Source organism: Bidens hawaiensis, unplaced genomic scaffold (assembly GCF_021521415.1).
Source record: "Bidens hawaiensis isolate Kalapana, Puna unplaced genomic scaffold, B.hawaiensis_p1.1 tig00036501_1, whole genome shotgun sequence".
Taxonomy (NCBI): domain Eukaryota; kingdom Viridiplantae; phylum Streptophyta; class Magnoliopsida; order Asterales; family Asteraceae; genus Bidens; species Bidens hawaiensis.
In genome coordinates, this window is record NW_027496383.1 from 14,496 (window position 1) to 75,443 (window position 60,948).

General features: G+C 33.4%; 4 protein-coding genes across 4 annotated transcripts; all 4 read right to left on the bottom strand.

Annotated features, from left to right (window-relative positions):
- Nucleotides 1-6,275: 6,275 nt before the first annotated feature.
- On the bottom strand, nt 6,276-11,688 carry LOC143588600 (uncharacterized). Its single transcript, XM_077069560.1, has 8 exons — nt 11,433-11,688; nt 9,813-10,019; nt 7,987-8,080; nt 7,486-7,686; nt 7,366-7,416; nt 6,836-6,967; nt 6,608-6,746; nt 6,276-6,530 (listed from the first exon to the last, which is right to left on the bottom strand). The coding sequence occupies exons 1-8, from the start codon at nt 11,686-11,688 to the stop codon at nt 6,276-6,278; spliced, it is 1,335 nt and encodes a 444-aa protein (XP_076925675.1).
- Nucleotides 11,689-37,104: 25,416 nt separating this feature from the next.
- Nucleotides 37,105-40,126, bottom strand: LOC143588592 (protein TAPETUM DETERMINANT 1-like). The gene is made up of 2 exons (XM_077069553.1): nt 40,018-40,126; nt 37,105-37,442 (listed from the first exon to the last, which is right to left on the bottom strand). The coding sequence occupies exons 1-2, from the start codon at nt 40,124-40,126 to the stop codon at nt 37,105-37,107; spliced, it is 447 nt and encodes a 148-aa protein (XP_076925668.1).
- A 4,145-nt stretch (nt 40,127-44,271) lies between these two features.
- On the bottom strand, nt 44,272-49,298 carry LOC143588598 (protein MICRORCHIDIA 7-like). The gene is made up of 19 exons (XM_077069559.1): nt 49,213-49,298; nt 49,092-49,126; nt 48,922-49,000; nt 48,735-48,827; nt 48,558-48,642; nt 48,323-48,398; nt 48,103-48,231; nt 47,921-48,019; nt 47,740-47,841; nt 47,505-47,666; nt 47,327-47,422; nt 47,212-47,263; nt 46,995-47,106; nt 46,792-46,856; nt 46,467-46,678; nt 46,214-46,308; nt 46,046-46,133; nt 44,937-45,059; nt 44,272-44,662 (listed from the first exon to the last, which is right to left on the bottom strand). Exons 1-19 carry the CDS (start codon nt 49,280-49,282, stop codon nt 44,561-44,563), a joined length of 1,875 nt encoding a protein of 624 aa, XP_076925674.1. The 5' UTR covers nt 49,283-49,298; the 3' UTR covers nt 44,272-44,560.
- Nucleotides 49,299-53,671: 4,373 nt separating this feature from the next.
- Nucleotides 53,672-55,435, bottom strand: LOC143588594 (uncharacterized). The gene is made up of 6 exons (XM_077069554.1): nt 55,412-55,435; nt 54,893-55,128; nt 54,528-54,748; nt 54,197-54,460; nt 53,985-54,100; nt 53,672-53,863 (listed from the first exon to the last, which is right to left on the bottom strand). Exons 1-6 carry the CDS (start codon nt 55,433-55,435, stop codon nt 53,672-53,674), a joined length of 1,053 nt encoding a protein of 350 aa, XP_076925669.1.
- Between the last annotated feature and the right edge of the window lie 5,513 nt (nt 55,436-60,948).

A 60,948-nucleotide genomic window follows, 5' to 3' on the forward strand; every position in this document is an offset into this window, starting at 1 on the left:
TGATCCGATTCAAGATCATCGATAGGTAATGCATTCATTGAATTGACAGGTGAAAGATTTATCATCTCTATGGGATTAAATCCCGAGTTATTTTGAAAACAAAAACGATGAGATTATGGAAGTAAATATTCTTGCATTTATTGCTACTGCACTGTTCATTTTAATTCCTACTGCTTTTCTACTTATAATTTACGTAAAAACAGTCAGTCAAAATGATTAATTACTTTAAATGAAACTTGACTTCTGAATTCTTATCAATAGTTGAAGAAATCAAATGAAAAGTATTCTATTTTTTTTTTGCGCCTTAAATGAAATCAACGGGCTATAATCGGTGGTATTCTATGAGATCCGAGAGTATGGTAAGTAAGAAATTGATTTCTTACTTATCATACTCTCTATTAGTGTTATAGTAGTGTATAAAATTGTTTCTAATAAAGTTGGTATACTATATTAGCTTCTATCTTCAATATATGTAGTTATTAATCCATATATGGAATAATAACTAGGACCCAATTCTATTTCTTTGATACATCTATTTATTCCTATGAATCTGAAATAATTGTTTTGTTTTACTGTTATAGAATACATTAATCCACTATAATCCAATGGAATTTGGAAACGAAGATATTTTGATTTGAAAATGAGTTCAATTCAAATCAAAAATGCGTTGCAGAACGATCTATAAAACAATTGATACCGTTTCATTCCTCAACTAAATTAGGAGTGCTTCTAAAGTCCACTTCTTCCCCATACTACGAGTGAAAGGGAAAATGTAAAGACTACCATTAAAGCAGCCCAAGCGAGACTTACTATATCCATGTGAATTATGTCCCTTATCTCTATGATAGAATTATTCCATTATTGCTCACTAATAATAGTAGAATAAATGGTCCATAGTCAAAAAGGGATTCTGGGCGAACACTATTGATGAACCAATCAAAAAATCCATTTCAAAAATTTCTATATGATTTATAATCGGGAAAGACTAAACACAAGTAAAATAAAAAATCAAAACTACAAAGGAATGTTACTAATGGAACATCTAGTAATAAAATAAGAGGGCACATTCCTTTTTTTCTTGCCCTTCAAAGTAAAAATAAATCAATTGCTATCTATTACAAACCTTTTCCTATTCAAATTTACTACGTTCAATTCCCATATGTCTTGTTATTCAATTAGATAATAAATATACAAGTTCCAAGTGTAAATTTACTACGTTCAATTCTCATAAACGTGGCATCATCATCCGATATTTAGATGTGAAAACTTCTAAGTAGTTTAACTTATTGTGTTTGTATACACATGACCTATTAGTTTGGCTATATGGTATCCCGCTTATAAATGTGAAGTTGTGAGTTCAAATCGTTACAGGAGCAAGGTAAAATACTAAAATATGGAATTTAGTTTGTCATTATTAACCACTATCATAAATTCCAAAGCTACAAAACTTCTTGTTTATTCAAATGTTGTAAATTTAACACATGAATTAGTATTATCCTATCTAAGTAGTAAGCCCACCCCAATATGAGTGCTCTCCTATTCCGACTTCCCCAGAGCCTCCGGTAGCACAGCCGAGACAGCGACGGGTTCTCTGCCCCTGCGGGGATGGAGCGACAGAAGTTTTGAGAATTCAAGAGAAGGTCACGACGAGACGAGCCGTTTATCATTACAATAGGTGTCGAGTGGAAGAGCAGTGATGTATGCAGCTGAGGCATCCTATCTGCTTCTCTTTGTTCATACGAACAAAATTGTTCCATTATTACCAACAGAATATAACAAATATAAACCCTTGCATTGAAATAATTTACTAAAACTAAATAAGGGGGGTTCCATAACATAGTCATAATATAGTCTTTTCCAATGAAATAAAGTTACATAGTGTCTTTTAAGTTATTTTAGCTTCAAGATGACTGCAATCAGACATGAAAAAAATATCCGAAAGGTTGGCAACTTGGAGAATCGAGCATTTTCGGTCGACATATAATCAAATCTCTCTAAATATCTAATTAGGTTTCATTTTGGATAATTTTTAAGCAACAAATATCTCTAAATAATATCTAGTTTTAGGTTTCCTTTTAGAAAATATGTTGTTTTCTACTTTTTCTTAACGAACTTATTGTTCTTGTTGACAAAAAATCAACGAGAAATGGTTTTGTACATTTTCTTTTGGAAAGTAGGTTTTAGGATGTATAATCTCTTTTCCAATGGATAAACAATCACTTAATAATAGAAAAAACATGTGAAATATGTATCTTTTTGAAAAGACATTAGGCTAGAATAATCTGAAAGAGTGTCGTGTTCTTCATTCCAATCCGAAAAAGATGATTGTAGACAAAGTATGAATGAAGTTGTATGCGTATGTTGGAAAGTTGATGGAGCCATGCAAAAGATAATAGGAGGTTTGACAATGTACATCGAGTTAGTTTTATGATTTCAAACCTAAAAAAGGTTAACTTTTAAAGATTAATGGTGTGTGTAGAGTGGAATAAAATCACTAGGTCTTATATTCATCATTGGATAAAATGGAAAGTAGATTTATCAAGCAATTGAGTGAGAGAATGTATGATTCTTGATGATGATGATGAGTTACATGCAGTGTCGGATTTGAAGGAGGGCAGGGTGGTTGACGGACATCAGCCCGATCACCCATGAGGCATGAATTTTTATTTTAATTTATTATGTTTTTATACAAATGTATTTTTAATGTTTAAACTCAATTACTTAACAAACTGTGTTGACGGCTGAATCAGACAAAGTTGTTACACACGAGAAAGATTGTTTAGAGAATCAACATGTTTTTGCCTTTAATACATTTGGTTTTCAGGCCCCATAGGCTGTGATTTTTTTAGTAGGGTTCAGCGTGTTATACACGAAACCTTTTCGGCTCCTAGGTTCCAAAGCTTCGTTTTAGTAGGATTGGCTTTACCATTCAAAAGGGGGGTAGCGGCGCAGCTTGTTGCCCGTTTGCCTACCACTTTATCGTAATCCTTTTTTACTTATTATTTGTGAAATGTAAAAATTACTTAACTCATTTAAGCCTATTTTTATACAAAAATTTTTGTATAACCCAAATCATAACTAAGTAAATCTATGTAAAAAGTTAATTGTTTAAACTCAACAAAAAGACCCACTTACTTAAGGCCCAAAATATTTTTGCCTTCAACCAAAATTTTTTTGAATGATTCTTAGAGACGGCCTGGTTATTGTAGATGGTCTCAGTGTATAGGCTTGCAACTACTTTTAAATTATTGATGGGGTGAATAGAAACCTAGAAATAATTTGAAAAATTCTCTAAAACAGTATTCTTGCTAATGCGTTTTATAATTATAAGTTTTGACATATTACTTTTTTTTTAAATTAGCCTTGATAGTCTTTGTAAAAACTTAGAGAAGGTAATTATTTTATTTTTAATGTGGAAAAGTGTCACAAACAACAAATCTTCATAATCTTATTACCAAAAACAATCTCGAATTACAGAAAAAACAAGAACATACAAACTTATAAAATCGGACTAGAAAAATACACTTCTCGCAATCTCTAATACAATATATAGACTGTTATCATCAACACGATGAGCTCTATGAAACGTTGAGGCTAGGGTTTGTGGACAGAGATGAAAAATATCTGAATGCATACAAGTATACAACTCATGACCAACACTTCTTTTAACTACCAAACTCAAAAGAATAATATGGGCCTGGCCCAGTCTAGCTAGAAGTCATCATCAGCTTCCTTAGCCCAAGCTAAGTTTAGCCCATTCATATTATCCTCAGATTTACACAACAAACAACATTAAAAAAGTGTTCATTTTTCAAAAAAAAGCACTAAAGAAACCTTTCGGTTATGCCTATAAATGAATCGAACAAACATGAACAAAGACATATTCATGTTTGTTCATTTAACTTTAAACGAGCACGAACCCAAACACTTAATCCGACAAACATATGTGTTCATGTTCATTGACTTCATTCATTTAAAAATTGAACATGTTCGTGTTCGTTTAAGTTTGTTCATTTAAAATCTAAAGGAACGGTCTACGAACATAAATGAGCGTAATTGGACAAACATGTATGAACAAACGTAAACAAATACAAACAAGCATAAACAAACTTAAATGAACACAAACGAACAAATACAAAACATTAAGTAGATGATTCATCCAGAGTTTTATCCAGAAATGAGAATATATGAGCATAAACGAACGTTCGCAAACATAAATGAATGAACAAATTATAAGTTCATGATCGTTACGTTAATTAAATGAACACAAACTTTATGTTCATGTTCGGTTCGTTTAAAAGCCTACTTCTGGCCAAGGACCATCTTAAATTTCATTTTTTAATTCAATTTAAATTTCAAGTCCTCAATCTTATGTAAATAATCAAATACAGAGGAAAAAGGTTTATATTAATGTAAATAAAAAAATATTAAATTAAACGGTAAATTTATAAGTGTTCTCTTCGACTTTGGTGGTTTTGGTTCTAAGGCAAAACTCAAAGACAATTTTTTTAAGATGGATTATGTTCCTCTATCATCTTGAACCGGAAGCCAAACCTAAACTCGAGCCCGACGCAAAACACAAACCCGATCCCGGAGATGAGGCCAGATGCCGATTGAGTGGAGGAGTTAAGAGATGGAAGGCTTGTCTACATTTATTTGAGTTGGTTTTCTTTAGTGATTATCTAGTTCTCCTTGTTGGCTTTATCTTAAGTTTGCGGATAGATAATTTTTGGACACTAAATATTATTTTGCAAAACCTCTAGTTCTGAATAATTGAGACATTTGATTGCTTCCGTTTCTGCATCATGGTGTGAGATGCACATCAAGTGCGATCATATGTCACTATGAAGAGGTCTAATGAATGTGAATGTTTGATTTGCTTGTATTGAATCGTGTACGAGTTAATTGTAATAAACATGTTGAATGTATTATTATTACCCACGTGAGAATCGGTGTTGAAAACATCATGAATTATGGATACAAAGTGTACGAGTAAATTTGAGAGAAAAATGTTACTGTTCGTGACTAAATTTGAAGAAACTATTTACACTCGATAAATTTTTAATATTTGTTGAAAATGGTAATGAGTGAAGGAAATAGAAAACGTAATAATAAAAGTATAAAATATATTATTTAATTAAAAATAAAATTACGTGTGATGACTTTTAGTGTAATTATATATGGAAATAGAGAACATGCCACGAATGCTCCAACTTGGGTTCAATCATCAATGCCAAGGCTATTAGAGTGAGATATTTTTTTTAAATACATCTATCTCGTCTAAATTCTACATAAATGAATATTAGTGTAACATGGCAATGACATTAACCTTAAAATAAATTTTCTTAATTGCAAAACCCTATAATTAGAAAACTCAAGAACCATCAACTATCAATACCCTGCTAACCTATTTATAAATACTTTTTAGCAATACTTAGTGACTTATTAAGAGCATTTGAATTTACTACATATTGGAATAGTTCTTATGGTAGCTTTTTTAGCCTTACAATAACCTCGAAGACGGTTTTCATCAATCGTTCCAAATCCTGTAAGTTTCACGCCGTATGATTGCATTCTGCGAATGTCTCGTGGTATTGGTGACTGCCACAACCCGTCCCACCACCAGGGAGGAAGAAGCGGGGTGAACGCGCACTGGTTCGGCTGGCTATGACAACTTAACCGACCCGCAAATCGGTTCCAAACATGACCCCACCCTACTTGATTCTCTAACCCTTATGCAAAAGATTGTTTTGAAAATTACTTATGAAAGAGAAATTCACTAGACCACCATGAACTGAAAATTATTTTATTAAAAAAAAAGAAGATTATCATTGTGAAATAAATAATAAGAGAGAACTGCGGTTTTCGTTCTTGTGGTTTGTTCAAATTTGCTACTTTAGTCCAAATGTTTAAAATTTGTTATTTCCGTCCCTAATTATTCATTTACGTTGCAATTTTCGTCCATAAGATTTCGTTTTAAAAGTTTAAAATTTGCTATTTTCGTCCCTAAAGATTCATTTGCGTTGTAACTTTCGTCCATAAGGTTTCGTTTTCATTGCGATTTTCGTCCATGTGGTTTGTAAAAATCTGCTATCTCGGTCCAAAATATGTTAACGAAAAGGACGAAAATTGCAATGAAAATGTAACCTTAGGAATAAAACTAGCAAATTTTAAACTTTTGGACTGAAATGACAAATTTGAACAAACCACAGAGACGAAAACTGTAATTCACTCAAATAATAATAAAACTAGTACAAACTAAAAACACGAAAAACTTATTGGCGGATTTGACTACCGAGTTGATATGTTGCGGCTAATGCCGCGATAAGCTGTGCATAAGTAGTCCCTACACGCCTTTGGGCACCCGAAATTACTGCGTGTTTTGCACGCGATGCTAGAAAAAAGTCAACAAAAGCAACCCATCGAGGCGCAGGCCCCCAATCTTTCGTTCTAAACCCGACACCACCAGCCGCAACCACACTCCCACCCGACATGTTCCCTTTAAACTTCTTGTAGTCAAAATGAAGAACCTAACCAATGACCATGTATCATTCAATATTAATAATGAAAAAACAATATGTAATGTTTTGACTTATAAAGATTGTACCTCTGTAAAATCATGAAGTTTTGGCTTGAGGTCGTTAACGAGTGACGCTGTGTCGGAGATCAATACGACACGCGGTTGACGGATTCCCGTAATGGTGGTATTAATGCAATTCAAAACCGCATTGACCGCCCTAGGAGACCTATAAGTGTGTCAAATATGATTATGAAGAATTGTATTATTTTTATATTTAATAATTTATTTTTTTTGGAGTAAAATGATTTAAAGTACCTATTCCCAAGCATGCGCATATGCACGGAAAGATAAGGATCACGGCCTCCATCTATAACCGAATTAACCGCTTTTTGAACATCTGGTGAAGGTGATATTATCACCCGTAGCAGCTCGCCAATTACATTCGGTCTAGAACGAAGAACTTAAGTGTTTCCAAATAATGCAGAGGCTGATTTCCTCATTTGAACATGTATGTTCTTTAAGAAAAACTGAGCCGCCACCGCATCAGTGGTACCTCTAAACTTGACACGACACGTTTAAAAAATCATCATTACCATCCGATATAATCGGCTTATCCAAATCAAGCTTACCTTGGCTTGGATTCGGACAAATAATAATATATATTATTATTAAAACTTGAGTTACACTTTTGGGCTTAAATTCATATAGATTAAAATTTGGACTTTAATTTTAACGAGCCGACAAGCCAGCCAAACGAGTCTGACAAGCGAGCCAACAAGCCAAGCTTACCTTGGCTTGGATTCGGCTCGTTTACAAACCAAGCCAACTCGGCTCAACTTGTTAACAAATGAGCCATTTTCAAGCAAGTCACGAGCTTCTTAAACAACCCTACGCACCTAAATATGATGTGCAAGTTTTAGATTTTCGCAAACATTATTAAGTGATTATTTGATCCTAAAGATTACCATATAATCGGTTGCTTCCATTTTCTCCAGTTACTGCTAAGAACATTTGTTTGTGATGGCTTCTCGAAATCATCGACCCTCATAATAAGATGTCGCTCGTACTTTTCAACACAATCGTTCTTTTTCCATAAATGTTTCACTTCTTTTAGTGTAAACGAGAAATTGGCATATGTTATATAGTCCCCGAATGGATACTTGCCCCTGATAAACACGGATAAAAACAGTAAGCATTCACGTTGCTACTTACCAAAATATACTCGAATATTCAATACATTAACTATTTTGCTTCCTGACCTGAGTTGACCCGACCCGACCCATTTTGACCCGTTATGAAAAAATAACATTTTAACTTGCTTACCAACCCGTACGCCATTTGCTACCTCTAGAGTTAATTATAGCTAAAAGGTTAAGAAAAGGAAAGAACCAATATGCCTCGTTTGACCAATAATTAGTGAACGGTTTAGCATGACGCTGAGCGCTGCAGCCGTTAAGATCTTGTACATTTCGTTCCCGAATCCCGCTTCGGAAGCTTTGCCCATTACAAAGTTTTGCTTGCAGAACTGGTCTGGAGATAGTGAACGAACGCGTGATGCTCCTAATATAAGAATAAACACAGAATATTTATTTAGTACTATTAATTACAAAATAGAATGTGGGAAACATATACTTTTATTTGAACTTTTTCCACATTAATACTCAAAATGTATATAAAAAATTACGTTTAACTTATAAAACCTTTCAAATTTGGCCATAAAATACTCAGCCCGATTAATTTATGACAAAACATCTTTATTCAAAAAAGTTATATAAATAAACGCGTTAAATACGACCCGTTTAGCAAAAACTGGTTTGACCTGAATTGAACCAAACACGTTTAGACTAAACCCAAACTTCTAATTCCATGTTCGGTTTTTGTGTTCATTACGGGCCGAATTTCGGGCCTAAAATAAGCTTGTTTGGTGCCACATAGTTTCGATTCTCGAATGGGGGCATAGATTTAGTGTACAATTTGGACCTATTCAAGCTCGAATCTAGCCTACGCCAAGTGTTACTTTTAGCCTATTATCATCATTATCATTAAAAGTCATAAAACATAACTTCTATCATAAATCATAATCCAATCTAACTTGACACATTAAACAAAATCACATATTAACATCAAGATTTCTTGCTCTACTTGAACTTAAATCTAGGTTGACTTAGCGTTGACCAAAAAAACTAAAACTAAAACTAAAACCATGGGTGGACCTTTATGGGGGCGAGAATGGGTTCCACCCCTTGTTTTTGGGCTCAGAACTTCTAAATATAGCCCATATAATTTCGGTAAATATAGCCCATATATATCTAGTAATGTTTTTTGGCTCAGAAGTAGTAATATATGATTTTTGATAAACCAAACAAACTAAAATAACTTTCTTTTTGGTAGATTTGGTCTTTATTTGGTATCTTTTTTTTTTGGGGGGGGGGGGGGGGGTTATGTGTAAAAACTTAATATTAACTAGGATACTGGCCCGTGTTACACACAGATGAAAAATATTTCAAACGTTGTATATATGTAGATATCATAAGAATTTTTTAACCTTGTTCTCTGCAAAATCACAAGATGTAAGAAAAATATGTATAAATGATGGAATGAGAAAAAACTGTATAAATATACAAATCATTGAATTGCTAAAATAATAGTCATGCTAAAAAAGGGAACACAAAATCAGTTATAAATAATTAATTGTGGTCAAAATTGGTTTTTAAATCATTTGAAAGAAAATAGTTGGTTATGATTATAGAAAACATTAATTAGTGAATTATGTGGCAATTCTATAGATGGAAACCGGATGACTTGGAAGCCTATGTGGACATGCTAGTTGAAAGCCATGTGAATATCTTGTATTGCTTTAATAGTATAGTAAGATTTCTAATATCTTCGGGGGCCGAATGACGAAGTTCAAGTTCCGCCACTTACTAGAACTAAAACAAATCAAACAAACTCTAATCATTTCATTACTAAATCAATAATCATAAAACATAACTTTCTGATCATAATCCAATCTTATTCCAACTCAAATCTACATTGACTTGATTTCTAGATTTGGCTTTAACTTAAATCTACATTGACTTAGCATTGACCATAACACAACAAAATAAAAAATAATAATAATAAAAATACCTTGAATCTAAAAATGATTTCTAATCAATTCTCTGACTCTCAAACTTTCTTTCCATGAATCACATATCAACATCAACATTTTCATAAATCTACTTTCAACTCAAATCTACGTTGACTTGGCATTGACCATAACACAAAAAAAATGCATAAATAATAATAATACCTTGAATCTGAAAATGATTTCTAATCAACTCTCTAACTCTCAAACTTTCTATCCATGAATCACCAACAGCTTCATTTCCCATATCTTCCACCGTGGCACAACTAGAAGCATGTTTCACCTTCACCTTCATATTATTATTATGCATCTCCGGTGGAGGCAAAATGGTGGGGAGATCACGGGCGGTGAAGATGGTGAGTAGAAGTAATCCTAAAAGGGTACATATTAATAATATTAATCTTTTGGTGAGATAATTAGTAGAAGACTTCTATTATGTCTTCTTGATCTCATATTTGAACACTAGGAGTTGAAGAAACTAATTTATTTGGAGTTGAGATTCAGAGATTTGTGGAACTAGATTTGAATGAATAGATTGGTGTACCGATGAGGATAGGTTTCGTGTTACGAGGTGGTCGTGTGTCAAACTGTCAAAGTACACTGATGACGTGTCGTTTCTTTTTTCTTTTTTTCTTTTTTTTTTGTATTTTTTTTGGGTCAGCCTATATAAGCCCAAAATACTATTGGGTTACCCAAAAACAAATTTGTAGGAGGAGAACAAGTCAGCACGGCTCGGTTTGGTTTGATTCGGTTATTAGAATTTTAATTTTCAAAGGTTAACCTATTTTTATTAGTCATTCGATTTTCGACTAATCGGTTTAATCGGTTAGTTTGCCGGTTTTCAACTTGCTTTGGTTCGGTTTATTAAAATAAAAGTTATAAATATGTGAATATTAGGTTAATTTGGTAATCGGTTGATCGGTTTTCCGTTAATTCAAGTTCGGTTTCTTTGATTTTCGGTCCGGTTATTGCTCACCATAAATTATGTAGTTCAATTGTTCAACCAATTCAATAATCCCTTTCACATTTTTTTTAAAAAATAATCGTTTTTAATTACTATATAACGCAATTTTTAGGGGAAAAAGTTGGTGAGAGCCTCATCATGCCTACGTGATAGTGATTTTGCGGGACGTTCTCACTTTTAGTTAGACCACCTATAGTGGACCGCTTTGGACAGAAAAACGCACCGAAAATTCTGAGAACACCCCCCCCCCCCCCCCCTTTCCCTTGGAGTCTCAAAATATTTTCCAACGTGGAGAAGTTGGATGGAGGTGGGTACACCGTACACCTAGTTCAATACTTTTCCTTTTTTATTTTACTTTTACTATTGTCCGATAATTCGTAAATCTATATGTTTAACCCACAATAATAATTTACAAACCAAGTGAACTGTAACGTTGTTCATTTGGATTTTAAAAGCTCATGAAAGAAAATACTAAAAAAATTAGTCGAACCACTCCATGTGAAATGTTCTCGAAATGGAAAAATGTAACATCGTGTTGAAAAAACAAGTTATTTACAAAGCAAAACGTATAATCTATTCACATTAATCAAAATGACGACATCCATCATCAACTCGTTAATGAAATTCAAGTAGTCAAATGACTCATATTTTAAACAAATCTAATGAAATTATTATCCATTTAAGTAACGAAATCTAAGACATTCCGTATCTCATCAGCCGTCAAAAACTCATGTGGTCGTCTCCAATTGCTTAATCAGTATGTTATGTCATTTTCATACATGGTTTTAATTCTGGATCAAAAGTTTCATGTCTAAACCAACCGTACGTCTTGAGACCCGTGATGAACCGCTTTAACCGCACTGTTATGTCTTCGTTCACCAACGTCCCCACTGGCAACTTCGTCTTTATTTTCTTGTTACCGTCCTCCTCGATCAACAAACATTTGCGTTTCTTGATCATATTATTGTTCTCTGTATCTAACAAGTCCTCAAAAGCAAACAACCCTCGCTTCTCATAAAGTTTTTGGATTTCTTGGTAACAATGATCATGCTCTTCTTCCAGAGTAGCAAAGGGCATGAAACCAAGTGTTTATTTATATACACATAGGAATTTGATACTCGTTGCGCCAAATTTGTAGATTTTCGTAACAATGAAATCTAACTAATTTATTATAATAATAATAATGTAAGATCATCTAACGTTTATGATTCATTAAAATGTATCACATACATACATATATATAGGGTGCAATTACTGTACGCTAATGCTTAACGTACGGTAGGTACGCGAGACGCTCAAAGGCAAAAAAAACTGTCACACCCCCATCTTAGGCCTAGGAGTGCGACTCGATAGTTGGTACCATATTTGTAAATAAATCAGAGTTGCGGGTTAATGCGGAAGACTTTTATAAAACATAAGGATTAAAGTTGTAAAATATTTACAATACAAAAGGTGGAACGAAAGTTCCATTTACGTTTACTTGTTTTATGTTTACAAAACCACCATTTAGTTATAATATCATTTAACAAAAACTATCCGAGCCATCGGATTCTTGAGCCATCGTCCTTTAAGCTCTAATCTTGATTACCTGCAAAATGTTATAAAAATACGTCAGCAAAGATTTGCTGGTGAATATTCTGACGCGAAAACATTTTCCTTTACTTTGTTACCCCTCGAGGGTTACGCGTGCCTCGGCCCATCTTGGCTTAGGAATAACAAAGTTAAAACAATATCATTATAAACTCGAGCCTCTACCTAGGTCACCCCCGTAAGACACCGCAGCGTCCCGACATACTCAGGTACCATAAATATACACAAGGTCATTCTCACTCGAACATACTTTGGTTCGGCCATCGTGGCTGGAGGTCGTGACCAGGCGTGGTGCGATGTGCCCACCGCATTTAACCACATATGTAAGGATCCAGACAAACGTATACCACAGCCTGAGGGCTAGGCTTTTACTCTTATTCATAATGTTTTTAGAGACACTTTGTCTCATGTAAAGTTTTACACATAACACAATTATTTGTTTGAAAACAAGTTTGTAAAAGTGGGGCGTATTCACCTTTGATCGGGATCGGTTTCCAACACCGTCCTTGCGTACTCTTTCTTGCTATCTCGCACATATAGTACGAGTATAACTTTTATTAGTCGGATATACAATCCGGATTAAGAGCTTTAGTCTTATTACCTCGATGAACCTTTAGTTCAATAATCTTTTACTTTAAAACCTTTAGTTTTAAAATATTATTCATAAACCTTTAGTTTATTTTAAAACCCGACGTTTCTTTTTCTTTAAGAAACGTATTATTTATTTATTATTTAAGAATACACATTATACTTAAATAATAATAATTATAACAAAGAGTATATAACACATATATATATATACACAGTTCTTCCTTTATTTCTTTTCTTTGTTATATCATTTATTCTCGATGTATATATTTTCGACTTAGGGTTTAAGCCTTTAATATTATATTATTATTTAATCGGGTATTAAGCCTTACCTTTCCTCGGCTTATAATTCCCTGGATACTCGAGTAGCACTTCTACGCCGCTTAGCCTTTTCAATCCTCGTCTTGATCGCCACTTCACTTTGGCACGCAACTCGAGACACCAACGCTTCACGGCACGTACTTCGAGAATGATCGTCGGGACGTTGGTACGGGAGTGGTATGAATATCGAGGTATAGCACGTTTTTAGAGGAATCGGGGCACGGTTTTTTAGGTGGATTGTTGGCACGAATTTCGAGGTTTAGAGAGAGAGTATATGTAAGGTCACGTTACCGGTAGCCCTACTTTGGTGTTGGATTTACTCATAAACGCAGTTCTAAAATCAGAGTTAATTAAAAACTTTCGCGGAATAATAAAATAGTCAACCATTCGATACAATCATTCATAATTTGTCTTTTTTAAAACATAACATAAAACATAGTGTCAAAACATCATGACAAATCTTCAGATGCCAGCCTCTTCAGTATTGCCATGTGTCTCCCTCAAGCCAGCTGTCTCAGTCGATTAGCCTGCGTGCATACTAAAAGTCAGCTACGCTGAGTGAGTTCTAGTTAATCAGGCGACATACAATACATTCACACATTTACATATGCACCCGAGGGTACTTACCTTCATATTGTCTTACATACTTACGCACTTTCATTCTTTCTTTCGTATTAACATACATACTCTCATTCATACACATACATTTTAAAGAGCCTTCCGCCCTATAACCTTCGCCGATATTATTAGGGTCGGTTCCCTACATTCGTCGACATTATTAGGGTCGGTTTCCTACATTCGCCGATATTATTAGGGTCGGTTCCCTACATTCGCCGATATTATTAGGGTCGGTTCCCTACATTCGCCGACATTATTAGGGTCGGTCCCCTTGTTCTATCTATACCTTTTGTACCTTTCTATACATTCATAATTATAACTTTCATACGTCCATACATCATCTATACATCATATATATGTCAGTCATAACTTTATACTATCCCTTGACGGCACATGCAATATCCGAAGATCGTTCATGCATCGTCAAGCATTCATTCATACATAAATCACATAAGGCATACACTTACCACTTAAGGTAAGTGTATTAACTAATCACATTGAGTATGCACACAGCCCCGAAAACATAGCAAGGAAATGGGGCTAGAAACTCACCTGAATGCGGTTACGTTCACCGTTAATAGTTATTCCTTTCTTCAGTTGGGCACGGCTAACTGTATAATAATCATCAAGTTTGCATTTTTACTAGATATCTAGGTCCAATCTACTCTAGGCTCAAGTTTCATGTCTAACCGATCATAAAAACGTAACCTTTAATCATAGAGAACATATCTTTTGATGCTTCTCGGTTACGGCTAGCTTGATATAGGATCTTGGACTCGTTGTCTAGCTTGTATGGTTGAAGATCTAACGTGGTTATGATCGATTTAAGGTTTGGATTTGATCTCGGCTCCTAGTTCTTGCTTGCGGCCGAAATGGAAAGGATGGGTGAGGGTTTTAGGCTTAGAGAGAGAATAAGATGGATATTATGGATGGAAATGGAAAGATTTAGGGTTTAAGGGGTATTTATACTCTCTTAAGCCCATGGACCTAAGGCCCATCTTTCCTTTTTAGTCCATGATTAATCCATTTAATCTACTTATTTATCTTTCTCTCTTATTATTATTATTTACTAACCCAAGTAAACTTTTCCGTAACATAATATGTAAAATATTATTATTTTAAAACTTGGGATGTTACAGTAGAGAGATGATTATAGGCTGTGTTTTGGTGTGAGTTATGAAGACCCCGGACCTTGCTATTTATAGGCAAATCTGGTGTCCCATCGCGTACCGCGCCCGGGTCCTTGGGAACCCGTCGCGTACCGCGATGTAGGTCGGATGACGAAGACAGTAGGTCTGCCACGTGTCGCCACGTGGCAGACGGAGTGCCACATGTTAATACGTGTGGCCACGTGTCGGGACACGTGGCGACCGGTGTGCCACGTGTGGACACGTGGTGAAAAGGTGTCAGACGTGTCAGGCCACGTCATCGCGGTACGCGATGACGTAGGCTTAACGGCGATCGCGTACGCTGTTGACTTCTTCTAGAAACATTGACCAAGCACCATCGCGGTACGCGGTGGGCTTGTCTTTTGTCCCGTCGCGTACCACGATAGGACAAAAAATCAGATTTTTCATTTTAGCCCTTGGAGTTTGAAAGTTGGCAGAATTGATCCCTATACTTTGAAACTTGTCATTTGCTCAAAATTCCCGTGGTGTTACAAAAACAAAGGCAAAAACCTAAAACACTCAGAAAATGCTCATAAAACTTAAACGCTCAAAAAACGGTCTTCATGAAAAAAGTGAAAAATAGATCGATTAACCATCCAAAACTGATTTTTTCGGTGAACAAATGATTGATTGGATATGTATTAACGATTCCAAGATGTTTGGATGTGATTTCAAGGATCAATTCGTGAAAAAATGGATTCGCGTACATAATGTACGTTAAGGCATTAGTGTATTGGATCTTTTCACCATATATATATATATATATATATATATATATATATAAGGGTTAAAATAAAATGACATAGTTTTGTATGAAGAGTAGGAATGACATAAAATTTAGAGTTAGGAAACTATGTAGCATAAATCCTAGATCCTAGAAAACTATTTGGTAGTTTAAAAACTACCAATCTCAACCACTAGATCATAGATCCAAGGGCTTAAATTTATTCTTACTCTTCCTAGAAAACTATCTCTTTTTGTTATAACTCACCCCTATATATATATATATATTTATAATATATATAAACGAAGACATAAAAATCCTACGTGTCACGATGTGGTCGCTCCTCCTTTTTTTGGAGTCACCAGATTTGCTTTATTTTTAAATGGAGGCTTCTCATGCATTTAACCCGAATTTATGGGTATGGGTCTTACCAAACCCAGATATTCCTTAAATGGGTTATAACATCTCATTAAATTAAAAATTATTCTCACTAAATTATTGATGTAAAAATCCTATAAAATAGGATATAATAAAAATTAATATCTTATTTATTTTAAAAAAGACATATATATATATATATATATATATATATTATTTAAATTAAAAAAATCAATTTGATAGTAAAAAAAATAAATAGGTCTTGGATCTCATCAAATCATTAGTATATTATTAACTTTCATAAATATTATTTATAATTAAAAAACCAATTTTATATTAAAAAATAAACGGGTCTTAGGTCTCATCAAAACCATATATCTTTTAAACCGTATTATAACATCTCATTTATTATTTAATAAACGAGCTTCCAACCAACAGCCATCACCTGGTTTTGCCAAACACACCCTTCATATTATTTAATCAAAATTGCGCGCCAATTTTTTTTCTTTAGTAATTGTCATGATTTTCAAAAATAAAAGGAGATTAACCTGCAGGATCATATAAATAAACCGCAAATGTCAAATTATATTTTCTCGTAATGGTCATGGTCCCCAGTGTCACTTTTATTGAATTATAGCAATGAATAATCCCGAGCCCACTTAGGTTTTCGTCCCACCGTGTGTTACGCCAGAGAGTTATGCTCTTATGATGCACAACGACTATCAAATGCTTATCATTGTGTTTTTTTCGAAAGTGATGAAATATGATAATTGTAATAGTGAAATAACATTATTGTGTGATTCTAATATGTAAATATAAATATAAAATAACAACTAAATCTAATACATAAAAGTATAAAACACAATGATTAATGCATATTACACAATAACATAATAAACACAATGGTGAATACATATTGCACAATGATCTGAAAGGTAAAACACAATAGTAATTATGTAATACACAATGGACTTAACATAATACACAATGACTAAAATAAAATGATGAGCAGAAAGACATAATCACGAACAATAGATAAAATGGTGAGCATAAAGACACGATGAAGAACAAAAGACACAATGACGTACGTTTTGTTTTAAACTTTATCTTTAATATGTGTAAAGATTGAAAAACACAATGACCATAACTATAACACAATGTTAGAAAACTCAATTAAAAAAACACAATGACAACCCAATAACACAATGTATTAAAACCCAATAATTTTTTTTATTTCTATACATTAATATGGTACTCATATTAAAAATAAAAACCGCTTTTATTATGGTGATTTAAAAAAAACAGTTATCGTATGAAAAAGTTATGAACGTTTTAACATGGTAGGGGAATTGACATGTCAGTGCATGTGGAGCGAAAATCAGCAATATGTAATATTCCACGTATGTCCTTTCCATCATTTATTCTCAAATTAATCACAATAATTCAAATATAAAATCAGTGGACTTGATTACTTCTCGCACTTCTCATTTTGTTATTTACTTTGTATTTTAACGTAACCCTTTAATTATATTATAACATCTTAAATCTTAAATATATATGAACGAGCTAACAGATTGTTTTATTTGTAAATGAAAGTTTCTTATGCATTTGACCCGAATTCACGAGTATGAGTCTCACCAAACTCATATAGTCTTTAAACATGTTACAAAATCTTGTCCAATTAATAAAATAATCTCACCAGATATTTGGTATGAAAATCCTATAACATAAAGATACACTAAAAGTTATAGTATTTCTAATTAAGAAACAATTTTATAGTAAAAAAATAAGCGGGTCATAAGTCTCACCAAACCCAAATAACTTTTAAACCGGGTTATAATATCTCATTTATTTGTGGACATTTTCATCATCAAATCCTAAGTATATTTTTAACTTCTTTACAATAAATAAAATTAAAATTCAAAAAAAGATATAAATATTGGAATCGAGTAATGTAAATCAATCCCCTCTAATAATGAGATAAAAGCTAGTTTTATATATTTAAAAATTTTATTCGTCTTATAATAACTTTCTCCAAAGAAGGGTACGAGAAAAAAGAGAGAGAAAAAAAAAGAATGCATCGGCTTATCAAAATAATATTCTTAATTTGAGATACACATTTATTTAGTATAAACATAAGACAAAACTCGTTTTAAAAATAAAAAAATATGTTTCCCTTTTATTTTATAAATAGCTATAATGGTTACTGATTGTAAGATAACAACGAAATAGTCCAAAATAACATTTCGTCTTCAATTAAACAAACTAGAGTCACAATTGAGCCAACTTCAAATCGATTACAGAGACAAAGATTACAACACCAATTAAACCGAGTATGAAGAGGTACGTCCCAGCAGAGCCTAGTTGGACCCGCAAGACTCACTTCGAAAAGGGACGTCTGCGCAAGTGAACCCGCAAGATCCCTTAACGGACGTCTGCGCGGTTGAATCCGCAAGACTTAACTTAAAAGGGACGTCTGCGCAGAGACCAACTGGATCCGCAGGACCCACCATGCTCAGACGTGACGTCCTTACGCGCAGTACGCAAGCTGTTCCCGCAGGAAAAGCCTCCCAATGGTGAAGTACTCTGCCTGTTCCCGCAGCTGCGGATACAAGCCATCAGGGAAGGCTACCTGCGCAGCAAAGCTACACGCACAAGGCACTTAGCTCTCATAATAATTCAGTAATGTCACCTGAAGAAGGAATGAGCAAAGCCGGGAATACTCCCGCCCAAATGAGCCAGTCCGTACGATACGGGAGGATCTTTTGTACTGTACCTGACGAGGTATGGACAAAAGATCTGACCAAAGATACGACAGCTCACTGACAACAGTATGACGAGCAGCACGCTCTTGTACTGTATGTCACTATTAGCCGCTGCCTACTCACCAACCTGTCGGAGGACGTGCATAGCCTGCAGTTGGTGGAACATGAATAGTACACAGCCGGCCTGGTCACTATCAGCCGCTGCCTACCCACCAACTACCAGCATGGCATGTACGTAGCCCACAGTTGGCAGAACAGGAACACTATTCAGCCGGCTGTACCTTCTTGGAAACCTACATTCGGCTATAAATACTCCAACACCTTGGAATGGTATTATCTCATCTTGTATCTCATCTTGTATCTCATATCATCTCATATCTTGATATATTACCTGATATCTGCTCTAGTCATTCTCTTAATATACACTTATATTCAAGAGCAATCTAGTCTGATTCTCACGCCGGAGGGTGGTAACAAGGAGGTACCCCCCCTTCTCAGTGACGAGCTCACGGTGTCTGTTTTGCAGGTTATCAGAAGAACCATCTTTGCCGGATCTAACTCCTCGTGGGAAACATCTATTTAACCCCCAGATTATCCGTAATCTGCCCGGGGAAGATCAGTGTTTCTTCAGAGTACAAACAAAATTGGATCATCAATATAATGATCTTAAATATGCTAAAAATTTGTAAGAGAATATAATATATGCTAAATATAAATTATTAAAATAAAAGGAATATTAATATCAAACTTAAAAATGAATTGAATTTATCTTGAAAAATGAATGTTTGCATATGTGTGAAAAACTAATTGGTTTATTTCATGAATAGTGTTTATTATGAGATAACTAACATTTGGTTTTTAATATATATATAATTTTTAATATATAAATATATAATGTAATGAGAAAGTTTAAACTTTAAAAATAATTAAAACACTATTTTAGAAAATAATTTTCAACCACAGCCGGTAGTACCAACGTTCATGATCTCGACAAGTGTAAGTGGGAATGCCATTTGGCAGATGGTCTGTGGTGTCGGGCCCTGGCTGATGACAAATTTTGTCTGGTTCCATTTCTTTTGCTGCACAAATAAAATAACACACCAAGAATGTGGCTTTTGTTGTCTTATATGTTAGGCTGAGGGGTGTGGGGGGCTCTAACGGGGGCGCGAGTGGGGGCTCCAGCCAATAATATTGTGACGTGTGGCAGAGAGAGAAACTGGATAAGGGGGGTGTTGGAGCCCCCGCTGGAGCCCCTGGCCCTGGTGTGGAGGGGCTCCAGCAGGGGCTCCAGCGGATTTTTTTTTTATTTTTTTATAAATATATTCAAAAAACGTATTATTAAAAAAACTCATAAATTATTAAAAAAAACACACATTAAAAAAAAACACATTAATATCTAAAAATAAAATAAAAATTAAAGTACTAAAAAAACATTATTCTTATTCTTCGGCTTGGTCTTCTTCGATCAACCTCTTTCGGATACGTTCCTTTTGCTTTTCCATCAGCATTTGATCGACCGGATTTAGGTTACTGAAGTTAGGAGACGGTTGTATGTTGGATGGTTGGAAGCCGGATGATTGTTGCGGCTCCGAATAAAACATCGGTTGGTGCGGTGACGACCATAAATCGTCGTCAATATAATCTGAATCTAGGTTTGGGTACCAATTTCCAGACATGTTTTTAAAAAAAAGTTTGGAAGATGGGTTGATTTTGGGTTTTTTTTTGAAGTTGTGGTAATTGTTTTATGTGATTTTGGGTGTGGTAATTGTTTTATGTGATCTTGGGTTTATATATAGGAAGAACACTTTTATTTTATTAAATTAAAGAGCCCAACGGCTCATTTCTCATGTCCCAACGGCTCTTTCACGTCTCCCAATGTCCCTTTACGCCATATTGGTCCCGCTAAGGGGCTTGCGCCTGCTTTGAATTCCGTGCCCGCGCCCCTCTCGCGCCCCTCTCGCGCCCCGGGGGTGTGGTGCTAGCGCCTGGAGGCGCGAGCGGAGGGGCTCTAGCGCCCCCGCTGAAGCCCCACACCCCTCAGCCTTAGGAATAGTGTTATCCGTGACATATAAAAATACTTTTTTAAAAAGACGGATTTTTGTCATTTTATGTTAATTTTATTATACTTTTAATTATTGTTTTTTTGGTTGTTTTAATAAAAATAGATTTTTTTTTATTTTCTTTATCAACCATTATAAAAGTTATAACGAAACAATGTTATTATTTGTACAAACTCGTAATGATGGTGGTTTTTGTGTTTTTTATTGTACAACGTCGTCATTGTCCTCGCGACCAAGCCAAATGCTCGATGTGCTCGCTTCATGGTCAGAACGTGGTGGTGGTTTTGTGTTTTTTTATCGTAAATAATCCTACGATTGAAGCATCGCCTGTTACCACGCAAGTGACGCTGCCATTTAGATAGATTTATACATTTTGTTATTATTTGTACAAATTTGTTGTAATGGTTGTGTGTGTGTATATATATCATTTATTTACGTTGTTTCGTTATAATTGTTGTGATTCTTGATAAAGAAAATCAATAAAAAATATTTTTAATAAGACAACAAAATAAAAAAACAATAAAATTAAAACCACTTGGGCTAGCACAAGTGGCCAGCCAAATGATGGGTAAGAGCTTGATGCCGGTTGGCCTCTCAAGTTCGAATCTGGATAGCGACACGAGTTTTCTATTAGAGTGTCCCTTCCCAGAGAGCTTGCTCTTGTGGGCGGACAGCTCCTGTCAAGTGGCAGGGGCTCGAAATTTTCTCGTGAAACGCCTAGCCAAACTCGGATGCCAAGCGTGGGCCCGGTTAAGACAACATAGTCTTGGCCCGAGTGGGGCGGTTGGGGCTCTCTCCGAGAGCTGTGGCTGTATATTCAACCACTATGAAAGTCGCCGTTCAAAAAAAAATAAATAAAATTAAATTAAAAACTAAAATATACATTAAACATAAAAAGACAAAAAACACGTTTTTCAGAAAACACCTATATGCCATGTATAGAGCTATACGCGACGGTTAGACAAAAGACAAAAAAACACGTCTTTTTAAAAAACATCTATAAACCATGGATAAAACTATACGCGGCAATTTAGGCGGTTTTCTAACAACCAGTTCCATTTATGTTGCTTTAATTTGTTTTTTGTTCTTACATAAAAATGGCAAAATTTGTGCTTCAAAGTTTGAAGAAGTACAATACACATGTATGTACTGCTTTTGTTTTTATCAACAGGGCTATTTAAAGACTTTGTTTTACCACTTTTTTTTCATTTATTTTTTAAACAACAATAGTTCAAAATAAATGTTGGTTTATATCTTTTGAAAATATGTTGCAAGTTTTAACTTAATTCCATATCTTAGTAAAAGTTTCTAGTAAGTTAAGTTAACACTGTATAAAAATGAATGGTTAAAGGATGGAACTAAAATAACTTAAATTTTCTCTTTATAAAATATTAAAATCTATTTTTTTAAAGGTAAAAGTTAAGTTTAACACTTATTAGTTGTAGCTGGTTTAGAAAGAACTTATATCATGACCAAAAGTTACAACAACAAAAAAATGTTCCACAAATGAATAGTCAGTTTACAAAATGAATATATCTTGAGAGCAATTGAATCTAATACGTATCCATAGGAATTGTTTTTATCGTACCTTTTTAGCCTTACAATAACCTCGAAGACGCTTTTCATTTATCGTTTCAAATTCTGTAAGCTTCACGCCGTATGATTCATTTTACAAATGTTTCGTGGTATCGGTGACTACCACGACCTTTCCCACCATCCGGGAGGAAGAACCTGGGCGAGTGCACACTGATACCAATTGTTTCAAATCATGCCCCAAACAAACACGGAGAACAGTTTTATATTTCAGCACATAAGATCAATCACATAAAACCTTATTTATACAACACAAACACCTCTTTAAATAAATGTTAAACCCAAACTAAATAAAAATAGAATGTCTAAATAAAATACTAATGATTATCTAGCCTAACAATTCGACAACTAAACAAAAGAACAAACTATTTCTTCAAACTCTTAGGTAGCGTTTGGCATGCAGTAATCATAGAGGAAATGAAATGATTCATTGCTTGGGAATGAAAAATATGGTGTTTGGTTGCTTAATGGAATAGAATCATCTATTACACATAGAATCCCATTCCATCAAAATCTTTCCTTCCCACCCTCTTCTTCTTTTTTTCATTCCATCCTCATTCACCATACTTTCTTAACAACATCACCACCTAACATCAACCACCACCACCACCTGTCGCCACCTTCGCTGTATCCACCACCACCTCCGACGCCACCACCACCACCATCACCACCTTACCACTAGCGCTACCACCGCCACCACGCCGCCGCCGCCACCATTGTCATTGTAACCACCACTACCATTTCTACCGTAACCATCGCAACCATTGTCACCGTCGCCGCCTGACTATCACCGCCACCACCACCTGACCTTAACCACCATCGCCACCATCCTACCATCGCCATCACTACCAATGCTACCATTGCTTGACCACCGCCACCATCACCTGACCTCAACCACCGTCGCCACCCTCTACCATCGCCATCACTATCAATGCTACCATCGCTTGACCACCCCCACCCCTCCCACCACCACCACCACCACCATAACCACCGCCCTTGACGCCTGACCGCCACTGCCACCACCGTCGCCACCACCGTCGCCACCACCATTTTTTTTTTGTAAAATAACTTACTATGAGAAAAAAATGTTTTTATTATTTATATTTCATTCATATAATTTTTTTGGATACCAAATAACATTAACTAATGATTCATTTCATTCTCATAGGTTAACCAAACAAGACAAATGAATGGTAATGATCCATTTCATTCCCTTATTCATTCCATTCCTTCTCCCATTCCATGCCCCCTTCATTCCATTACATCCAACCAAACATACCCTTAATTTATCTCAAACCCACTTCAATCCTTTGTGGATACTATGATACCTTTCAACAAAATATGCACATTTTCAATTATAATGCAAGTCCCAAAAGTAATTTAAAGAAAGAATTGCAGCCTACATCAATCTCGGTTCCTTTTAATTATTAATACAGTTAGGACATTCTTATCCCATTCTTCATCCCCATCTCTATAATTACATTAAAAAATACTATATTTCTCTCTCATGTTCAATTAAATAATATTTTTATACATTTATCATTACAGTTTTCTTTCTCCTCTACTCACAACCAATCCAACAAATATTAAAAAATAAATAGAGGCAAACAATGTTCCCCAAATTTACAAAAAAATCACTACATTTTTCTCCACCCTATAATTTACATTCACAATCACTCACAACCTCACCCCATAATTTACAAACTCCCACACATAATTATAGGAGATGAGATGTGAATGCTCTTAATAATTGCATTGCAAACTAATTAAATTTAGTTGTTTTCTTATTCATTCATCACATATTTAATGACATATTCAACATGAACAATATTGTAAAATATTGTAACAAAAAACATGAAGAATATTCAACAGATTTAATGACATATAATTATACTACAACATGAAGAATATAATTATTTTCTAAACCTATGAGGTCTCTTCAAGTTACCATTACTAACGGAGATTACATTATTTTTGAAAAATCTCCAACTACAGGTTTAGTTGTGAAAAAGGTTTCTCAACTAGCATTAGTTCTGGGAAAAAAATTCTTTAAAACACACATTTATTTCATATTGTGATGGAACGTTGTACCGACGGTTCACTACCCGAGCGCCTCAAGATAAAGCGCCGTTACAGTTATCGCGAGGCCGCCTTTGCAATGCTACATATCCTTATGGGGATCAAGTTATGTTACTTTTTATCACTAATAAAATATTATAACATACGAGTGAGATACAAGAATACGGAAGTGAACCCTCAAACCCTGTTCCTAGAGTCGCACCCCCCATCTCAGATGCACCCGTTTTTTATTACCAATACGAAGTGGTTGGCCAACTAATCGGTAAAGGGGCGTTTGGAGTTGTGTGTTTATGTATGGAGAAACTTACCGACGACACTTTTGCTTGTATGATCATTTCAAAATAAATTTGTTCTCCTGCTCGACTTGAGTCTCTGAGGACTGAGATCAACATCATGAGGCTATTGGCTGGCATCTGAATATTGTGACGTTGAAAGATGCCTTCAAAAACACGAGTTTTTGTTTGCCCATTCAAACATTTGGATTAAAGTACGTAATTGTGTTTAACTTGATACAAACTGTTATGGTTAAGGGTAATAACCGAACTGAACGATCATTTACTCACCTTTAAATAAAGCTCCCCGGTGCAATTATAAGCTTAACACTTGTCGCCATCATCAAACAACCACTACAAAACCCTATATTTCTTTGCCTGTGCCACTAAGACTTGTAACTTTCCGGCAACATTCAAACAAAAGGAACCATCGTTTTCTTCTCAAATCCAGCAACACTCAAACTCTTTAGGTGAGAATACTTCATTTCAGACATTTAAACTTAAAACAAGTTACAAATGAAACTTTTTATTTGCTTATTTTGGTGTTTTACGTATACGTTGCAGAAAATGTATACGAGTGAGATACAAGAATACGGAAGCGAACCCTCAAACCCTGTTCCTAGAGTCGCATCCCCATCCCAGATGCCCCCGTTTTTAATGACCAATACGAACTGGTTGGCCAAGTAATCGGTAAAGGGGCGTTCGGAGTTGTGTGTTTGTGTACGGAGAAACTTACCGACAACACTTTTGCTTGTAAGATCATTTCAAAATAAGCATGTTCTCCTGCTCGATTTGACTCTTTGAGGACCGAGATCAACATCACGAGGCGATTGGCTGGCATCCGAATTTCATGACGTTGAAAGACGCATTTAAAAACACGAGCTCTTGTTTGCATAAATATGCTAGTTGAGAAATCATTTTCAAAACTAAGGCTAAGGATTCAAAGTTTTTAAAATTAATGCAATTTCCATTACTAACGCCAATTTAAAGGAACCTCATACGATTGGTCAGCGTATATAAGGGATCGTAAATTTCAAATTATTGGGAATGTACAAGTCATCGTTAGTCACGACGACTTCTACCATGTTTTTGTCGAGTTGCCATTAGTAATGAAAATTTTTGCTAAATATTATCAATTTCTTTTTAACCCACAGGTAGGGAAGTTGAATGAATGAGTTAAATGAGTAGGTTGAGAAAAATAGATGACAAATAAAGGCATTTACGACAAATAAATTACTCACGAGAAACCATTTAATTGATGAAAGTTATGAAGTACTAGTTGGATGGTACGTTTTTGAAATGATGGTCCCCTAACCTTCTTATATTGTGGGGACCAATATTTCAAAAACTCACCATCTAGTTATAATTTGATGGTTTTTCGTGAATCATTTATTTGTCGTGAATGCCTTTATATGTTTTTCTTTAAACAAATAAATGCATGTTATTTATTTTTCTCAACCTATGCATGTTAAAAAGAAAAAATTAACGTGATAGTTGTTTTTTTCTTTCTTTTCAGAAATTGACATTTCTAATAGCAACTTGGAAGAAATTGTTATTATTGACAACAACTTGTCATAAATTTCCATTGTTAATGACAACTTGGCTAGAATTTTCAAAACTAGTGGTAAGTTGACAAAAAAACATGACAGGAGTTGTCATTACTAACGGCAACTTGTACATTCCCAATTATTTAAATTTAACATATCCTTACATACAATGACAACCCTATGAGGTTTCTTCAAGTTACCATTACTAACGGAGATTGCATTATTTTTGAAAACTCTCCAACTACAGGCTTAGTTGTGAAAAAGGTTTCTCAACTAGCATTAGTTCTGAAAAAAAAACCCTTTAAAACACACATTTATTTCATATCGTGATGGAACATTGTACCGACGGTTCACTATCCGAGCGCCTCAAGATAAAGGGTCGTTACAATTATCGCGAGGCCGCCTTTGCAATGCTACATATCCTTTTGGGGATCAAGGTATGTTACTTTTTATCACTAATAATTATTACGAGTGTTAAGCAGGTCATGTTTGCGGGTTCAAACCGACTGGCCCGGATCTTAAAAATTTGATAGGAAAGACACAACTACCCGGATCGACCCGAAATTTATTATTATTATTATTGTTATTATATTTTTTGACATATTAATACTCTAAATTTACATTTTTACAACCAAACCTTAAAAGGCAATTAACTTTGAATACCAAATTATCATGTTACTTTCTATTTTAGTTTTAAACGCCTAGTTATACCCGCAAAACGCATTACATGCTCAAAACCGGTAGCACGTTACAAGATACGGCGACAACAGGGTTGGCATAGGTTCGGTGCTTTACGGTTAAAGTTTTCTGTCCAAAGTTATAGATCTAAAAGTTTTGTGGTAATTGTTGAAGATCTAAAGTTTTTTTTGGCTAAGCTAGAAGTTTGTGTTGCCAAAGTTTAGGGGCCCACACGTAAATTTATGAAACTTTGGTTGCAATTAGAGATGTTCAAAACGGTTCCGGACTAGGAACCGGAACCGGTTCCTAACCGGTTCCAATATTCAAAACCACCTTTTAAACCGGTTCCAGGCTCGAACCGGTTAGGGAACCGAACCGGTTCTCCCACCCTCGGACCCCTAACCTATCTAACCGGTTCTTACCGGTTCCTAACCCGGTTCCTGTACCGTAACCGGTCAAAAAACGGCTATTTTTGACCCCAACGGTCAAAAAACGGCTATTTCGGTTAGGAACCGGTTCCGGTTCCAGAACCGGTTCCGGTTCCTACCCGCCCCCACTCAGAAATGCAAGAACCGGTCACGGATCATCGGGTTGAATCAGATAGGGTCCGGTTCCTACAAAAAACGGGTAGGAACCGGTTCGATTCCGGTTCGGTTCCACCGGTTCGGTTCCAGGAACCGGTTTTTTTGATCATCTCTAGTTGCAATAGTTTAAAGGAAACTATAGTTATAGTTTGAGGTTTTAACATGTAAGATTATGAAACTTTCGTGGCAAACTAATAAAAAGAAAAATCCCCAAAATAACTCATTTAAGTAGAGAGAAACCCCATTTGATCCTTATCGTTTTTAAACTCTCAAAAAAGTTCATGCGAAAACCATCAGTGGTGACACATTGGTAATCAAACCGACAACCAATAAGAAAAGACCCGTGTTTCAAGTTCGTTGTCCCTTGAATTTTTGAACAATTTTTTTTGTAAACCCAACAGTTTTGACCCAAGTTCTTGGTCCATGCTTAGGCTGAGGGGTGTGGGGCTTCAGCGGAGGCGCGAGAGGGGCGCGAGCGCGAAAAACAAGGCGGGCGCAAGCCTGCTAGCGGGAGGCATATGGCGTAAAGGGTCTTTGGGAGACGTGAAAGAGCCGTTGGACCATTTAATTGAGCCGTTGGGCTCATAATTTAATAAAAAAAAAAGTTTTTTCTTCCTATATATAACCAATTTCATATAAATCAATTACCACAACTTCAAAAAAAAACCCAAAATCAACCCATTTGTGGGCGAGGCGACCCGATGATCTTGTATTAGATTAGTGTTATTATTAAGTATTATTGTTTGTTTAATTTTTAGTATGTTTTTTTTGTAATTTGAATTTTAAAAAAAATGTGTGTTTTTTTTAATAATTTATGAGTTTTTTTAATAATATTTTTTTTGAATATATTTATAAAAAAATAAAAAAAAAATCCGCTGGAGCCCCTGCTCGCGCCCCTCCACACCAGGGCCAGGGGCTCCAGCGGGGGCTCCAACACCCATCTTATCCAGTTTCTCTCTCTGCCACACGTCACAATATTATTGGCTGGAGCCCCCACTCGCGCCCCCGTTAGAGCCCCCCACACCCCTCAGCCTTAATTTTAGTTTGAAGTTTTGATTTGACTTTTATAGTATTATAATTAATTCAACTTGCATTTTGTTTTTCTTTTTTAAATATAAATGTACACTTTTATAAAAATTTAGGATATACCACTAAGACGTGCTTAAATTTATATGTGTGTTGAAATCAGTTTTACTTAAAACGAGCCGGGTTAATTTTTTATAGAAATTTTCGATATAATTTTTACTGGTCTTGGTTTTAAACAAAATTTATGTCGAAGCGTAGATAAAAATAACGACATCTCAATCATATATTCATTATTTTATGAAACCTTTTACTTTAAAAGTTATAAAAGAAAAACAAATTAGAAGTAAAAGTAACCATAATAATATAATATTCGTACTTCAAAACTTTGGAATAGGTCGGAGGCACATTTTTTACTTGTAGAATGTAAATGCATCAGATTAGAAAGATTTGGTTGAAAAATTGTTGGGGCTGGCGGATTTCGATTAAATGTGTCGGCGACAAATTTGGTTCAAAAGTTGTCGCAACCGACTCTTATTCCGAAAATTTTACATTTAATACTCTTAATTTACCTTTAATACGACAACATTTTAAAATTTTAAAAGTTGTGGTGGTGCATTAAAATGTGCTCGGTTATTATTTGCTAAGTTCGTTATAATACTAAAACATTAGCGATACTCTTAGTTTCGTTATGGTACTAAAAAATTAATTTAGTAAACACTCAAAATTTGGTTACGGCATCGGTACTAAATAAAAGTAACTCATATAGCTCATGAGAAAAATATGACACACTTAAAATGACGGTGACGAGTCGACGCGAATTCAGTCGTTTTGGTTACGTTTATTATGGTATATGATACAAAAAAATTAAAATATCTAAAATGATGTTTATTCGGTCAATAAAACTTGAGCATTGCGGCGTCGAGTTGGCGTAAATTTGATCGGTTTTGGTTACGTTCATTACGATCTATGATAAAAAAACGATGGTCGGTAAAACTCGAGGGTTGCAGCGACAAGTCAACGTGAATTTGTTTAGTTTAGATTACATTCCTTACGACGGAACTAAATAAATTACATATTTAAATGTAAATATTGCTTTAAAACAATCAAAAATTTTGGGAAAAAAATTGAAAACCATAAAAACTTTAAAATAATAATTAAAAAAACATGTAAGTTATGGTACAACTTATGAAGCACATGATACAACCCTTGAAGCACCATATCTCCCAAAATTGTGTATATATAAATTATCATGTTACTTTCCATTTTAGTTTTAAACGCGTAATTCTACCCGCGGAACACTTTAAACGCATTACATGCTTGAAACCTACCGAGCATTACAAGATGTGGCCGCAACTCGGTTGGTATAGGTTTGGTGCATTACGGTTAAAGTTTCGGACCAAAGTTATAGATCTAAAAGTTTTGTGGCAATTGTTGAAGGTCAAAAAGTTTTATTGTAAAGTCCAAATTAATATATTTTTTTAGATAAGCTAAACGCTTGTTTTGCCCAAGTGTAGGGGGCTGCACGTAAATGCGTGAAACTTTGGTGATAAAAGTTTAAAGGAAACTATAGTTTGAGAGGTTAACATTTAAGATTGTGAAACTTTGGTGGCCTAATTAAAAAAGAAAAGAAACAACACACACAACTTTACAAGTGGTTTACTAATAAAAAATGGGTTAGACGGATCAACTCATAAAAACCGTCAGGTTAACCCGAACCCAACTTATTTAGTCAAAAAGACTCGACTTGAAACGGGCCCGAACTCGTTTATACCAAACCCGAAACTGACCTGAACGCGTTTCGTTAAACGGGTTGAGACCCGAAACTAACCTAAACCCGTGGACACAGATCACATATTCGTAGGTTTTCCCGAATTTATTTTTTCACATATTAGAACTTTAAATTTACATTTGTTACAACAAAGATAATCAATTTTTTTAAGGTAGTTAAATTATAATAATAAAACACTATGTTAATTTCCTTTTTATTTTTAAGTATTTACGTAATATACTTAACCAATTTAATTTTTTTTCTTATAACACACTTCAAATAAATAATAAAATTTGGGTTAAATGGGTTAACCCACAAAACCCGTCGGGTTGACCCGAACCCAACTTATATAGTTAAAATGGATCGATTCGAAGTGACTCGAACCTATTTATATCACACTCAAAACTGACCCGAACCCGTTTAATTAAATGGGTTTGTGGGTTCGTACCGAAACTGTGAACACCGCTCACAAATTCAAGGGTTCACTTGAAATTTATTTAATTTTTTTAATTACAACTTTAAATTTAAAATTGTACAACAAAAGTAAATCAAATTTATAAAAGGCAATTGTGAACTTTGCATGATACTTAACAGCAGACTTAAAAATAGGGGTGTTCATGGTTTGGTTTGAAACCGTCCAAGCCGATCACTGGTTTTGTTTTACATTTGGTTTTTTTCATAAACTATTGGTCGGTCGGTTTCAAAAAATCCAAACCGTAGCAAACGGTTTGGTTTACGCTTTACAACGAAAACCAACCCTATAAAACCGGACCGGTCCGTGTGATTTAATTATTTTAATTTTTTAAATATATATTTTTTATATGTAGGTGTATGTATTTTTAAATTGCTTACTATACATAATAATATTAAAGTATATAAGATATTATTACGAACTTAAAAAATAATGGTTAACAAAAAGATGGGAAAAGCCCAAATCCATACGGGTTTTTTACTTGACAATTTGTGGCTTAAACTCATGTTTTGCTTATTTTTTAATGGCGTGTTTATGCTTGTTAAATTATACAAATATACGACAACATTACTAAAAATTTATCATGCATTAATTTGGACATCTTTTACAAAAATCCAGCAAGCCCAAACCACGAAACCAAACCGGAACCAAACCGTTACTAACGGTTTGGTTCGGTTTTGTTTAGGAGTTCTATGATTCGGTTTTGGTTTACGAAAATTAAAAACCGTTACCAACGGTTAGGTTCATGAATTGAGCGAAAAACCGTGAAAACCGGACCGTGAACACCCCTATTTAAAAAAATAAAAAAATGTTTTAAACGGGTCAATCATAAAACCTGTAGGGTTAACCCTAATCCAACCTGTTTAGTTAAATGGGTTCGACCCAACCACCTTTATACAGATGCTAATTGTAAACTTTTAGGTGTTAATTATTAAGTTAATTGATAATAAGTTAAAAAAATTGATCACCATTGTTTTTGTGTCATTAGTTTTGCCAGGATAATGGCGTGATACAAACCCGATAATATTATATACGTGGATGACAAAACGAACTAAAATGTTGGGGGCGTTTCTCAAAAAACAAATATAAACCCTCATTGTTTACCCGGGCTTAGGACCGGCAATAATAAACTAATAAGTTTATAGTTGGGGACGAGGGATCAATTAGTGGAAAGGAGGCTTTCATCTTTTCAACCTGGTGGCCCAATAGCTCCACAAAACCAAATACAAGCTCAGCTGTCTAATTATGAAAATCCGTAATATATTAAACCTGTTTGGACTGGGGCCCTAACAATTTGGGGGCCTAAAGCCCTACTTTGTTTTAAATGGCCCACGGGCCGCCCCTGGAGCTCGGCACTGAAAATCATTGATTTCGGACTATCACCTCCATTCAAACGTGTATAACAAATTTTGATTAATTATTAGCTAGGTTCATATTTAAAAGCGTACTAATATTTTTTTAATTTTATTTGAACCTTAGATCAAAGATTCGACGATGATAAATATGGTCCAAAGTTAGATAATTGGAGTGTGGGTGTGATTTTGTACTCGTTGCTTTATGGCTTTAAAGATGGTCGGTAAAACATTCTTATGAACTCCCCAGCATTTCGTATTTATTATGCTTTTAAATGACGTCCAACTTGTTTATAATGTATATATCGATTATTGTCATACCCCAACCTACAGCGGAATGTCGGGGCACAACTAATGGCACTGTAGCTCACAAGACACTAATATTAATATGGTGAGAGTAACTAATTATTTAATTTAAATAATTGAAGTGCGTCAAATAATCTCAAAATAAAACATTATCCAACGTAACAAAATTCCAAACAAAATAGATAAAGATAAATATTCGTTGATATCCTAAAGGTATCATAACTTGCTTGTCTTCATATAACCCATGTAAATACCTGCAACGTGTATGAAAATAAATTGATCAACACAAGGTTGGTGTGCAAATACACAATTTTAATACATATAATAAATAAAACCAATTCCCATGTGAATGAGTAATCACAACAATTAACTTGTAACAATAACAAATAAAAATCTGTTCATCATGACACTAGGTCAAACTACTAAGATGGCGTAAGATCTTACTAATGAGGATGATGATGAGGATGAGACCACCAACAATAAAACATTAAACATTTAAGCACTTTATATGTTAACAAATAATTTAGCAATATACGTAAACACATATTAAATAATTCTATTTGAGGTTTTGAAAACAAAAATATTGAGATTATAAAATACATGTTGTCCCCGAAACATAAATAGTTAAAAACAGGATGTGATCTACTCACCTTAAGATTTGGCAAGTGAAAGAAGATAAGAATATGGAAGAAACCGACTTAAGCGAGCTGACCAAACCAAACTTAATGATTTTCTAAAAATTAGGTAAATATTCCAAAGTTAAAATAAAACCAAACAAACCAAAATTAATAATAAAATCTGAGTTTAAACTTAAAATTAAAAAAATGAACTTTAAATGAGTGTTCGGTTCGTAATTGGTTCGAATATCGTTGAGGTCAAATCCGGAACTAACAAGTCCAAAACTTAATTATAAACATAAAATATTGAAAAGTCAGCAACTAATTTGGATCAATTCTTAGTGTAATTGAAAAGCCTCAAATTAATTTCCAACAAAAACGCTAGATTGATTTTGAATAGATTGAACTTGAAATCCCTCAATTCTCTTGAAATTAATTGAGGGCTTTCAATCTAGGGTTCATAAAAATTAATAAAAATACAAACTTACACGACAATTCATACAAAATAAGGATGGATCAAGAACTAGACCCGTTTGACGTTGAAAGTCAAACTTGGAGAAATATCTTGAATTCGGGACTAAAGAGAAGATTTGTGAGTTAAGATGCAGGTTATGAACGACCTAATGCTCTTGTATTTATAGAGATCGGATTATAACTTTTTCATATCACAAATTGGATGATAACTTGATTAAAATTCTAAATGAATGAGATAAACATGATATTTTTCTCAAAATTCATGATAAAATTTGTATGTTTTAGATAGGATTTGATGGAGAATGTTCTAGAATCGTTCTAGTTTGAATTACCCTTGATTTGGATAGAGTTTGAATGGTTAAACGAGTCAAAATACGCTTAAACGAGCTGAACATTGTAAAACACGAACCTGCTGCTGGTGCAACCGGGTCACGCTACGCGGCCACAACAACCATCCTCTTCGTGTGGAGCGACGAGGGGGTATTCTCCTGCAATTCCGGTTTTGACATAAACAACCTCTATAGTTTGAATAAGTTGCAACTAAGTTGCTAAACTTGGTACTTAAAACACATAAATGAATTGTAATGAAACTAACACATGACAAATGAATGAAATGAACTTCTATTGATAAATTCAAGACCCAAGTTGTAGTAAGGGTCGGGTACAACGAAACAGGAAAATAACGGATATTATAATTATATGCTTGCAACTCGAACCAGGAAAGGTCTCCTCCTCCTCCTCTTTACCCCCCTCCCCCCCACACACACCTCATCTATGATCAACAACTTTGTCGGAAATTTGATTTAGGGCATAAATGATTTCAACTGGTCTGTTAGAACTTAGAATGGGACATGATGATTTCGATCATGATGAATAAAGTGAGTATTCACAAACTCTTCAGAATCCGATAAAGCTTTAGTTTGATAAACAAAATGTTTTCATTAGGGTTCTATCCAAAACTGTTTTACATTAAAATTTGCCATTAAGGAGATTCTTCAAAGTTTCTTGTTTCTAACAGGCCACTATGAAAAGGGTACAATAAGTTATGTGGATTTGTTGTGTATAGAATAATTTTGGGTAGGTCTAGCTATACAAGAGTTAGGTTATGTTGATGCATCAGTTGAGTAATTCCTTGTGACGATTTGGACTTTGGATTGAGACCTTTAACAGCTTATCATGATGTAGTGAGTTTAAACTTTAAAGAAGTATGTTTCTGAAAAAAGAAAAATTATTATTTATGTAAAGTTTGGGAAAAGTAGTAGGAATTGAATTATATGTGCTAAAGTGTACTTGTAAAATATTTTTCAATATTGTGGAGAAAACGTTTGAAGTTGGATGAAGGTGGGTACATCTAGTTCAATGTCCAATGGACAATGGTTATATAAAAAGCTTAATCTCTTGTATGAGATGTTGGGTTGGGCTGGCCCAAACTAGTTCAGTGGACATCTATCCACCTCTCATTTCGATTAATAATCTAGTTGGTATATATTTTGTGAAGTAACAGTTGAACCACACCATGTGAACTATTCTCGAAATGGAAAATATAACATCGTGTTGAAAAAAGAAGTTATTTACAAAGCAAAAAATATTAATCAAAATGACGACATCCATCATCAACTCGTTAACGAAATTCAAGTAATTAAAGGACTCATATTTTAAACAAATTAAATGAAATTATTTTAAACAAGAAACTTAAGAGCATCAACATGAATCGAGAACTTGTTTGTAGCGTTGGATCTGAAGTGAACGGTTATTTGAAAACTAGAATTAGTAAATCAAATTGTTAATTGAATTAACTAAATCTCTTGTCTTAACCGAAAGATTACAAAATAGAAAAATCAAAACTGATAAAGACTAGGAGGAAGGGAGAACATATTCATATTCATAGAGTATGAGATGAGAACAAGAAGCCAAACATTCTAACAATATTCAATCATGTCCGAACCTTCTTTACATATCTTGCAATGCTCGATCCATGCCCATGTTTCCATTCGCCTTTGCTGGGCTTCATGAGGTAGGCTGGTCCGTTGGGCCTGGTATGGATTATGTTCATAACAGGGTCTCTCTAGGGGCACAATAGCAAAGCATAATTGTCTGTCTTTACGAAATGACCACACTTGTATCATCGTGCGTTTCTTCAAAGCCTTACTATCATCAACAAAGTAGTTCCAATTCGTCTTCAAGACATAACTGTGGGTGTGTTTCTCATGCCACAAAGTTGGATCATATTATTGTCCATCTTCACAGGCAACCTTCTCTGCGTTTTCTTGTTGTCGTCCTCCTCGATTAACAAACATTTGGGTTTCTTGATCATATTATTGTTCTCGGTTTCAAACGAGTCTTCACGGGCATACAACTCCCTCTTCTCATAAAGTTTTCGGATTTCTTGGTAACAATGATCATGCTCTTCTTCCAAAGTAGCAAAAGGCATGAAACCAAGTGCTTATTTATATACACATAGGAATTTGATACTCATGAGGGCAAATTTGTAGTTTTACGTTATATAAAACTAATTAATTATGAAAACTAAATATGTATACTTATCGTATTTTCAAATATTAGTTATGGTTCAAATTCTGAAATCCGGTTTATAGGTTAGTAATATATTTTAGTTTTAATATTTTAACTAGTTGTATTAAGACCCTCGCGTTGTGGCTGGAACACGTAAAACTAAGAAAAAACTGATGACATGATTTTTCTTCGTAAGGGTCATGATTTTGATCGTTTCAAAAATATTAAGAAAATTAACTTGCAGGGTCACGTAAACAAACGACAAATCATAAACCAAAATCCATTTACAAAAATACTCAATCCAAAACTCATTCGACTGACATTTATCAATTAATATAAATCCGATCACGTAATCCACATGTTAGTTTCTCCTAACTTCGCACGGCTCAACAATTGTGAGTCCGATCAGCATTGTTACCCAAATTAGAAGGCCTATTTTCCGTATGATTTATCCATTAAAAGATCATGTGCGGGTCAACAATGCGAAATACTGACAAATTTATGATTTGCAACAATTTGATATTTTCAATTAGTGTATTTTTGAGTAAAACTTTTAGCCTAAGTTTGATTTTGGTTATTTATATGATTCATGACATTTTCAGCATGTTTATTACAACTAACTCGAGCTCGTACACGATTTAAACACATTGGATTGCATCTTTAAGTAAAACTTCTAACCGAAATTAACCAAACCAAACCAAACATAAAATTGATAAAGTAACCGAATAAACTGAACAATTAAACCAAAAAACTATTTGGTTAAGTCGATTGAAGCTAATAGCATAACCGAACCGTACACACTAATTTGACGTAATCATGTAAGATAATCATTGTTATATATACCAATAGCAATTACATATAGCTACCAAAATTTCACTTCTAACCATCTCATTTACATTCTCTCCTCTAGCTAATTGTCATCATCATAATATGACACATTCAAAAAGTTCACATGTGGAATATAATCATATACCATATACCAATATTCAATCATTGACTAGTCAGCAGATAACGGAGGCAACGGAGAGTTGATAAGAGTAAGTGTTGGCATACTGAAACGAGACAGTGTGGCCATTAAGTAAAGGCTTTCCATCATTAACTAGACAATCGTCATAAGCGATGCGTTTAAAGAGGCGCGGGTTGATGAGTCTAGCCGAGCTAAACCACCCGCAACTGAGGTGGATACCGGATATGTCGCAGCCGGTAGAGCAAACGTTCATGATCTCGACAGTGTATGTGGGAATGCCATTTGGCAAGGGGTCAGTGAGACCTTGGTTGACGACAATGTCGGATTCAGAACATGTGTCACCCCAGAATCTGTCTGGTACCACTGCTTTTGCTGCGTACATTAAATAAAACAGAATGAGGCTTTTGTTACTTTTGTTTTTTTTTTCTTTTACATGAGAATGGCAAAACTTGTGGAAAGTCAACATTTGTGGTTAGTAGTTTGTACAAATATATGCTTTTTTGCTGATTTGTTTTGTCCATTGGCTATTTTAGTGAACTTTGTGTTGTTACTATTTTTCATTTATTTACTTCTAAACAACAATAGTTAAAAAAAATACTTCATATGGTTTATATATTTTGAAAATAAGTTGCAAATTTTAACTTAAATCCATATTTTAGTACAAGTTTTTCTAGTAACTTAAACATTGTCTGACAAAATTATAAAAAATGAATAGTCAATTTACAAAATGAATAGTTGAAAAACATTTTGTTAATAATTATTTTGGTTATCAATTGTCAACTGTTTATGAAAATTGAAAAAGCTTTTCCTGAACAGAAAAACAGTTTATCAAATTAAGTATAAGACAAAGCAGACTTTTAACCAATGTGTATATAATATTTAATATTAGTATCCAAATCAATCAGAAAATAAATAATTATTAAACATTTAAACATGCAGATAACTGTGCTTTAAACATTTACTCTAAACGAGGCATATAGATGCCTAGCTGACTAACATGCGCCGGATACTATGATACCTTTTCACAAAATATGCATTTTTCCGATTAAAATCCAAATCCCAAAAGTGATTTAATGCAACACTCACAGGCTACAATGCTACATTAATCTTGTTACATTTATAGTAACATTTTCCGAGGGATTAATTTATATTAAGTCTTATAGGTTACATAAAAATCACAAACCTAAATCAAGCTAAATACTAATATTTTATTAATAAATAATCATAAAATAACCTAAGTTGCATGTTAAAAAATTACCTTTTGTGTTTAGACTTATGAAATTTCACAAAACTAACCTATAAGCATAATGTTAAAAAACTACTTATTAACATCACAAAAATCATGTTAAATAAAAATCACAACCTAAAATATCATGATAAATATTGACATTCTTTTAATAAAAATTCACAATAACATGTTACATACCAAGTGTCTAGAAAGATACTTATAATATGAAAAAATCACAAAAATATTGATAATTTTTTAATAAAAAAATCATAAAAATAAGCATCATGTTAAAAAACTACTTATTCTATGAAAATTCACAAACCTAAAATATCATGTAAAATATTGATAATTTTTTAATAAAAAATCACAAAAATAACCTAATTAGCATCATGTTAAAAAAACTACTTATTCTATGAAAAATCACAAAAATCATGTTAAATAAAAATCACAAACCTAACATATCATGTTTATTTAAAATATTTTTATATAAAAAAACACAAAAATAACCCAAGTAACATGTTAAAAAATACTTATAATATGAAAAATGACAAAAAAAAAATAACCTAAGCATCATGTTAAAACTACTTATTTTGCAAAAAAATCACAAAAACAACCTAAGCATCATGCTAAAAACATTACTTATTCTATGAAAAATTACAAAAATCATGTTAGGCCAAAATCACAAACCTAAAATATCATGATAAATATTGATAGTCTTAACATAAAATCACAAAAATAACCTAAATAACATGTTAAAAAATACAAATAACACGAAAAATGATATAAAAAAAATAACCTAAGCATCATGTTAAAAAACTAGTTATTTTATAAAAAAAATCACAAAAATCATGTTAAGCAACACATTTGTGTTTAGATGTTAAAATCTCACAGGTTAAAATCAAGGCATGCCATGTCATCAAAACCATTTACAATCTAAAATGGTTATATATTTTAAAAAGTTAGTTAAATAACAACAATTTAAGTAAAAATGTGGTTGAATTGGTGACATGCATGCCATGCGGTGTACCGTGTGTATATTAAATGGGGACCAGAGGACATACGTGCACCACCAATATATCTGAGCAAAGAGGCTCTGTGCCATTTCACCGGTGTGTGTTGCAGCATTATTATTAAACATATACCAAATTTAAATATTAATAACAAGCGCTACTATTACAATTAAATCAACGTACTAACTATTAGAATCAAGTAGCGTAATTACATAGTTACATTACCTGTATATTTATACGTTTTTTTAGTTTGTACGTTAACTTTTCCCTAGTTATTAGGTATTATTAATTTATGAAGACGAAGTGAATAAAACAACGAATTAATCTAGAGTAAGGTTTTGATGATATTATTACCATGATGATTATGTTGATGATGATGGTGGTGATGATTATGATGATGAAGAAGCTTGCGAGTAATACTCGTGCTGTTGTAGGTTGTACTCGGTGCATCAACAGTTGTACTAATAACCGGTTCCATTAAAATATGATTGTAACGTAACGTGCCTAATGAGATATTAATAAATAACTAAAGTTTAGATCAATTTAGTAACAATTAAATAGATTCATAATGAAAACCTAATTATTAAAGCAGATTTAATAATAATAATAATAATAATAATAATAATAATAATAATAATAATAATGAAAGAAGTTTTTTATAAGCTAACAAATAATAATAATAATAATTATAATAAGTTTATTACTATACCTGTAACTAACGCAACCACCACCAGTAGCAGCACCACAGCACACGTGGCAGCCGTAACAAACAACGGTAACGTTTTCTTCGTCAAGCGGTTAACGGAGCTTAAAGTCATTAATTTAGCCGGAAACTGATTCCGTTACGATTCCGGTTGTACGGAACCCGTAATAATCAGTCGGAGAGTAAAAGCTGAGAATCAATCGTTGAATCTAGAGTTAATAATAATAATAATCAGTACTACACACAGTAAATAATAATAATAATAAAGTGTAAATAATAACATCGAATCAATCAAATAAAGCGAATCAGCAATATTATTATTCCACCGCGAAATCATGAAGATATATATTGCTATATATATTGACATATAAGCATTAAATCAAGCAGTGACTGGTTAATATACATTCTAGTGTTCTACGCAAGCTCAGATTGGACAGATATTATACAAAATCGATGCAAAAATAGAAGAATATATATCTATATCTATATATATATATATCGAACCTTTGAGAGAGAGAGAGAGTAATCAGCTCCGATAAGTGTGATTGTAAGCATATAATAATAATATTATTATATTATTATTATTATATCTGTAGAGAGAGAAACTTTACGGTGGAGAATTAGAATAAGAATTAGGGTTTGGAATTGGAAGAATGAAGGTGTGTCTTGTATTGTAGTGGACGTGGGTTTTATTTATTTACTGAGGGGTAACCGTGGTTAATGAAGGTGCACGTGCGAGGTAAGGTAACTGTGGTTAATACTTACTTGATAGACCAATTTAGGGGAGATTTTTCGAAAGATATTTGAAAATTGAAAAGAGTGATGGGATATTATTATTATTATTATTCTAAACGTAACGTGAGGCGGAAATAAGAATCATTAGATTTTGAATTGTGACATCTAATAACTCTTTAATAAGCATGTGGATAGGTTTTGAATTGTAACATTTAAGACTATCGTGGAATAAGTATTAAAAGTTAATTATGAAACGTGTTATCGAGAAAGTTGAAGGGTACAAATAAAAGTATTTTATTAAGATTATTATTGTTATTTTTAAACATGGTAAGCGTATTTTAGTATAATAAGAATATTAGGCTATGTGTGGTGGATGAGATATAAAATAGCGTTTTGTGCATTGTGGAGCACAGTCAGCAAAGGGTGAGTTTTTGTTTTTGGGGCGTAATGTTGTTGTGGTCTAATATATATATATATAAAACACAAACAAATAATAATAATAATAATAATAATAATAATAAAAAGAAAAGGGAAGAAGGCAATAAAGAGTCCCCCCCTCCATCGCCCCACAATTCGCCATGGGGGGGGGGGGGGGGGGAAGGGGGCGTGTTATCGCCATTGTCGCCGGATTTCGCCCAAACAAGGCACCCACTACGGGTGGCCTTATGGGTTATTTCGTTATCTAAAATAAGTTGTTTTATTTTGCAAGTTCTTAAGCATGATTTCTAACATGGGGGGCTTTAGTTATGTCACTCGCGAATATTAAAACACTTTCTAGCGAACATGGGCATGAACGGTTGGGCGCTAGCCCATTCACGGCCACTATATGTGAGTGGATGGGGCGCTTAAAAAAACTCACCACAACATGCTCAAGTGAGGGGTAGGTGAAGGAGCATGTCCGGTTAGCGTCATGGACGCGATATAATAAGATGAATATTGCTGATGACTTCATCCACAACACATAACATAAATAAGACACTCAAGAAACTTACTATTCTTTTGAAAACCAGGTTGCATATAGAGGGCTCGAAATTGTTAATTATTCAACAATCACCCTACGAAAAGAAAATTCTCTTTCCATTTGGAATTTGGATAGCTTTTAGTTGAATTAATCTTATCTACAATCGGTTATTAATTTCTTGTTAAATTTCATATTTGCACTCGATTGACAAACTAGAATTTGGGACATGCAACTCTTTTTTTTGTTATACTCATCCACACCAACTCCAAATAACATACTTTTACTAAAATTTGCCTTGAACCTCGTTGCCAAACAAAAACATCTAAGAACCCTTGAGAAATTTTGGATTTCCCATGAAAATTAAACCGTCTAAAATAGACGAGTTAGTATCAATCTTGAGAGATTTTGGATTACCCATGAAAATTAAACCGTCCAAATAAAATAGACAAGTTAGTATCAATCCGTTATTCGGTGTCTCAATGGCACGTAAAATCCCCTTGTGTTAACTAATGATCAATGATGTAATTAAGTTTCAAGTATGTGCATCAACTCAAGGATGAAATCGATGTAAACGGTTTAAATGATAACTTTATTTTAAAATCTAATGATAAATAAAAGTTTAACTATCTTTTGTATACGCTCCTAGTCTCCTACCTTTTGATGATTTATGTTTGTGCTTATGTTCACATTAAACTTTCACACTTGATCTAATCTCGTTGAGGACGCATCACGTTATTATTATTTTCTTTTTCGAAACACAAATATCTTATAACTATATGGATTTGTTCATAGTCAACGGGCAATTGGATGAAATATCGAAAAGATAATAATCTACAAGGTGAACACGTCATACACTACATAAACTTTAATAACTTGGAAAAAGTATGTAATTATAAAACTTATGTTTATTTTTGATTTGTTTCGTTAAGTACTCTATATAATTTAACAACTGTGACACAACAATGGAGCCATCGGTTGTCCAAACCGCTCGTCGCTCGTTCGGAAAATGTCTGCTCGTTTTTCCGCTCGATTATAAACGACTCCGCTCGGTTTGGTTTGTGAACGAGCCAAACAACGAGCAAAGGTTCGCTCGGTTTGGTTCGACTCGAATATTTTTAATTCATTTTATATATATTTATATACTCATAAATATATTTTTTGTTTTTAATAGTTATCTTAAATATTGAAAAACTAAATATTAAATATAATATCTTTTAATTATTGAATATTTTCAAGTATTTTAAATTTAAATATAAAGATAATTATATTTGGTTTTTAATTTTTTAATATCAAAGATAATTACAAAAATAAGTTATATATTTGTGTATATATATTTATATAAATAATAAATTTTAATTATTAATTATTTTATTACATTATATCCAACTTCAAACTTCAATTTTATCAAAACTTACAATCTACTATTAGTTATTCTAAAAACTGTTAATTTATTTTCATGCACATTATATTCAACTTCAAACTTGTTTCTTGTAACTTTATAATTTAAAGGGAAAAAGAAAAAAAAGTAATACTCCAAACCATCTTCCGACTAGATACCGCTCGGAAAATGCTCGAAAAATATTTGGTTCGATTAGGCTCGATTCAATCTTGGCTCGGTTCGATTTTGAGCCGCTCGGCTCAGTTCGATTTGAAACGAGCAAGATAGCGGCCTAGCCTCATCCCTCAAGGTGGGCCAGCCCATTTCAACCCTCTCGGCCTAATGGCAACAACATTTATCTTAGGAGGTTCATAAGCCTCCTATGGGCCAGGCCATCCATAAAAGTATGCAAGCCCAGACCCAAGACAATCTGCCCATTAATCGTAACCGTAGGTCCATAACCGAATGGTCGATTAATCATATTAACTATAACCGTCCTTTTTGTTTTATGATTAGTTCGATTAACAATTCAGGTTTCGATTATGGTTAAGTTTTCCCTCACCCCTAAGAGGGGGTTCGAGGGTAGAAGAAAATGTTTTGACCGGGTAAAATGGATTCTCGTAAGAGAGGGTTTACTTAAAACCTATTATTTAACAGAATATTAACTAATCCCGTATTTTTTTATTGCAATGGATTCTCAGGGGTAAAAAACTCATTAACCGTCTTCCGGCTCGTACTAGTTAACCGCATACTTAATAACACAACAATATAGTCCTAAAAGTTATGTTAGTAATCATTTATGTAAACTTATAGTTTAATAAGTATGCAATACTGGATTACACCAAACTAGTTTATCAAATACTAAAAATATTAATTATTCAATTATAGTTCAACAAATTCATTTAAGGGTGTTACAGTAAATTAATAATTTGATTATAGTGATAAGAAGCTATGGTTATTATTTCCCTTAAGTCCTTAACAGTATTATATTCTCTTAGAACTTTCAAACCTTCATAATTTATAAATGATTTCAATTCTTATAGGTAAGGTGGTGATTTAAAAATAAGTTGTTAACTAACAAACCATCCGAGACTAGCTCGGCTTAAGATCGTTTATCACATAAAGAGCATTGACAACACATACATAACAGCAATATAATACATATCCATGACTTTATTTTTAATTTTTCATAAAACGCTCGGTCAAGCTCGCGAGTCTAAATGATCTTAGCATCCAAAGCTCGGGATCGTTTAAGCTCAACTTGTTACAAGCTTCTACCGATCCGATCCCAACTAGTTCACGAATGAGTTGGCTCGTCTACAACCCTAATAATATCACATATCTACGTCTCGGTAGAGCCACTCATTCTAAATCCAAAACTGACACCAACACCACCATAATACAAGATTACAAAACTAAGAAAACTGAAAATGGTCAACTTTATATACAATCCTATATTGAGAACCAACTAACTTTCAACCGACTTTGTTACCCGCGCTCCATTGGTGGCTTTTCATCTTCTCCAACTCTAATCGTTTCACTCGCTCAACTAAATCTTGTTTTTTAGCAGTCGCCTCCTGCAAGCAAAACATATAGCATTTCAAGAATTAAATTATGAAGCAATGTAAATCCAAAACTAAAGACGGAAAAACAGAGGGGTCGGATTTCGGGTAAAAGTGAGACCAGATAGTTAAAAAAGTTGACTTTTTTTTTAAAGTTTTGTTTTTAGCTAACTTTTTGTTTATTTTATCCGTCTGATCCATTAATGATAAAACATAAACTAAACCGACCCGTTCATAAACAAACGAGTCGAGACTGACACTCTGACCAAACTAAAGAAAAAGAAGAAACCTTCAACTTCTTTCTTAAAAGAGCCGCTTCAGTCTCGTGCGTGTCTTTTTCCTCCGCAAATATGTCTATCATTCTTCCTTGCTCCTTGTTGAGATTCTCAAATTTTTCTTTAACTTCCTCAAGCTGATTACAAACGACAGTTATAACAAGTTTGAAGTAAATGGATGACTCCATATGTAACGACTAACGATGCATATAATAGCAATAAACATATTGTAGGCATAATGTTCATAACGTCCAAAAATACCCCTTAAGAATGCTTAATAAATGATCTTTGTGACATTATCAACATGCTGAAGAAAAAGAATAAAGAAAGCGGAATGGTAATAAAATCTTTAGAACCATATTAACTCAATGGTTAAATAAGTAACTTTATTTTCAACACTTAGATAATCAATTATATTAAAAGTGAATTGCAGTTTTCGTCCCTGTGGTTTTGTCCAAATATGCGGTTTTAGTCTAATAGCTTCAAATTTGCAATTTTCGTCCCTGTGGTTTCATTTCACTTGCAATTAAACCCGAATTCATTAACCTCGTTAAGTCTGGTCGTTAAACACATCAGCATCACGTGAGGGACATTTTTGTCCTTTTTCTCTCCAAATAAACCCCGGTCATAATTCGCAAGCCCCCCTTACGTGAGGGGCTAGGGTGTATTTGGAGAAAAAAGGACAAAACTGCCCCTCACGTGAAAGGTACGCTGATGGGTTTAACGACCAAACTTAACTTAACGGGGTTAATGAATTCGGGTTTAGTTGCATGTGAAATGAAACCACAGGGACGAAAATCACAAATTTGAAACTGTTGGACTAAAACCGCAGATTTGGACAAACCACAGGGACAAAAACCACATTTTACTCTATATTAAATTAACGATTAATGTCCCCGCCGTGTAGCTCAGTTGGTTAAGGGGGCGTAAGACTTGGAACAATAACCTAGAGGTCATGGGTTCGAAAGCGATCCTAAGCGCCAATCACCTTGCTGCTGAGTGAGGCTGATTTACCTCTCACGTGATGGGCCTGGGACGGTCTGACGTGGGCCGGTTTGCGTGTTCGGAACAACACGTTTTGGAACAATAAATTAACGGTTAAATAGGTAACGTTAAGAAATACCTGAGCTTCAAGAGCCTTGCGTTGATTTCTTTGTCGTTCTAAATCACGCAGATGATCGCCTAAAACATCTTCATCCCTCTTTTCCAACCTAAAAATGATATAAAATAAATTATAAACGCTTACATAACGTTTAAATTGTTTGAATATAACAGGAAAATGGTGACATACTGCTCTTTTAATCTGGAGTTCTCTTCCACCAACTGATATAATCCAGGCGCACTAGAATTTATAGGATCACTTCCGTTTTCACCAACAACCGCAAACTGCCAACCATACAAAAAAGTGCATTAAGATCGTATAGAGGGGTAAAATGGTCATTTTCTTAGCTGACTTTTCACATTTTTCCGTTAACGATTCAGCACTAAATCACATTTTTTATTGAACAAGTCGCGTACGGTCTAGAGCAAAATGACAAACTTACCCTCGACTGAGAAGCATCGTTTCGAGTAGATTCCTTAGCTGTATTTCCATTATGAGAACCGCCATTTGTATATCTTGGGGTCGTTTCCAAGTCATCATCAGGGATATTTACGGTCAAAGGTGTTGACTTTAGTTTCTGGTGTTTGTTTGAAGAAATGCTCGGTGGTATTGACGCAGCTTTCTTCTTTTTAGAAGAAGTTTCAGGGGAATATTCTAGAACGAAAAGATCAATCGTAAATTCAATAAGTTCCAACCCATAAAAAGTTATAAATAAATATATATAAAAAATTAAATGATCCTTGAAACAAATTTAAAATATCACGTACCTCCATTTAGCGCGCTGCTGTTAGCGGCCCGTTTAGCATATCCAATTCTGTGGCAGTAACTACGCCTGAATCAAGAAGTGATTATTATTTTACATATATAATCAGTGGTCTCAAAATTAATTACGCTATAATCTATTTCAAAAAAAATAATAATAATAAAATAATAATAATAATAATAATAATATCATTAATGTAATGTATACCAGTAATCCTTCTGCATCTGAATAAGACGGTTTTCGAGTCTTGAAAGAACAATGGTGCGTTCAAACCCTTGTTTATCATGAGCCGGTTCCACAAAATTAGCCTCCAAAACACCTAACCAACAACAAAAATCCAAAAAAAAAAAACACATTTTAAAACATTCTTTACTAATATATATTCACGCAAAGCATTCAAATCTTTTTAAAGAATAAATATAACCTATTACTCCACGACCGTCACTTCCCGCAGCAGTCCAAAGTCTCCAAAACGGCTACAAAATAAAAAATATTAATTAAAGAAAAACCTCAATTTAAATGTTAAAAAGAGTTCAAACCTTAATGAGCCGGTTTTTATGATAAACATTGTATCCTTGAACATCGATATGAGCTTTTGCGTCTTTGACAAATCCCATAGTAACAACCGCAACTATCTGTTAATCAAAACATAAAAAATTAATTATCAAATTATAACAATAATAACTTAATAAGCAACAAACTTATTAAAAATATTACATTTGAATTCTGAGAAACTTTATCAGCATTGGGCATAGGACGATACGTAATCTCGGTCACCATCATCATGTCGTTAACTATATTATGATGCTGAATGTCTTTTCCACGAAGAATCATTCGGAATCCCGGAGGGATTCTTAGATAAAGAATCGATGCATAACTCTAAAATAACCAAAACGAAAATGTACGTTAATTAAATTCATTAGATTTATATTATCAACTAGAAAATGCTTACTCTTAGTGAATGCCGATAGGTTAAATAATGTCGAGAGTTTGGGTAGGTGTTGGCCATTTGTATATTCTTCTCGTCTCGATTAACACCTCGAATTTGAATATCCTAAAAAGATGAAATGTAAATTAATCTCACTTAAAAGCAATGAAATATATATAAATTATAAAGGCATGTTAATACGAACTTCTTCATCGGCATCAAAATCAAGTTCCAACTGTCCTTGATCATCATCCCACAAATTGTAAATGATTACGCGAGTGCCTTGATCGTTTATATGATCAAACTACAAAATAAAAAAAAGGCTAAATAACAATAATAGTAATAATAATATGAATAAGTTTAAAAACATAAAAAATAATATTTTACTTGTTTAAGGAGGCTTGCTTCACTTGAAAATGGAGACCATTGAACCACCGCCTCAACGTTCTTATTCCACACGCCAGGTGATGATCGTATAAGCTTCTTCCACTCTTGGCCGTCTTTTTGGTAATCAAGCTTTTTAATGGCAATTCAACAGAAATAAAAGATGCTTAATTTGCTATAAAGATAAAAAAAAATATATTAATTATCAGGTTAACTTAAGTACCATGGGAACTAAAATATCTTCCTTTCCTGTGCTTCGAAGAAACGTATAGGACAAGAGTCCAATGCTCTGTGTAGACCTGCAATACAAAAAATTAATAAAAAAAAATTATCATTATTTTTATTATTATTAGTATCATTATTTTTTTTATTATTATTATTATTATAATAATAATAATAATTATTATTATTGTTATTATTATTATTATTATTATTGTAAGTGAACGAGCTAAAATTACCTTTTTCCATCTTTTCCAGAGCAGCGAGTGAAAACAATAACATCGGCCCCGAGCCTCATGGTACTCGTCTTGAAACCATTTCCATCTGTCAAAAGAAAAAAAAATAAGAAACAATTATCATAACAGAGAAAAGTAGCGCATACTTATTTATTCGATTTTTTTGTAATTTTAACTTACATTGTCCAATGACGTCTGCAACTTTGCTTTTCAAAGAATATCCAAGAGACATACATTGTCTCATCTTATCAGGGTCCATCCCGCCACCGTTATCTATTATAAAAGTTAAATATTATATAACTCCACAAAATGGACAAGACGCTCTTAACGGATTGACCCAACCAGTAGACATAAAACAAACAGATACCTTCAATTAGCAACATTTTATTTCCATCTTTCTTGTTTATTAGCATATCAATGTTGACATATGTAGCGCCATTGCAGACCTAAATAAGTAAACACCGACAGAATATAGTTTATATGTATCGTAACAAAATTAATAATAATAATAATAATAATTAAGAAATTGTGAAGTACCTCATCTAGTGAATTGTCCAAAAGTTCCGCAAAAGCTACACGAGCAAACATATTCAAAATTAATGACTAAATACTGAATTCTAAAAGTTGAAAACGGTTAAATTGGTTAAATAATATTTACCGCCAAGAACCCATTTATGGCTTGTTGCATTTGAGTGTAGAAACTTTGGATGAACCCTAACATGATCCATGCCACCTGTAAACGTAGCACAAACTCAAATCATTATAGGGGCCTGTAAATGAACCGAACGTTCATGAACCGTTTGACGGGAAGTACGTTTATGTTCATTTATCTAATAAAAAAACAAACATGAACACGTTTTTTTGTTCATTTAATTAAACAAACAAACATGAACACACATTTTGTTCGTTCATTTATGTTTGTGAACGTCCGTTTAGGCTCGTTCACTTATGTTCGTTTAAATTTAAATTTTAATAAATACATAAGTAGTTTTATTTATATAAATATAAATGTAAGTACTTTATTTATGTCCGTTTATGTTTGTTCGTATGGTAGAATCATGTAAACTTAAACCACTAATTTAGGTAATTATGTTTGCTCACTTAAGTTTGTTTATTTATGTTCATTAACCATACATTTAGATTTTAATCGAACGAACACCAACATGTCCCTCGTGTTTGTGATCGCGTTCAGTTAAAGTTAAATGAACGAACACGAAAACGACCAGTCCGTTTACAAACCTAAACATCAAATAACTTCAGAAAATCAACAATATGTTTATCAATAATTCTAATAATTGCAATTAATTATAAAATAATAAAAAAATCCCCAATTAGCCTTACAATAATTACAATTAACTAATTAATTAATCAATCCTACATTGTTATATATATGTATATATATTAATCTATATATATATAAAACACACTGACCAGTATATGTATCCAAGTTAGCAGCAGACCCCTCATCATCAAAATCACCAGCTTTCCAAAAATTCTTGCAACCATGAACCACCGTACGCGGCGGCGCGTGCTTCTCCGGCAAAGGATCAAGAAACCCATCTGGCAAATTATTATTATTACAGCATTCATCATCGGAACCATCCAGATCAATCACAGTCGCCGATGACATATTATTATATTATTATTATTATTATTATTATTATTATTATTATTAATCAGTGTGCAATGTGGTGGTGGTGCTTACGTGGAGTGGCGGTGATGTTATGACTTATGTTGGTCAACATGCGGCTATGTCGGGAAACAGTAACTAACTTTTTGTTCCTTTTATTTTTATCAGGAAAAAGAAAATAAAATTGATAGTTGGTGCAAATCTTTTTATATCACGTGGATACTATTATTACTAGGTTACTATCCGTGTGACCTACTGCCCGTGTTACACACGGGTTAATATTAGATATATAACAAAAATGTATATAAACTATCATACAATATAATATTATATAAAGATATATAAACATTCAAAATATAATAACATATAACGATATCTAAACATTCAAAAAACATCCACAAAAAGAAGCACAACAAACCATTGTCTACATAATAACCTAATAGAAACAAACAATTCATTGTCTTATCAAACACATTAAACCATTAGATATTAACATGACTTGAACATGATGACCTTGAAAACTTCCGTCCAAAACAAAACCATGCACCTTAACCACCTGAAAAATATAAACAAAACATGGAACGTTATTAAGTATTAAACCAAAAAGTTAGGCCTCGTTTGTTTTTTTTAGAGATTTAAGTCTGAATCTGAATACCACATCTGAATGTTAAGAGGTGGTTCAAATGTCTGAAATCTGAATCATTAAGAGGTGGAGGCTAGAGACGAACCTCTAGCCTAGTCTCCGGGTTAGAAGTTAATGGAGGCCGGAGACAAACGTATGTTTTTTTTTTGTTAAGAGGTTTTCAGACCCACTAAAAGCTCTTACTGGTTCAGATGCTATTAAGACGCTGAACTTCTTAATGTCAGAAAAAAAACAAACAGCCCCACGTCTGATTACATCTGACCGAATCAGACGTTTTCCTCTATTAAGAGAAAAGAGGCAAAAACAAACAGGGCCATAATGTATATTATAATTAATGGGTGATATCTACAATATGTAGCTACTATGTTGATGTCAAAAGAAAATAAATCAATTTTATAACCTAAGTTTATAACCAGAAACAAAAAAAAATAATAAATTTGGTAATTACAAATCAAAGTATATTGAAAATATAATAGTAGAGAGACAGACATATTATAAGTAATCACTAATACCAAATAATTAAAATTATAATATCGTTAATACAATCTTCATGCTAACACAAACTAAATAAAAACATAAAAGGTATACTCTAAAAGAATATATAAACATATGGATTTTAAGTTTACCAAAAACGAACTTACATCACAACCCACCAAAAACCACAAACTGTAATAACAACCTGTTATAAGTGTGTATTGTACTTTTTTAGAAGCCTATGTATATGAAGTAAACTACTAACATAAAGGAAAAAAGCAAAGTCAACAATAAAGTCAAAAATTCTATTTATCAAAAATCTAACTACATATTTCATCTCATTTACCTTAAACTTCTGATTCAGAACCAAAATAGCTTTGAAGATCATCAAAATCGGATTCATAATTTTGACAATCTAACAACCATTTAACCTTCTCAGCTACCTCATTCTCCAAATCCAAATGTGCTCTTGCTTCAAAAACATTAGAAAGCTTCAAAACATCTAAATCTCTTAGTAGAAAAATGTCATTGGATTGCAATATCGACTTCGGATTGACAGTCTTTTGTTGTCCATTCACATATTTGATAACCACATTATTTTGCAAAGGATAAAAAAACACTCCCTAACATTGACAAAAGGAAGTAGTTGTTGTTCATGTTGTAAAATCTCTTCATTTAGAACATTCAATAGTTCTCTCTCTTCCTCGTTAATAACTTGTTTGTGGTTTCCGAACCCTATTATTTGGTACTTAGACAGAATGTTAAAAGACATAACCGATTCGATAGAAGGCTTATGGATTGTAGAGAGATCGCTAAGAATAAACTGATAATTGGTTTCGGATGAAAATTTCCAAGAAACAATTGTTGTCATTGTTGAAGATGATGGAAGATATGAAATTTTCAAAGAAACCGATTATTGAAGAAGTTATGATTATGGAGTTGATCTTCCAAAGAGTCTTTCTTAATTATTAATAAAAGTGACTGTTTATTGAATCCATAAAACTCATGATTATCCCTATATTTATTAAACTATTGATGAACATTTAACCTATTCTCCTATTTTTTTAATGTAGTAAATTGATAACATATAAATGTATATAACATAGATTAAACATAGATTTCGGATATATATATATATATATATATATATATATATATATAAATCAGTATAATATTAGCCTATAAATAAAAGTCTACAAAAATAAATTTCAAAAACATAAAAGATATAATACAAAAACCATAAACAACTAAACATAATTGAACATACAATCTAATTCCTATAGTTAAAAAAAATAAAATAATAGAATCCTTTTATTAAAAAACCTTTAACATGTTTAAAAAGATACAAACGTAAACAAAAAAGTATTGTCAATAAATTCATAGAAGGTTTCCAAATATTTCTTTATACACAACATTTTTGGTTTCACTAATTAATTTGGATTCATTATCTAATAAAACAATCTTAATACCTTCGCGAGTCTTCACTATAGACAAAGCAACATAAAGCTGGCCATGTGTAAAAATCGGGTCTTTTAAATATAATCCAACACGCGATAAAGATTGTCCTTGACTTTTATTTATAGTCATTGCAAAACAAACCGATATAGGAAACTGTCTTCTTTTTAACTTGAATGGAAGCTTCTTATCAGGCGGTGTAAGACTTATTCTGCTAAGTAAAGTACGAAATCCAATATTAGTACCAGAAACAACTTTAGCTTCAATGACGCGTTTACCCAAACTAACAACTTGTAGTCGAGTTCCATTGCACAACCCTTTTTTCTGATTAATATTTCATAGTAACATAATAGGAACTCCAACCTTAAGTAACAAATGGTGGTTTGGCATTCTGGACATCTTTATACCATTAAGAAAATCAGGAGAGTACAACGTGGGATCAAAATCCTCAGATACACTTTCAACCTCGTCGATGCTATCTGAACTTAAGTACTCCATTTCTTGACCAGGAAAATACGCTAACATACGATCATTAATCTCTTGAACCACATCATTTAAGGGAGCAAGCAACGCCCGTTCTTGAAAGTAAGCAAGATCATTAAACCTATCTAAAATAGAAGGATAAACAAAGTCTATTAAATCATACATAGGATCAAAGGAATCTTTTATTAGAAGATCCTGTGGAATTGATATAGTTGCTTCACCATCATTAGGACCACCAAGATTACCTTGACCAATATCCAACAACCAATCCGCGAATTGTTTAATCTCTAAAGTATTTGACATGTGAGAACCAACAGTCAACCTCATGTTCTTAGTTAGTTTCAAAACCTTACAATTTGACCATATGTAAGAAGAACTAATTGTGGCGTTCACACAATCGTTTCTTGTTCCATTCTGTACAACAGGTAAAATCTATCTGAAATCACCACCAAGAACAACCGCCTTACCTCCAAACAATGATCCAGAAGTGTTGGCCAAATCAACGTTCATAACATCTTTTAGGGTTCTGTCCAACGCTTCGAACGCATGTTTATGAATCATGGGAGCTTCATCCCAAATTATTAATGATGTTTTCTTCAATAACTCAGAAACATCTGTATTTCCCTTAATATGAAAATGTTGAATATGTCAACATTACATTCAATAAAATAATTTAAAAACATAATTTAAAAACATAATTTTAAATTGGAAATAATCTAGACTTAATGAAATTTATAGTAGTTACCTGACATTGGGAGTCCTCGGTAAGATTGATTGGAATAAGGAATCTGGAATGAGCCGTTCTACCGCCTTCTAATAATAAAGATGCTATTCCACTTGAAGCAACATTAAGAACAATTTCTCCATTTGACCGAATTGAGGCAGATAAAGTTTTTCATAAGTATGTTTTCCCAGTACCGCCGTAACCATACACGAAAAAAACACCACATTTTTTACGTTTCACGGAGTTGAATATTTCGTTGTAAACGTTTTTTTGTTCATCAGTTAGAGAAGTGTACAAAAGCTTAAAATCATTTGACAAAGAATCCTTATCATAATATAATTCTTCCATCATAAGAGGATTCATTGACGTAGACACAGATTCCTGATCTGGAAAAGGCATGTGTGAAAACCTACGTAGAGATGGATTGTTTGATACCAAAAACTCCTCAATCTGAAGTAATGCCAAGTTCTTCAGTTGCTCGTCACTAAGAGACAAACCTGGAAAAAAAAATCTACCTTAAACTAAACTACAAAAAGACAAGTTCACACATATAACAAAACTAACCTGGATTCTTGTGTTTCTTTTGTTGATGATAAAGAATCCCGTTGACTAAAAATTGCCATGTATTATCCCAAACGTAATCAGGTCTTGATAAAGAGGATGTTATAGGCATTATTGCAAACAAATTTCTTAAATAATATCCGTTTGCGATATGACTTGCTTCCTCAATTGCTTCTATGTACTCCTTATCATCGTCTAAAAGCCCTCTTCTATAACATGCATATCTAAAAGAATCACAAACAAAACCATCTACTGTTCGAATATCTTCAAAACATTTCGTTCCTTTAACCTTGTTTAAAGTATTCTTAAGTAGTATGCCTCGTCAAATGATGCGGGAACGGCATGAATTCTACCAATAGCAAACCCACTTTGCCTTTCTACCCATTTTGGCGGTGATGTTTATTTTCCATACAAACTGTGTTGGAAACTGAGCATATGATAGCCTCCTTGCATGCTCGTAGTTTCTATTTGCTTCCATCCAACCAGTAAACATTGAAACTGAATTGGAAGTCTTGGTAAGAACATCTTCAATATCTTCCTCAGGGCCATAAATTACTTGTTGTTGACCAGGTAAATGAAAAGGAAGTCTCGTAACAGCTGGACCCTGTAATGAACATCAAAAGCAAATATTCTCCAAGCAGCCTCACATGCAGAAAGATATCTATAATCGTAAAAGGCTTTAATCTCATCTACTTAAGGATCTTCATTGTCGGCGGTGTTATTTTGGACAAGGGAAATTGTAGCTCGATCTGGACCCTTATTTATATATTTAAACAAATACTTGATTGATCCTTCTTGATTGCACCACTCGACATTTATATGGGCTTGATACTTTCGTAAAAGAATTTTGTTGTAAGGCACAACACTTCTATTATCTAGATTTATACCTTTCTTAACGACGTAACGTCCATTGTCTCTTCTTTTGTAAAGCGGAAAACCGTTGGAATCTATACTTGTCTCATTTTGAAATCGTTTTGGGAAATTTTTGGAACATTCTCTATAAATCATGCAGCTACAGCTCGGATTAGCCTCACCACAAGGACCATGAAGCATATGATCTGACACAAGCTGGTATAGGTCTGGTTCAGTGACCTTGTCAGGAATTTCACTTGAAATAAAATTATCTATATGGGACGGATTGTGAATTTTATTCTCTGGGGCAATGAATAGGCAAATATGGGCATGAGGCAGACCACGTTTTCTGAAACTCAATCGTGTAAACGGCTGCATTTGAAATAAAACAAATAAATTAGCAAAAATTATATGAAAAAAAATTCAGGATTAAAAAGTAAACAAAATATGAAAACAAAAATATTAAAAAGAAAACCGAACCTGCTTTAATTTTTCCAATCAAAGCCTTATCCTTCAACAACTTAATCATTGAATCAAGCTTCATTTTAAAAATCCGACATAGTATATCTGGCCTGTCTTCAGAATTTAAATTGGTATCCTTTAAAAAAATGTTTGACTTCTGGCCAACTGGGATTGCACGTAATGGTTAAGAAAAAATCTGGATAACCGTACCATCTACAAAGACACATAGCGTCCAAGTAATTTTGCATCATATATCTACTTCCACCAGTAAAAGATGAGGGGAGAATTACACGCTACCCAGATGTTGAAACATCTGAATTTCCTGCCGTCTTAAGGTTTCGAAGGCTTTCGTAGGTGTCAGACCTAAGTTCACTCTGTTTTCCACGTATAAAATGCAACCTTTGACTCTCAACCATTGTATATTTGTCAACCAAAAGCTGCTGAAAAAGCCGTCTTCCATTTAAGGGTAGTGAGAATTGGTTCGTCCTATCTTGTAACCTATATGCAAACTCTCGCATCGTGACCTTCTTACGGGCAGCCGTAGATGAAGTATCTACATTCCTATGAGCAATGTCTACCTTACAACCATCCTCACCAAAAGGATAAATCAACTGTGTTTGAAGAGGAGTATAAGAAGGATGAAGTTCACTAATTCGTCGAAGACCACCAGACCTGGAGTTTACTATTATATCTCTCTTGTCCATGGCATCACCAATATCTCCAACAATAAGAGCGGCCACTTCAGAGGCCGTTGGTAAGTTATAAGTTCTACCATCGTATTTCCTTGTTCCAACAATGCGGAGCTTAAAATCATTCTGAGGATTTTGTTTATAAGTATCACGTACCATACGATATGCCTGAACCAATGGATTTTGTGAGTCTAGCATTTCCTTGAGATAATTAATAATATAATTTTCGTAATTCTCGGCATCTGATGATGATTGACTGTAAGACAAACAAATAAACTTTAACATTAATATAAATGAAATTTTAGATAAAATAGAAATTGTTTTATAAATGAAAAACATATAATGTTTAAAAGTAAGCCTTACCCAAAAACTTTTTGTTAGTTTGATATTTCGTTCTCCGTATCATAAATGTATAGTTGAGCAAACTGAGGTTTGTTACCATCTAATGGAAGAAGACTTCCTATAGAATGGTAGTTTTCTCCGCAAAGTCTAAACGTGTAAGGAGCGTTTCCTCTATTAATGGAATTGTCAACTTTTCCACCCATTGATGTAAAGGAGAACATAGAATTGAATCGTCTAATATTTTTCAAAAAATACTTGCTTATAGGATCTTCGCCACGAAATAACTTTACATAAGTTTCATGAGGTTGATTTAAATCAGGAAGTTTAACATTTCCATTGCGACAACATAAAGAGAATGTTGTATAGGCACTGCCTTTTTTTCCTCTCTTAGATTCAAGTTCCCACAAGCAAGCGTTGCAAGACTCACATTGGAAACTTTGATCACCATGATCAATGTAATCTATAAAATAAATGACACATATAAGTTTATGACAAAGATTTATAATATTTAATGTAAAATTATGTAATGTATTAACTACTAACCTGTTGATATGCCTTTAAAAACATCAACAATAAACTCAAAATCGTTTAACTGCTGCATAGGTATAGGAGTAATATGGGTTGTTTTCCTTGGTCTCCCAACACGCCTTTTTGATGAGGTACTTCCATGATTTATGTGGTTAGAAACAGAACCTCTAAAATTTGATGTTACATTAGGGCTGATGTTAGAGGAAATAACACAACCTGTTAAAAAAAATATAACTATTACATTGATTAAATATTACAAATGTATGAATAAAAGGATAAAGGTTTTACTTGAAGAATACTGAAATGTTTGAGAAGCTTCCTTTAATGAGTGTTTTACTTTCTCACGTTTACCATCTAAAATTTGCTTTCTTTGTTTTCGATTTGAAGAATAATAACTACCAAGTTGCGTAGAAGTATCATCTAGAAATATATTTATAATGTAAATATAATGAAAAATGCAAATAACAGTAGCTAGAGAATTAGAATACTTATGAGTGAAAAAAAGAGAAACGAACGTTGGTTATATAGGGAATTATTTTTTACGCTTGGTAGTGTTGACGGAGATAAGTTTTCCTTCCCTTTAATAATTGTAGAAACACAACTCCTTTGAACTTCATAGGGAGTACGGTTTGTAATGTTAGAATCTGCGTTTATAAATTTAAAATAAGTCCAACAAATTATTATAAATAAATTTACAAATATATTAGAAATATAATACATATAAAACTTACTTGAACAGTTTTGTGATGAATAATTATTTGATGTGTAATTTTGAGATATAATAACCGGTGTATTTCTTAAAACATTACCTAACAGCCCGATTTGAGATTGACCTTTATTTCAACAAACATAGAATATGAAAATAGATTAATCCAAATTAAATGAAAACGTTAATAATAGAAAACAACCAAAGTAAACATTGTTAAAATGTTATCTTTAAAATGTTGACGCATTGAGATTTTACTATATTAATTGGAAGCATATACCGGATATGAGTATCCATTAAAGAAACTTGTGTTAGGTGGATTCGAATGAACATTTCGAAGATTATTTGACTGGGTTGTGTTGGAAATATCAGACAATGGCTCTTTTGGAAGATTACCTACGTAAAACATAAAAATATACGTTTAAATTTTATAAAAAAACGATTGAGTTGATACAAAGACTGAAATACACGTTGGATCGTAGTTCTTACTCTTTGAAGTGGAGAGAACAGTTTTACGTTTTTTAGAATATGAAGACATGATTATACGAATAATAGAAAAAAGTGGTGGAAGATATCTTGAGAAATCATAAAAATTGGTAAATAAAAGAGAAAATTAAGAAATAGAATGGAAATAATTTATAATATTAAAAACTTTCCATAATGTCATTAATGTAACAAAATGGAAAGAATAAGAAATTAGGGAATATGATATAAATTGAATTTAGGAAAATCTTTAGAAAATCGTAATTAAGTTTAATGTAAGTCAATCATTTAATATTAATATATTTTGATCATGTTAAAAATAGTATGAATATCATAAGTTTTCGGAAGAGATACGTTATGGTTATTGCAAGATTTTTGTTATCGTGATTATGATTATGTTGACAATCATTGGGTATACACATTAATGAATGAAAAAAATAATAATAAATAAAGACATTATTTCTATAGGAAAGAAAAAAATAAAGATAGATTGTTTCATACATTAAAGTTTTAATAAAGTCGAAATTAAAAAAAAATAAAAACAAAAAGAAAACATCATAACTAAATAACTTTAAGAACAACCAAAGCAAGATCATTCTTATAATAACGAATAACTAAACTCTTACCAACACATAATCGATTGTTGATTACGTAATCCTTCCATCCGATTAACGTAAACCGACCCTTCACTTTTTCTCCTCCGTTTTTAACTTTAAAGATTGTTTCATTGCCTCCCAAACTCCTTAACTTAATTATGCGCCTTATTTGGAGATTTGCCAATCTACCAACTTCAGCAGGTAGACGTTTACATATATTAAAAACAAAATATATTAGAAAATTAAGATGGTCAATTTAAACTTAAAAAAACAAAGATATAACAAAATAGCTTTCAAACATATAAAATTTATTACCATACGATATTCAATCTTCTTATAGAACTCTAAATAACAGTTAGAGTTTTCAGCATTATTTTTATCACCATGATCTGTAACAGGATTCTGAGAACAACCAACTACTGATTGACAATATGGAGCTCCACGGTTTGTTCACCATTTGTAATGAAATTTGACAATTGATGACAAATAATTGGTGGTAAATGTGGAAAAAATAAATGAAGACCGTTTTTGTCATACACTATTAAATCAACAGTAGACGTGTTGACATACTTTAACCAAAGAATGTCACCATCTCTGAACGCCAAATCCTGAACAAACTGTTTCCACCCATCACCAAATAAATAGTGTTTTTTATAAAACTTATAATTTATCTCCCATGAATAGTTATGATCAAATATGAACTTAACTACTCCGATTTGAAGCACGTCTTGAAACTGAGATTCAATATTCTTTTTTGAAATAACCTGTTAGGAAAAGAGGAAAACATAATACATGTTAAATCCATTCTAATATACATGTTTCTAACACTGACTATTAATTAAAAACAGATAAAGTGAATTTTACCAATTTATCATTCATTCTTTTATGATCTTATAAAACAAATGCCTGCCGATGACCAATAGAAATTGCCTTCTTGGAAGGAGTTCTAACTAACCATTTATTTTCATCTTCAAATAAAATAAAAATTATCCTCTCATAAGGACGAATCTTCAAAGAACACATTAGATCTGTAACTCCATCACCAAAACAAACTGTGTTTTCATGCTTTTTTAACTCCACTATCGATGATCCTTTGTAATTATCAGTTTCAACTGTTTTAGGCAAGATGTTAAACATCACAGAATTTTGCAAGATAAATTCTTTTGAAATTTCCTATATACAAAATTAAGATTTACAACAATTAGATATTTGTTTTGTCACACCCTCAAAATCCACTAACGGAGTTTTACCGTCAGAGGGTGTGAACTGGCAGGATCGGAATCATCAGTTATAATCAAACCATAAAAACGTTTAAATGCAAATAAGTGCGGAAGCGTAAAAACCTTAATTCAAAAGCTGCGTCACGCAGGACGACTTAAAACCAAAGATAACTGTTAAAAATAAGTTTGCAGAATAAAAGTGTTTTCATTTAATGCATGCTCCTAAACCGCGCGCCCGCCTCGGCTACCTGAGAATAACATACTAAAAGTGTCAACACAAGGTTGGTGAGTTCACAAGTTATATAAGATAAATCGTTTAGCGTTTTGCGTAACCTCGTTACGGCGTTTCAGTGTTGCGTAACCACGTTACGGCGTTTAAGTGTTGCGTAACCACGTTACGGCGTTTAAGTGTTTTGCATTACCAGATAGTGTTACGTCAAATTATATATCGATAGGTAGCTAATCTATACAACAAGTATCGCTAAGTGGTTCGAGACCGAAGCTGACTGTTTATCAAGTGCCCGTCACCAGGTCAACCCAGACCAT

What these genes read in the sequence shown, in the direction of transcription:
- LOC143588598 (XM_077069559.1), bottom strand. Translation starts at nt 49,282, where the DNA reads ATGGATCATGTTAGGGTTCATCCAAAGTTTCTACACTCAAATGCAACA. An exon ending in AAGATATTTTAGTTCCCATG is followed by an intron (nt 48,232 to 48,322) that starts GTACTTAAGTTA and finishes GCCATTAAAAAG; the next exon opens with CTTGATTACCAAAAAGACGG. An exon ending in GCAAGGCTCTTGAAGCTCAG is followed by an intron (nt 45,060 to 46,045) that starts GTATTTCTTAAC and finishes GTTTGTAATCAG; the next exon opens with CTTGAGGAAGTTAAAGAAAA.
- LOC143588600 (XM_077069560.1), bottom strand. Translation starts at nt 11,688, where the DNA reads ATGCCCTTTGCTACTCTGGAAGAAGAGCATGATCATTGTTACCAAGAA. An exon ending in AAATCATTTTCAGATTCAAG is followed by an intron (nt 8,081 to 9,812) that starts GTATTATTATTA and finishes TTCTTATATTAG; the next exon opens with GAGCATCACGCGTTCGTTCA. An exon ending in AACTTCATGATTTTACAGAG is followed by an intron (nt 6,531 to 6,607) that starts GTACAATCTTTA and finishes GTCATTGGTTAG; the next exon opens with GTTCTTCATTTTGACTACAA.
- LOC143588592 (XM_077069553.1), bottom strand. Translation starts at nt 40,126, where the DNA reads ATGACTTTAAGCTCCGTTAACCGCTTGACGAAGAAAACGTTACCGTTG. An exon ending in GGTGGTTGCGTTAGTTACAG is followed by an intron (nt 37,443 to 40,017) that starts GTATAGTAATAA and finishes TAATGTACGCAG; the next exon opens with CAAAAGCAGTGGTACCAGAC.
- LOC143588594 (XM_077069554.1), bottom strand. Translation starts at nt 55,435, where the DNA reads ATGGACGTTACGTCGTTAAGAAAG. An exon ending in AATATTCAACTCCGTGAAAC is followed by an intron (nt 54,101 to 54,196) that starts GTAAAAAATGTG and finishes GGTCAAATGGAG; the next exon opens with AAATTGTTCTTAATGTTGCT. An exon ending in CCGAGGACTCCCAATGTCAG is followed by an intron (nt 53,864 to 53,984) that starts GTAACTACTATA and finishes TTTCATATTAAG; the next exon opens with GGAAATACAGATGTTTCTGA.